We start from the raw sequence: 72,089 nt of genomic DNA on the forward strand, positions 1-72,089 counted from the left end.
CCCTCTATGAACGTTGTTGGATGTCAAAAATGCCTTTTTATTTTTACATGGTAAGTTGAATGAAAAAGTGCGGAAATAGCTTAATGGTAGAGCATAGCCTTGCCAAGGCTGAGGTTGAGGGTTCAAGTCCCTCCTTCCGCTCCTGGTAGCAAGTTCGACAACAGACATCGCTTTTCTGCTGTGTGGAGGTGGGGATGGAGGAGGGTTTCTAACTTTTAATAGGCCTTTAAAATCCTGTCATAGGTGCATAAATAAAATAACTAAATATCATCCATAGATTAAATGTAGAGTATATATATGCTTACTTGAAAATCTTAGCTTGCAAATAAAGAGTTGGATCACTACAAAAATAAAAGCATTTTAGCAACTAAGTTTGACAATAGTTTTTGAGACGTTGCTAAATAACAACGAATATAATTTTTTTCATTGCCTAATTAAAAGCGACATTTTGTACTTTAGTTTTTTTAATAATTAATGGCTACATGTTTTTGATTTGTTGTTGTTTAAAACAAATTGTCTTACTAGTTGTTAGATAACATCATATTTAGGGATGTCAGTGGGGCGGGACAAGTAGGAGACCCGCTCCATCCCCGCCCCAGAGGAGCGGGGATGGGTCTTGGTTTGGCGGGTGATGGGGCGGGGATAGGGATAAAACCATACTCGCCATGGATGATGGGGCGGGGATGGATTTTAAGTTGTACCCGCCCATCCCCACCTCATACCCATGTCTATATATTTTTAAAAACAAAATTATATACTTTTATACTATTTTATAAAATAATTACATGAAATAAAATATTGATTATAACACTTTGTACTACACTTATATTATAAACAAAAATGTGTATAGTATTAAAAATGTTTTATTATTATAATCCATACGGAGTATTAATCATGTAGGATTATGTATTTGAGAGACGGAGATTAGATGGGTCTTGGGTGGGGATTAGGCGGGTCTTTGGTGGGGATTAGGTGGGGATGGATATCCAAGTGGAGGGTGGGGTGGGGATGGTTTTAGAGTTGTACCCGCTAGGGCGGGGATGAGGATGAATATTGGACCCGCCGCGAGGATGGGCATGGGGATGAAAATGTTAGGTGGGGATGGGGTTGGGAAGGCCAACATCCACTCCGACCCGCTCCATTGACATCCCTAATCATATTTTTGTCTTGTTTCCATGTAGCAACAAATTATGACAACAAATATTTTATTAGTATTGATTTAGAAACAAACAAAGGAAATGAATTTTTGAATTGTTGCCATTAGAAACAAGTTGTTTAAACTATTTTTGTTAGATGATAACGTATATTTTTATTTGTTGTCATTGGAAACAAGTTCTGTTACATTTTGTTGTTAATTTATATGTAGGCCACATTTTGCTATTAAGTATAAAAGTATTTAAGGACATTCTTCTTATTATTTGTTGCTATAATGACATCAAATGGATCGAGACGGATTTCAATTTTGTCTTTAATTTAGAAACAGATTTATGATTTCGTCCCTAATTTAGAGATAATTTTTTCAATTTCGTCTCTAATATTTCGTTCACTGATCATAAATTATATGCATAAAATTAAACAAATAGTACTTGTTATAGTTGGTAAGAGTTTCACCATGTGACTTTAAGGTCACAAGCTCTACTCTTACCAATTGCAATTCTTGAGACTGGGGATTTAAAGAGCCTTACATACAAAATCGAGCCAAGTTGACCCGAGTGAGGTTTCGGATTGATATAGGTATTGCGTTGAACAAAATAGCTAATAGGGATTGGGTTTTTGTCTCATAGTGTTGATAGCAACCAATATTTATGATTTGTTGCTATTTTTATGAACCAACTTTGAAATTTTGTTGCTATTTTTGGGAACCAACATTAATATATAATTTGTTGTTACTTTTAGCAACAACCAATGGTAATTTGATGCCAAAGTTGGCAACGAATGCACCAAAAACAGCAACCATCATGGAAACGTTGTATTTAAATGGATGCAATATTGCAACAAAATTGTTTCACAACTGGTAACCAAAATCTCATGTCAACAAGTCTTTTAGCAACAACAAATTTTTCGTTTCCAACTCGTTGCTAACTAGAGTTGGCAACGAATTTTTGGTGAACAACAACAAATTTAAGTTGATGCTATATTGTAAGGTTATCACTACCCCGTAATGCCTCCAAATAGAAGAAGCAAAAATAGTTTTCTATTCGTAAACTCATTACAAACCGCATGATGTTTTTGCATCCGAAATCCATAGATTATGTTATGTTCTTTAAAAATTAATTGTTTCAATTCTTCAAATTCGTACAACTTGAGATTTTGATCGTTGCCTTAGAGGATCCAATAAACATCCATCTAAATTTAGACATATGGGAGTTTTCTTCAAAAAACCATTATTTAGTTGGTACAAGATTAAGCCAATTTTTCAACTGCATTTAAGCCAATATTTATGTTGCAATTGAGTGAGAATTTCACTTTCTTTTCAGCCAGTTTTTCAACTGCACCCAAGCCTATATTTGTCTTGCAATTGAGTGAGAATTTCATTCTATTGTTAAGCTAGTTTGTCAACTGCACCAAAGCCAATGGTTAAGTTGCAATTAATTGAAAATCAATTTGGATTTTTTTTCTTTTAAGAAAAAAAACATGCATCTCATTAATAAAAAAGAACATGCATCTCATTAGTTTTGTTTCTACATGATGCTCTCTGCAGCATTCTTAGAAGGTTGTAGTTTGCTTCTAGCAGTTTAGTTTCCTGTTCCCGAAGGTGAACCCTTCCTAGAAGGTGGCATCTTAGGGGATGGGGACTTGGAGTTTGGTTGACCTTTGGGATCTTGTGTAGTTTGGGTTAACCTGGTTTGTCAAGCTTGTGCATTGTACTTTTGTACATTTTTTGGATAAGCAATACAATTACTTGCTTACCCAAAAAAAAAAATTGTGTTTTTTCTCAAACAGATTATCGTTTTATTTAAACTCAATCAATGTGGGGCAATCTGTAGACACCAAATTTTGATCCTACTATTGTGAGTATTATTATTATAATTATTTATATCATCATCATCGTCGTCGTTGTTGTTTTTGTTATTCTTGCAACAATTATTATTAATTTTCTACCGTTTTATTAATTATGTGGTAATAACACAAGTATATGCTAAGATATTTTATAAACATAATGACAATATTTACATTATTAATCACGAAAAACACGAGGAATAATAATAATTTTTGTTCATAATTTCCGAATTGCATGTTACATTTGTGTTTTTAAACTACTAAATTACAAAAACAATCGAAGTACGACTGATACCAAATGCATTGTTGCCCTGCTCCACCAAATTAATTTTGGGATTCACTTGTTAATTACTCCATTCATTTTTAAATACTTACTTCACTTTTCTTTTGGCCGTTTTTAAATAATTGCCCTATTTCGCTATTAGGAAAGTTTTTATAATATTTAATTCATTTCTTTCAACTAGTGAGACCCAAATTTATTACTTTAGACTCTTTCTTCTCCAATTTATCTTCCACTAACCCCACTATCTCTATTTTTTATTACTTTCACCAATTTCTCCTAAAACACTGTGCATGGATAAATGGAGCATATATTTCAAAATGGAGGGAGTAGTAGGTAAATTAATGCGGCTATTGGGAGGACACTAACCCCACAATGTACATGAAGTACACTTGTATAATCCTCATGTCTTTTTTGAAGAAGAAGATAGGTTGATTTTCTTGGTTATTTTGGAACATAGTTGCTCAAACTTTGCTTGATTTTTTTAGATAAGAAGGATGGTAGAAGGAGATAAGAAATAAGTTGTGAGTGGAGATTTGGATAAGGATAATCTCTTTTTTTTATAGTAAAAAAGTGTGTATATTATACCATATTATTATACATATATATATGTATGACAATCGTATAGTAAAAAAATATGATATTTTGTCTTGCTAGGGAAATGTGACAGTTTTTGTATGGAGTTATAAACAACCATTGTTTAACCCTACAAAGTTGATAAGTGTATTAATATTTTCATTTAGAATGTTAAAGTACTTTTTTTTATCTAGTAATTTTTAAGACCTCGGCACAAATTTGGTCAGTTTACCTATAAAGTCAACTACCCCAAAGATTAATCCCAACAAAAGTATGAAAATGACAAACAAGTTTTTGCAATACGTAGGGGTTTTTACAAACATTGGTTACAATTTAAGTTATGAATAGTGCCAAAACAAAAAAGACAATTTCTAACGTAAGCTCCTAGCACATTAAAATTTAAGAAATTAATTAATGATATGAAATTAATAAATAAAAAAAAATAAAAATTTAATATATTAAATTAATACTAACTTAATGTCTATCCTGAGATTCGAACTCACAACCACATAAATATGCATTAGATGTCTTACCATCTCATCGATATATTAATCATGTTTTAATACTCTACTCATAAATATACAAGTATATGGATTGGATGGAGATCTGAACATTAAATAATTGCAATTCTTTAGAAAAAAAAAAAAAAAACTAATCCTATTATTTGGTAATTGTGATCATCGAGATAATACATACAAGCAAGAAAAATTAACTATTGGTATAAATTTTAGTTATTTAATTATTTTGATAATAATTATGTCTTTATTTTCATTATATTATAAATTATATACAAAGGATACCTCTATATAATTTTTGTTACAAGAACATATTTATATAATTAGTCAATAGTTGTTCCATATTCAAAGATTTAATGAGAAATTATTATAAATTACAAACAATAATGAATAAGTAAATAATAAAGAATGAACCTGTCTATTCAATTACAAGTGTTAAAAAAAATAACCTAGGGCATTGCTCGGACCACTCACTAGTTGGAGTTCAAATCTGAAACTAAGTTAAGGAGAAGATATTGTGCAAGCAATTGGAGATACTTCATATCATAATTGATGGTATTTTTAAAAGGCATACATAAATGATGCCTCTTTTTTTGACACAAAATAGGAGATATATATATTAGAAGATTATCCTTACATCAAAAATATTACAATGAAAAATGATGAAGGTAATCTCACTACAACGATCAAAGTACCAAATACTAGAGTTTAAAGTAAAAAGCAAGGGGTAATTAAACAGATTACACATAAAGACCCTTCTAACAACAGCAGCTATAGGACATCTGACAAGAGGAGAAAGGGCAGAAAGATAAAGAATCAGGAGCAACCTCCGCTTGCTCCAAGTCCCCTTCATAAAACACCTTCACACAGTTACAAGGAGTGAAGTAGCTTCTATAACCAATGGCCATGTCGTTTCCAACTTCAGTAAGAGTATGAGCAATGACATTAAGATCCCTACGAATATGATAGAGTTCAAAATCCTCAAATTTTTTAATACTTGTAGCTATGTCATTGATTGTGGCAGCAAGCTGATGATGAGCATTGTAATCCATGGTGTCAAACATCACGTTAATGGAAATAGCATCCGTGCGTGTAAAGCTCAACCTTCTTGACCTCAAAGGACTCTGCCATGGCCAGAGCATCCCTGACTGCATAAAGCTCGGCAGCAAGGCAGTGACAACGTTATAGTTGCTTGAAAAATCGAGAAACCATGTGCCGTCCTCATTTCAAATTACCGCTCCACAAGCAGCCTTGTTAATCATTCCTCCACCCTTGCCCTGCAGCCCTTGGAGGGCCAGTCCTAAGAGTGAGAAAGGAAACAGTAGACTCAATCCTCACAGCAGAGCTAGGACCAGCAGAAGCAGACCCCAAAGAGGGATCAATCACCATAGTAACAACATTAGTAGTAGAGATAGAAACTGAAGAGGAAGCTATCCCTTTACCCTTGTCCTGCATAATTTTATTAGTGCGTTGACAATCATTGAAAAATCTATCAAAAATAGCATGAGCATGACACATTTTTTTCAAAAACAACAATGTTTCTATGTCTCCACAAGTGCCAAAAGGCTATGTCAAAACCATTTTCCAATGAGCATCAAGACAGAGATTATAATATAACCAATCAATCCAATCCAAATTCATGAAATTATTGAAATTAAAACCCCTAGGATAGTCAATGTTGGCAAAGATATCATTCTAAAGAATGTGAGAAGAAAAACAGTCTCGAAAAAGATGCATATGGGATTCCCCATACAAATCACATCTAGAACACATAGGAGTGACTATGGGAAGGAAAAGAGAATTTTTTGAGCAACCGGAAGAATAGTATGCATGCAATTATATAGAAGACTCTTATACTTAGTAGGCGCCATGATTATCTAAATATCTTTCCAAGAAGTACAAAAAGAGGAAACTAGACATTAATCCTTTATGAAAAAATGGTAAGCAGATTTAATATTGAAAACACTATTATTAGATAAAGTCCAGATGAAATCCTCCATATTACCAGATTCAGAGATCGGAGTAGCCAAAATCAAATCCACAATAAACAAGGGAAGAATGTGTTTAATGTCCTCAAGATACCAATTCCCATATCTAATGATATCACAAACAAACCAATGAGCTTTAGAGTTAGGAACCTCATTATCCAAGTAAAGATAAATAGGTTTATCCCCCACCCAATGACGGTACCAAAGAGAAGTGGTTTTTCCATTCCCAATACCAATTCTTAACCCCGAGACAAGAAGATGTCTAGCCTTTAGGATATCTCTCCAAATAGGAGATTGAGAAGCACAAGGATTGTAATAAAAAGGCGGAATTTCTCAAGTATTTATCGTTAAAAATTCTAACCCACAATTTATCATGGTTAGTGAGCAAAGTCCACCCTAACTTGGCCATAAAAGCAATGTTCCACTCCTTAAGCCTTCTAATTCCTAGGCCTCCAATTTCCATTGGTTTTGTGACATGCCCCCACCTAATTCTCGGAGAATAGTGAATACTATCCACTTTATTCCATAAGATTTCCTACACTGCTTCTCCAAAGAATTAGTAACCGAACAAGGGATAATATTGGTTTACAAAGGATAAACGAGATAAGAATTAAGGACAGCTTAAATCAAAGTATTTCTACCAGCAAGATTGAGAAGTTTGAACGCCAACCCCTAATTCTACCCATAGTTTTATCAAGCAAGGAAAGATTGTGCGCACCCTTTAGTCTATTAAATCTCAATCCCAAGATACTTACCAAAAGAGGAAGAAGCTTTAAGATTAAAGTGATCACTAATACTGCTTCTAATCGAGTGATTCATTTCAGATGGGAAAATAATAGAGGATTTAGAGAGATTAATTCTAAGACCAGACAAATCCTCAAACTTTTTTAAAATGTCCATCATCACTTTAATATTACCTAGAGAAGCATAACCAAATAAGAAAACATCATCGGCATAAAAAATATCTGAAATATTTATAGACCTAGAAATCATAATTGGTTTCCAAACTCTATTGTTAACACTAGCCTCAATCATACAGGAGAGTCTTTCAAGGCATAACGTAACACAAATATGTAAGAAGACATGGGATCACCCTGCATAATTCCACGAGAAGGCCTAACTCCGCCTTAGTTATTTCTCCATTCCAAAGCACATAAATATTAGGGATAAATGACATGATAAATTTAATGAGGGAGGAATAAATGAGGCCTCAACGAGTCATGATCAATACTTCTTTGAATGAAATTCATCAAGTGGTAGCAAAAGCAAGAATTCATAAAAAACAAATTACCCCTTCATATTATTTATTAGATCCCCGTTAACCCTAGAAATAAAACTACTCAAGCATAATTAAATCTAAACTAATCAAAACAACAAAACAAGACATGATGAAAGAATTAAAGAAAATAACTGAAATTAAAAGAGAAAAAATTGCTACCAAAAGAAATCTGGATTAAGGAATGGAACTAAGAATAAATTTGAGAGAATTTAAGAGAGAGAAAATATTCTAAGTAGAGAGAGAAAATCTAAAAGAGAAGGTAATCAAAATTACATACAAAAATCGTACTTAAACATCCCTAAAACAAATCCTAATTGAAAACTAAAACTTCAGCTCCAAAAACACGCGCCCGATCGGGCCCGCCTTTTTTTCCTTCACTCATCCTAGGCAGCCGCGCCCGATCGAGCTTACGCTCACCCAATTGGGCGCACCTTCTTGCTGATGCATTCTTGTGCGCGCTCGCCCGATCGGGCGCAAGCTTGCCCGATCGGGCCCGGCTTCTTCTTCGAGGCTTGGACTTCGCTTGGGCTCGATTCTTCGGCCCAATTCGGATTTCCCTTTTGGGTCTTGAATACTTGCTCCAAATGCCTGGTATCACATACCGAGCCCTTAATCACCGGCTCTAACCGGTCCTGGGCTTTAAAGACGGTCGCGTCCTCCTAATGCTCGTAGTTGCTTCATGAAAAACCCGGAAAACGCTCCAAGTGTGCAATTTCCTACAAAAACTCAAGTAAAACTACGAAAACACTAGAAAACACTAATTAGTAATAAAAGTGGCTCTAAAGAGCCAAAAACACTACTAATTATGACCAAGGGACGGGGGTAAAACACTTTATAAATTGGACATATCAAACTCCCCCAAGCCAAACCTTTGCTTGCCCCTAAGTAAAGAGCTCATCAATGAACACATAAAACATGCTTCATCCCAAGTAAACAAAATTAAGCACAAATGATTCAAGGCAAATCTAATGAACATGCTTCAACGTCAATCAATCTCATTCATCTAATCATTTCTTCCTCCCCAACAATTGTCAAGTAGAGCAAATCACATGAGCGTATAGAATTCAAGACTAGTGCTCAAACACTCAACTCTCATTTATGTGGTGAGTAAAAGATGTACTCGATTGCTCTCCAACCTACCCCTTTATATGTGAACAATGCCCTCCCAACTCACACTCTCGTGTGTTTAAAACAATGTACGCTCAACCTACTAGTCGACTCGAAATATGTCAAATCATAACTTGCATTGATAAACAACACTTTCACATTCATACAACTCTTATGCACAAAGGTCGGAAGGTCTTTAAAGCTTGTAATGTAAGGCTAGGGTAAAGGGTAGGATAAATTTAGGAAAATGTGAGAGAAAAGCCACGCTTAAGGGAGCCAGATCCTAATGTAACCCACGGTCAAAAACAAGTGATGACCAAAACATCTCCAATCACAACTTAACTCCAAAAAAATTCACCAAGCAATCCCATACATAACAACAATCCCAACACTTACATATTCACTCACAAAGTATAATAATAGGAAATAGAGTGAATTGAAACAAACTTTAAACTACTTATTCTTTTTTTCTTTCTTTTTTTTTCAAACTTGAACTTTTTTTTTCTTTTTTTTTTCTTGAACATACTTCACATAGAACATTTGAAACAATTTTTTTTTCTTTGCTTTTTTTTCTTTTTAGCTCATGTTGGAAATTTTCAACTTTGAAACACAAACATCAATATTTTTCAATTATAATATCAAAGAACAATCACTCTTCTTTTATTCCCACATTGTGCAAATAACATGCACACCACTACTCCCTCACCTCACCAACTAATAGTTCCCCCAAGCCAAGCTTGGGACTAGTAACCAATGGGGCTCATATAGGCTTGGAATGTGGCTAAATAAACAATAAAAAGGGCACAAGCAACAACATGGGTAACAAGAAGGGAACAAATGTATCTAATATCGTCTGAAGGCTACCTAAGAGAAAAAAATACCTTCGTCCTCCTCAATGTGCATAATATTGAGCCATACAAACATTACTAATAGTTGCAAACCAATACTCAAATTTCTTGACATACCAGGAACTATCACACAATTCCTAACCAAATCAACTAGTCAAGCACTATATTCACAAATAGTTGGCAAAATTAACGCATGTTTAGGAATCCAAACAATTAAAATTCAAATCATGATCAACAAATTCACAAAGCTCATTATCATATACCAAGAATCAAAACAATATTTTCCAAGTATGGGACACAGGGAAGCATGATTTACAATTCATTGGAACGTATTTTTGATTTTTTTTTTTATTTTTCAATTTTTTTGTATTTTTTCATAAAGGAAAGCAATAGAAACTACACTAGAAAACAATAAAATCTATACAAGAAAAGCAATAAATGGATAAAAGAGAGAAAGAGTTACCATAAGTACAAGAAATCTCCCCCCAAGCCAAATCAAGCAATGCCTCATTGACTTGGGAGTGTAGTTAGGAGAAGCTACGCCTCGTCACCATCCTCATCCATCCTCTGGTAGCCTCCTCCATAGCTCGAGTCGGAACCTCCATGGCTCTTACCTGCACCACCATAGCCCGAACCACCTGCAAAGTAGTTAGGGTCTACACTCCCCCCATACCCCCAAAAGGAGCATCGCCCCCATAACCATGGACTGAAGAGTAGTCCACATAAGTACCAAAAGCTCCAGGGGTCGAATACCCTCCTTGGGGGTATTAGAACCAATCGAGAACTAATGCCTCGGGGGGAATAGCCCCTCGGCGTGCATAGTCGTCATACATAGGGTATAAACCCCTCCCGAGGTTCCTCTCTACATGACTTACCTTCCTATCTAAAGTGCCCAACCTAGAGTCTAGGTTTTTCACCATGCCCTCCACTCTCCCTTGCCCTCTCTCTATGCGGTCAAGTTGGCTCCTAAAAGCCGAAAAGTCATAAGGGGCATGGGGGTCGATATTATAATCGACGGAGGAGGTGGGCATGCCATAGGTGTAAGGTTGGGGTGGTGGTTGGTAATGTGGTGAATGGTGCTGGGGTGAATGGTAGGGTTGTGGTGAAAGGTGAGGCTCTTGAACCTTGCCTTGACCGTTTATCTCAAAAGTGTAAGAAGGCTTCTCCTTCTCAAATTTGGTCAAGGCGGGGTTGGGTAGTGTAAACGCTTGGTCTCTCCTACCCGATTCCCGGTGGACTATCCACCATGTCTCACCGTCCATAGGTTGCACCCAGTTTAGGCCCCCTAAGTATGCTAAGTCCATGAGAGTATAACCCTCCACTTTCCTATGCCCAGTCGGGTTCCATCCTAGGTGTTTCACAGCTATATGGGTCACCAACCCCCCAAAGTAGATAGGCGCCCTAGACTTACCCCCCTCGGCTGCATTGGTCGCCCTTTGAAAATGTTGGGCTATCCTATGTGGTATGTTTAGTTTCTCAGAGTTAGGAATCATATAGGAAGCCAACAATTCAAGTCCATCCCTCCTAACGTTTGCCGGTTCATGCCTCCCAAATATTGTGAGGCCGGCAAACCTTTGCCAAAACTTTGGGACGGGATGTTGAATCCACGTCCCTTTGGCATGTTGGAGGTTAAGCAAACCCTCCTCGGTGAGTGTTTTATAGACCACGACAATGTGGTCTTGGGAGGGTTCTATAGTTTTTTCCGATTTAAGCTCAAACAATTTACCAAATTCTTTTAAAGTTAATCGCACATCATTGTTTAGCAATCGCAATTGGACATGAGTGATTAAAGCATTAGTTTTAATAACATTGAAGCTAGAAATAAATTCTAATGTCAAATAATCATAGGTATCATAATGCATTTGGAAAAATCCACTCATTCCTATACCTTTAAACAATTTCTCTACAGGTTTATCAAGTCCTAGCCTAGGAAACGTAGGATGATGAACAAATCGAGTAGAGATTATCTGCCTCTGGATGAGGTTGAGCAACCTAGCTCGTTGTTCGCTAAAGGTTATGACAACTTCCTCCCATCCCGGTATTTGAAGCTCCGGGTCGACCATCGGTTGTTGTTGTTGCCTAGAACTTTCACCTCTTTGTTGTCTCGATCTCTTTGAAGCCATTTTAGGTGAGAAAATTAGGAATTGAAGCTTTCTCTCTCTAAGGGTTTTGAGAAATTTTGAAAGAAAGTGGTAGAAATTTAGTGAAGAATGTAGAGGAAGGTGTAAGGATTAAGAATAGGAAAATTTACAATTTGGTGTCCCAACGTTTTGGTAAATTCCACTTTGGTGACCCATGGTTTCAATATTCCCACTTTAGTGTCCAGTCATTAGATAATGGTTCAATATCAGTGCCTAATATTTAACGGTGTTAAATTCTCCGTTAACAAAAAAAAAGAAAAAAAACTTAAAGCTGTATAATTAATTAATTATATTAGGGTCTAGTTTTCCCCCAAAACCCATTTACCTCATCTCTCTCAAAATTTCCCTCTAACTTCTACGCCTTTAGGGTTCTACACTTCTACTCAACTCCATAATTCATCACAAACTAAGTATCTCCTCTAATCAAATAAAATCTGTCTCATTCATTGGTAAAGATAATGCCGAAATCGTAAAACTCAATCCAAGCAAAGTAGCAAACAAGCAATTGCGGTGCAAATGAAGGTAATATTTGTTAAATTATAAAATAAAGTAGATTTAAGGTTGGTATCTCTTAGTGGAATTTGTCATAATTTATAAATTACATACACAACTGTTGATATCATGAATTTGTTTGGGAACTTCAATTTGTGAGTTTAAAATTATAGTTATATGTGTACAGTAAACAAATTTAATGGTTTTGAAGTGATCGATATTAGTGGAAAATTCAAAGTAAAATGTAATCTACGGCATTAATATCAATGTTATCAGTTGATGTTTAATTTGTTTATGCATGATAACATGCTTGATTATTGAATATGATTGTATATTGTCTAGGATCATTATTTGTTTATTTAATACTCTGCTTTGTACATTGCAATAGCATAAACTTTTGTGTCGTTATTACGAGAAATGTATTATCATACAAGGAGTGGATCCCGATAAATATTCAGTTGTGGATTTGCTTATTGATGTTTGGATACAAGCAGCTAGCCAAATTGGGCATGATCCTAAGTCTCCAAAAGTTATTTTTAAACAAGGGATTGACAAGTTTTTGACAATAGATTGTGATAAAAATTTGATGATGGTGTTTAGCTTGTGTGAAAATAAAGAAGAAATTGATCTGATTATAGAGGAGAGTGAGTCATCTTCATTATATTTTGAAGGAGCAAGAAGGGCTTATGAGGAATGGAAAAAAAAAACAGGATAATGAGAAGATTGTTGAGGAGGTGTCGTGGCCTAAAAATGGTTATATGCATGAGGCGGAAGTTCCTGAGTAGAGCTACTATGGCCTACTGAACAAGAGCTTACATGGTTTGCTAAAGATACTGAGGTTGATAGTAGTGGGATTCAAAGTGAGCCTATGTCATTAGTAGTTGAAGATCATGTTCCCATCTTAGAAGCTCCAACTCTGATAGCCCCTAAAAAAAGGCATTGTATCGATATCAAAAAACTTGTACCAACCCACACATCTAATAAACACCATATTTTAAGTAAACAAAATAGAGGCAAAAGGTTGTTTAAGGATGATGGAAGTATAATTGTACGATCTCATAGCGATGTGGTTGATTTGGGCGGATATTCATCAGTTAGTACCGGGGATGAGTGGGATTCAGAGTGTGAGGATGAACCCCAATCTAGCGAGTATGAGGGAAATGAGGAAGATATACATTTAGATGATACGAGTGATGATGGTTGGGATGATGAGAAGTCTTATGTAAGTGATAGTGAAGGAGAAACAGATAATATTCCAAAGTTTATGAAGAATGGAAAGTGGTTTTCTTTCAAAGATGACAGTACCATAAAACTTGAAGTGGGCCAAATGTTTGAGAATAAGGCTAAGTTTCTAAGTGTACTTCAGTCTTATGCAATACAAGAGGGATTTTGTCTTGAAAAAAAAAAGAAGCACTAAGGTCAAATTTTGGGCCACTTGTAAGAAAATTGTTTCTGATTATGATCTTGAGGATAATAGAATAGGAAACAAGATTAAGGGTTCATGTCCATGGAGAGTATATGCAAGTTTATTGGTTGATGGTATTACATTCCAAATACAAACCTTTCGATCTGAGCACACTTCACTACAACAAATTCACCTTTGTACCACGAGTAAAATCGTGGCACAAGTTTAAAATTCTCGTGGCAATGTAGTGTAGCCACGGGAATTTTTAAATTTACTCTTGTGACACAAGAGGCCGTGGCTAGGAAATTTGCCACGGGAAAATGGATGTCGTGGCAAATTTCGAATTTTATGCCACGGGTATGTAACATGGCAAACAAATTCACTTGCCACGAATATTAATGTGGCTAACAAGTTTTTTGCCACAAATTCTACCGTGGCTAATAAACTTAGTTGCCACAAATATTACCGTGACCAGTAATCTTCTTCGCAACAAATATTACCGTGACCAGTAATCTTCTTTGCCACAAATATTACCGTGGCTAATAAACTTTGTCGCCGCAATATACTGTAGCTAATTATTTATTTGCCACAAATAATACCGTGGCAAATAAATCCATTGCCACATTACTATCGTGACAAATAATATCATTTTACACTAATGATTATCGTGGCTAATAATTTCAATGGGCATAAGCTTTAATTTGCTGCAGCATTTATGGTATACGCATAACTGAATATTAAAGATCGAGTTTTTCTCAAATATGTCATATTTGTCATTCTTGAAATCGATATATAACATTAAAAAGGTGATATTATGTCTTGGAATCCCATTCATTCAAACATACTTGAATTCGATATCCATACATACAAACATACTAGAAATCAATTGTCTCATTGTCTCATCACTAGCTCACTCTTACTAAAATAAATAAAAAATAAAACACTCAAATCGTTTTTCTGAAGAACAATATATACTCTATATATATGTACAATGTGACAATATGTCTGTGCTCCGCTCCTTGTTACCTATAATGAATAAATAGATAAATGATCAAGTTAATATTTTTTTCAAAAAGAGCACCAAAAAAAGGATATGTTTTCAAAATGAAAAAGTCAAATTGACACAAAATATAGAACAATTAACTTTAAGCTCATGAATTATAACAACTCGCACATGGCAAAATTCTTTAATGTCTAACTACTGCTGCTATAACAGGTGAATAATGTATAACAGGTGAATAATGTATAACTACTTTAAGCTCATAAACTTATATCTAAGATGAATCATGCATCAATGAATAATGTATAACAGGTGAAGATAGCATTACTTCATTCCTTTGAACCTTGACTTCCTAAATCATCAGAATCTGATGAACTTCCTGCTCCAAGAAAATCCAGAAGTTGACTAAACTTCTTCTCCCAAACTGCATTATTATCAGCAATTTTTCTGTCCACGTCATTCTTAACAACTTCCGCCTCTTTTTGGCTTGTTCAGCTTCTATTTTAGCCTGTTCTGCTTCTGTTCTAGCAGTTTCAACTTCTTTTCTTGCATCTTCAATTGCTTGATCTGCTTTCTTTATAACTTCATTCACCTCTTGAGTAAGATCAATTCGAGAGGGCTTTACTTTAAAATGTTGCGTTATACTTCTACCAGGTCCATGAGCTTTCAAATACCCATGTGTATCTTTGCCAAGCACATCCTGAATAATTTTCTCATCTGTTTTCTCATTAAGACCTTGCTCTCTTTGTTCCTTTAATTTGTTTATCTCATCCTATGAATAAACAATATTAAGTTAGAAGATAAGATGGTAAATGTTAAATAGAAAATAACAAACATAAAACTTATAAACTTACTACTGCATGAGTGTTATTTGCCAAATTGATTGCATTCACAGCCTTCTCAGATTTTCTTGTACGAGTTGCAACCAATACATCAACTCGAGAACACTTCCCGCCATTCTTCTTCTACAAACATTACAGAGTTTTTAGAATCAAATTACACTCCCAATTATTGTACGTTTGCATATTTTGAATAAGTACGAGAATTACTTCGTAAAATTTTTAGTGGTTTAGAAGCTAATGACATTTAGTTATGTCCAACATAATTTAAATTTCCATGTGTCAAGAATTCAGCTAATAAAAAAAAAATTCAGCTGGTGTGCAAGTTTTGTTGGATAATAAGGCCTACAGACCCTAAAGCCTACAAGCTACTGCTCCTTGATTTTACTATTGAAGAAAAAGTATGATTGTGTAGGTATAACGTCAAAGTGATACCTGACCCCTCTAGGATGTCATGATCATACGTACAAAGGAAGTAAAGGCTCCTACTGTACTCTGATCGACAAAATTAGTATGATCAAAGCGTTTTCCTACCAGTCAGCATAATATTGCGGAGCACAAAGTCTAGCTTCGCAGCAGTGAGCTGCCGCCGAGTTTGATGCAAAATTTTATAGCTTGTGTAGTGGATGTAAGAGCAGAAGAACTCCCACAATTCAATAAGTGGGTAAAGGACAATAAATCCAAAGTCAAATTCTTCAGTTTGATAAGATTTCAGATCAGCTAAGAACTGCAGCAGCTAGCTCAACATTGATGACTCTTGCAAATTAGCAAGGTTTGTCAGCAAAAGAAATCAGAATTTTCAGCAAGACAGTAAGATTTTTCAGAAGAAAAATCGATATTCTCACAAAATCTAAGCAGTAGTTTCAGTTTTTTCGATGGAAAATATGAATTTCAGCAAGGAAGAAAGCTTCTCAGAAGATAATTCAAGATTTTGGCAAAGCAGTAATATTTCTCAGCAAGAGAAACCAAATTTTTCACCAAGTCAGTCAGAGTTTAAGCAAGAAAATCGAAGTTTCCAGCGAAAATCAGAACTTTTTAGCAAGCAGGATAATCAAATGTTTCAAAAAACAACAAGATTTTCAAGAAGAAAAAGCTATATCCTTGCAAAATTTCAGCAGGAGTCAGCATTTCCAGCAGAAAAATGAGAATTTCAGCGAGGTTGTAGGCTTCTCAGAAGAAGAAATGAAATTTTTGCAAGGAAATAAAGTTCCTCGGCAAGAAGAATCTAATTTTTCAGCAAGTCAACCAGATTTTTTCAGTAGAAAAATTAAAAACTTCAGCAGGGAAATCGAAATTTTCAGCAAAAGTCAGAATATTTTCAGCGAGCGGAATATTCCGATGCTGTAGCAAGAAAGTAAGATTATTATCAAAGCAGTTCAGATTTTTCAGTAGAAAAATCAAAATCTCAGCAGATTTTTCAGTCGTGAATCATCAGTCTCCTTTAAGTCTTAGAACCGCTGTAGCACCTCTAAGACTTAGGGGGCTAGATGCAAGGGAGCAACTCTACACTGCTCCATCATTTGGGGGTTCTGTAATGTGGGATGACTCCCTCTGAGTCATATCACTAACAAATCCGGTTCTCACAACAAGCAATCCTGCCCCAAACACTGCTTCCGCTTTAAAAAAAAAAAAAAGAATTCAGCTGGTGTGCAAGTAGGGAGGGGATGCAGGTATGTGCAGGCAGGTGGCATCTGGCAGGAGGGGGTCGGGGCAGGTGTGCAGGCAGGGAGGGGGAGGGGGCTGGTATGCAGGAAGGGAGGGGGCTAGTGTACAGGCAGGGCTTGTCTCATTAGTTTATTTAGTGTAGCCTTTTGAGCTTTTTGGAAAATGATAGAATGTAGTAAAGGTACTGATTAAGGCTTGATGTGACATCATAGAGTATTGTAGTCCTACATATGGCAAGAATCAAAAGTTAAAATTTGAAAGAGTAGTTATTACATACAATTTCTTGTCTAGTGCGACCGAAGCTTTTAGTGCTTTTCTTCTTCCAATTATCATCCCTCTTTGGCAATTTCATTGTTTTACCAAATTTCATGTCTTCAAGGTCCTTTAGTTGTTCTAAAATCTCATTGGAAGATAATTTCCTAGGAGGACCTCTTTTTTCTACTTTCCCGTTAAAGGATTTATTATCTCTCCATTTATGATCGGTAGGTAGAAATTGACGATTGTCCATGTAACAACATTTCCCCTGATTTGGTAGCCGAGCAGAGCTAGTTTCTTTCATACAATGAGGACATGCTTTATAGCCTTTGGTAGACCACCCAGATAAGTTTGCATACGCAGGAAAATCATTTATGGTCCATAACAATGAAGCACGCATTTGAAAGTACTCATTCCTTGAAGCATCATAAGTCTGAGCTCCAGTTTCCCACAATTCTTTTAACTCCTCGATTAATGGTTGCAAATACACATCAATGTTATTTCCGGGTCCACTTTTCCCTGGAATTAACAAAGATAGTATTGTGTAAGGTTGTATCATACACATCCATGGAGGGAGATTGTACACAACAACCACTACTGGCCATATACTATAGTCACTTCTAAGCCCGCCAAATGGATTGAATCCATCACTTGCTAAACCCAACCTAACATTACGAGTCTCTGCAGAAAAAGTAGGATATTCTTTATCTAAATGCTTCTAAGCTTCACTATCTGCCGGGTGTCTAAGTACTCCGTCATCTTCTCGTTTATCAGAGTGCCACCTCATCTCATTTGCTGTTTTGGACGACATGAATAGCCTTTGCAACCTCGAAGTTAGTGGGAAATAGCGTAACACTTTAGGAGAAGCTTTATCACGCTTAGTATCGCATATGGAACACTTTTCAAGGTTAGCATTCTCTTTCCAAAATAGCATACAATCATTTTCACATGCTTCTATTTTTTCATAATCAAAACCAAGATTGGTAATCATCTTACGTGCTTCATAATAATTTGATGGCAAATCAGCACCTTTAGGCAAAGCATATTTGAACATATGAAGCATACTAGTAAAAGCTTTATTAGTCATGCCATCCATACATTTGATTTGGAATAACTTCAAAATGAATGACAATATAGAAAATTCATTACACTCGGGGTATAAAGTTTGTTGAGCATCTCTCATCAAATTTTCAAACATTTTTGCCTCTTTTGTATCCTTTTTATATCTAGGTTGATCAAACTCCTTAGGTTGTTGCTCAGCATCTAACATGTCATCTATGTCATCATTATTAGAAACTCCGGGACTAAACCTGTCATGGATCATTCTATATATATATATCATGAGCACTATCTCCCAAATAATTTCTACTTTTCTTTTGTGGGGGTTTGAATTCTCCATGATAGATCCAACGAACATAACCTTGCACGATTCCATTCACTATCAAGTCGGTGTAAATTTCGTCCCTTGTTTTATGTGGACCATTGTTGCATCGATTACAAGGGCAAGGTACCTTATTTTCCTCTTCTCCTAAATCACTATTTGTTTCTAAGTCACCAAAAGCAAATTGAAGAAAGGAATTAACTCCATTTATATAGAGATTGTCTGTCCTATTAGCACACCTCATCCACTCTAACCTCTTTTGAACATCCAGAGTATCCATGTGAAAATATAAGCTATAAATGCAAAGAGAGCTAATTATTAAAAAAATTGAAAAGTAATAATAATAATTATCAATAGTCATACATAATTCACAATGACTAGAATGGCACATTTCCAACAGAATTTGTCAGTTTATGTTGCAATAGATTTGTAGTTAGAGCTAGTATTATGTAGTAGTAGTAGTTTAAGATTAAGCTTTTGTTCTAATTTCAGTGGGTTTGGTTTGATAAATAGTCTTACTTATTATCTAAGTGGACCTGAAATTATTTAAATCATCATTTACTTTTGTTTTGTTGGACTATTGGTTTTGTTATTATGTGACTCTGTTTATCTTTCGTTTTCTATGGCTTCCCCCACTACATATAATTGTCTCGAGATACATTGTGCATTGCCTCTCAGTAACGCATAAGATATATGGTCCCCCACTAAATATGAATGACTTTAACTAGGGAAGACAAAATAATTGCAAATGTACTATTTCTTACATTCTACTATTTTATATACTTCATGCATTACTCCATAGTTTGTTTCTTAAACTTTCATATTGCAGTAAAGTTATAGTTAGACTTGGTATCTATTTTTTAAAGAGCTATAAGTTATCATTTTTCAATTCAATCATTTGATAGGAATAGAAAGAGAGTCTAGAAGTAAATGGTGATCTGTTAATTGTTTCTTCAGTCTTCAGTTGTTGGATTTTCGGGCAACGCTATATGAATTTTCCCTACTAGTGCTCCCTACACACTGCCCCTGGCCTTAACTATATACCCTCCCCCTCCCTTACACACACACTTGACAAAGAGCTTTCACAGAGTAAATTGAAGAGTTGAATTGCACATATTTGATAATCGATTAACATCGAATCATATTAACAGAAAAATTGTTATACTTGATTTTTAAGCCCAAAAAAACTGAATAGCAGCACATGCAAACAAATTATCAGAAGATTGAACAGATTATACAAAAAAAAAGGTATAATCAAAGAAATTACTTTTTACAAAAAAATCGAATTAATTAAATGAAAACAGGAAAGCAAGAGCAAAATCAGTTGAGCCACACCAAATTGAAGCTGAAATTGCAAAAATATAATCAAAATTCGAGAACAATTCTATTCAAGCATAGGAAGTAGAGTCCAACGTATTTCAATTGCTACCACATAAGTATTGGAAAAAATAGATTAAATCACCATTGATTCACATAGTAAAACACTACATATGAGATAAACGAACAGGTTATAGATCTAACCTTGAAATTTTGTCCAAGAATTGATCTTGCGAGCGTCAGTCGACTCTTCGAATTAGGGATAGTTCGAACGGTTTTGATTCTTCTGCAAAAGATTTTTGATTTCTTTTCTTTTCTTTTTTTCGGGAAAGATTCTAATTTTTGAGGGAATTTTGTGGTTTAGCTAATTTTTTTAATAAGTTGGCAGCTAATGAAAGGGAATTTAGCGCCTAATCAATTTTGGGATTTGTGTGATGTTTTTGTTTTGGCTAATTAGCTGCCTAATCAGCACATCAGTAGGGTTATTTTTTTTTTATTTTTATTTATTTTCTTTTTAAAAAAAAAATATCTAGCAATTCGTGGTTATACTCTTTTTTTTGTTTAAGGAAGGAAACATGATCTAATAATATAACATATAGAATAACAAACTAAGCTCAAGTGATACTTTATACAGGTATAACATATATATATATAGTTAGAATTAAAGGTACTACTGTTTCGGGGTTTTCTGATGTCCTGCGGGAGAGTTACAATTCCGAGACTGGAACCGGACGCCTGTATCTGCAAAATAACGGAGACTCCTGAGAGCTCCGCCTCCAACGGTCAAGTTAGTACCTGATTAAGGAGTAATTAATACGGAAATTAAAGTAATAAGACCTCTCTAGGTGAGAGTGTTTAATGTTGGTAATCTGCTTTGTTAGCGAGATTAGCCGGTTATTAGTGTTCCGTAATGTTTCTGTTCTTCTCTGTTCTTCAGGTGAGATTAATTGCTTGATCAATTGCTCTCTCAATTCCTTGATGTTTTTCTTCATTCCCTTTAATGAGGATTAATTAAGTATTTATAGTCTTGAGAAGCGTGCCACTCTCTAGGTTTAGGGTAAACCTAGGGCTGACCGGGCCTCTAGACAGGATTGGGCCTTGTTGGCCGGTTTTCCCATTTGGCATGGGTGGACACGTGGCGTGCCTCGATTGGTCCGTAGAGGACGTATCTGTGATTGACACGTGGCAGGCTCCTATTGGCCTACGTGAAGGACACGTGGCGGAACCTGGTTGGTCCACTTGTCAGACGGTGATTGGTGGATAAAAATCCCCTAATCATTTGCCCCTCACAGGTGGCACGTGACTGGTCACGTGTCGCCTGTGACAGGTGTCGCACGGTGACAGGCGACGGCCTGCTACAGGTGTCACCTTGCAAACGGCCGAGAGATTTTCCCGCCCAAATTTTGAATTTGGAAGCGACCCTTCGCCTTCTCACTTTGCCTATATAAGGAAGTGCTGACTTCGGTCATTTTCACATTTGAGAACTTTGCGAGAACATTCGGACCCCTGAACTTGCTCTGACATTTCGGACCTTTTCTGCCTACCGCCTGTTCTGACAAGCCGACTGCACCGGATTTCCAGAACTTCATCAACCGTCACTCGTTCAGGTAACTTAGTTCTCTTACTCTTAATTTTCTTTTTATTTTTTGAAATGGCACCACGGAAGCACACGACACGACCTAAGTTAGTGATCAGCCGGTCACCGGGGACGGCTGAATCTAGGACTAGGAGTGCCGCCTGCCCTTTTCTGGACCCATCTTTGCCCTTTATACAAAGTCCGACTGTATCTGTGTCTATGCAGAACGTGATGGCCAGAACAAAAAAGACTGCTATGATCTCAAACTCAGACGGCTCCTCCCAAAGGGTGCTCATTAGTGAAACATCTGACCAGGCGCCAGATGTAGAATTGAAACGAGGCGGCTGCCAAGCCGACAGTTCTGAGAGAGGGGCCAAGGTGGTCCCTTCCCATTTTACCGTTGATATGTCTAATTTTCCTCCTGCTCCTTCTAAGGGAGAGGAGGTGGGCCCCTCTGGGAGAGGGGAGGAGTCGTCCTCTTCGGACTCGTCAGAGGACGAGTCCGAGTCCAGCTCTTCTGGCCACAGTTCTCCAGGCTCAGAAGAAAGAAACAGCCGCCTACAAGAGGCGAGACTTTCTCATGTAGTTGAGAAGGGGGACAATTGGGCGGAGCCGTCCGCCTCTTACAGAGAGGAAAACGCCCCCTACTACTGCATGGTACCCCGGGGCCGGATCGCAACCATGCAAGACAAAGTGGAGAGCTTTATTGCTAACCACAGAATGGGCCCGGAATTTTTACTGTTCGTGCCGGATCCAGAAGACACTGTCGTCTGGCCGGCTGGTACCAGCTATGATGACGGCTGCTTTGGCTGCTATGTGGCGGCCATCAAAGCTGGACTGCGCTTCCCATTACATCCGGCTGTTCAGCGGATTTTAGATGGGTATGATTTGGGGTTATGGCAGTTAGCCCCCAACTCTTGGGTAAACGTACTCGGCTATGTGGCCGGCTGCGAAATGTACGGGGTGGAGCCAAGCTTTGAGGCTTTCGCCCACATGAACTATCTCAGCCGGACCCCTAAGTCGAGAGGTACCGGCTGGTATCAATTAACAAGCCATAGGGGTTACCTCATGACGAGAGGTAAGGCGAACAAATGGAAGGATTGGCGGAACACCTTCCTTATCATTGAGGGTTCGGACACGGAGCTGAACCAACGTTTTAACAAGTGGAATAGGGATCCGCCTCTTCTCGCAGGCGGCCGCAGCATGCCGCCTGTTCCCCCAAAGGCTAAAAGAGAGATCCTAGACAAAGGACTCTTCAAAGTAGAGACTAGGGTGAACTCTACTTCAGGGGTACGAGAGCAAGTACCCCTAAACTGCGTCCCGAGCTTCAAGTGGCTCTATGACGAGTACTTTTTGGCCGCCTGTGGCCTCAGCAGTCGGTGCTCTAGAGGTAGCCGGCCTGTCAAATACTCTGTTTTTTCACGCTTTGTTTACTTGGGATTTTACTAACTTTGCTGTTTATTTTTTGCAGCTGACGCCATGAGTAAAATAACAGCATCCAAGACTGCGGCGGCCATGTTGCGGGCCTCTCTCATGCAACAGTCTTGTACCGACTCCCCCAACAAGGGGGCACCCTTGGTAGGCTTCGAAAACTCTTCTTCTTTTAGGAGTTGTCTTATGCATATACTAACTCTTTTTATTTTCAGTCGGGCACTCCAAGAGCTTCTTCCTCGCAACAGCCGGACCCCAAGGCCCGGAGGACGACTGTTGCAAGCTCTCCTGGGTCTTCCAGGAAAACAGTGGCGGCTGAGAAGCAGCCGGCCACTTCTTCTAAAACCCCGGCGGGGCCGCCTAGAAGTATGGACAATTACTTGTAAAAACTCACTTGCTTCCTTCCTGACTAGGTCTAACTTGCTTTTTTACGCTTGATGCAGCCGGCCCTCAGGGGCTTGACTTGGTTGAGGTAGCCAAGTCCATGATCAAAGTAGTTCCTCCATCTGAAAGGGAGGCGGTCAGGGGTGCCGGCACCCTTGACCTTGATGGGATTGCAGGGGTCCTTGCTGAGGTATACTTTTTTGAGTATTTGAATTCCAGGACGCCTGTTATCTTTTTTGTTTGGAAACTGACGCTTGTTTTCTTTTTGTACTTAGGCCCTGCTCCGAGTTAACAGCCTTCGCAAGCCGATTGATCGGAAAAACAAAGAGGTAAAGACCGCAAAAGCTATGGCCGCCTCCAACTGTGATAAGGCAATGTTTCAAATTGCCCAAAATGAAGTACTGACCATTGATATTCTTTATTATCAGGCGCAGGCTACCGCCGCTGTTCGGGCTCAGTTAGAGGCGGCCCAGAAGAAGAATGACGAGCTGGAGGCGACCGTCACAAATCTTAAGGCCGAGCTGAAACCTCCTCGCCAAAAAATGCACTCTTACGAAGCCATGGAGAAATCTTTGGCCAACGTAAAAGAACGCCTGGTGAGCCAAGAGAAGAGTCTTACCCAAGAGCTCTCGGAAAAGGCCGAGCAAGAGAAGAAAGAGCTCGTCCGGGAGATGGTGGAAGACTCCGCTCAAATCCAGCGCATGACCTGGGGCCGCCTGTTCCCCAATGCCGACTTTGCCTCATGGGAAAGAACGTACCGCCAGTGTTCGGAAACATATAATCAAGAGATCCTGGCGGCTGCTGAAGAAGAGGCGTTGGGAGATACGTTGGAGGAGGAGGAAGAGCCGGTTGTGGCGCTTGTGCCACTTGGGGGTAAGGCATCAAAAGAGGGTGCAGCTGAAGCCGAGTCCAGCAAGAAGAGTGCTGACCAGGCGGCAGCTACTAATACTGAACTGCCCCCTTCTTAAGCTTAAAGTATTTTTTTTTTTCCACGGCCTGCGTGCCGTTTGCTTTGTATTTACCCGGCCAGGGGGCCGGGGCTTTGAATATTTTGCTGGTCTTTAATGACCGGCTTATTTTTAATCAAATTTTTGTTTTGATTCAAATTTGTCTAAGTATTCCATATCTAATATCCCATTGTTCACTAGACCGACTGTTGTACATGGCCGAACGTTGCAGACAGGTACAAATAGTAAGTACGCCGCCTATGCCCCTGGACGACTGGTTGTCTGTTTCCAGGATAGACGATCAGTCGGCCGTTTATTCAATCGGTATTCGAACTATTTATTCAATCGGTCTGACCAAGTAAATAGTATTACCTAGTCGCCAAGGAATTAAGTAGGATAACAAGCGGTGGGTACCGGTTGTTTCCCTTTATTGCCAATGTTGGCTTTTAACTCGTAATTTGTTAACCTAGCAAGAGTAGTGGTTGAGAGTCCCTGTTTGTTAAAAACAGGCGGACGACTCATACCTTTTAGGCTCCATACTAAGTTTGAGTGACTATTAAGTTAACATAGGAGTTACTTAGTCTTCGTCACACTCTAGATTGAATAGTAGAGGTACCAGGCGGCGGAGGCCGGCTGATCCTCTTGATTTGCCAATGTTTGTTGTCTATTAACTCAATAGGTTACCTAGTAGGAATAGGGGTTTGAGTGCCCCTGTTTGTTTAAAACAGGCGGACGACTCAAACCTTTTAGGCTCCATACTAAGTTTGAGTGACTATTAAGTTAACATAGGAGTTACTTAGTCTTCGTCACACTCTAGATTGAATAGTAGAGGTACCAGGCGGCGGAGGCCGGCTGATCCTCTTGATTTGCCAATGTTTGTTGGCTATTAACTCAATAGGTTACCTAGTAGGAATAGGGGTTTGAGTGCCCTTGTTTGTTTAAAACAGGCGGACGACTCAAACCTTTTAGGTTCCATACCAAATTTGAAGGAGTGACTATGAGTTAACGTTGGAGTTACTCAGTCGCCGTCACTTTTGTTTGAGAAGTAGAGGTACCAGACGGCGTAGGCCGGCTAGACCCCTTGATTCGCCAATGTTTGTTGGCTATTAACTCAATAGGTACCCCCTGCATTTATCCGAAGTAATACAGGCGGTCATCTGACTCAGATGTCAACTGCTACCACTGGTTTGGTTAGTGATAGAGTTATCCTTGTCTCAAAAACGGCTACGTGGTTGCCCTTGGGGACAGTCGTATAGGTGCCGTGTAATTAGTTTATAGAACAATGTTCCACCCAAAAGGGAGCTGCTCTCTGCGACGAATTTCATCCGGAGGGATGCCGTCGGACGCCTGCTATGATGTTGGGACAGGTCGTATTAGTTTTGTAGATTTGATCAGGTGGCTTGGCGCCTGGTCTGATCATTCGGCCGGTGGCCTTGGTAAGTTCTTGGTGAACGTAGGTGCTAAGTAAAAGAAGGGTAGCCGCCTGTTAGGCACAGGGTCGGCCAGGCCCTAATCTTTTTAGCTAAGTATTATGAGTAAAATACTCAATGGAGAGTAGCCAACTGTAAAGGTACAGACGGCATGCCCCTCTGAAGATAGAGTGAAAAACTCAATGGAGAGTAGCCGACTGTAAAGGTACAGACGGCATGCCCCTCTGAAGATAGAGTGAAAAAGCTCAATGGAGAGTAGCCGACTGTAAAGGTACAGACGGCATGCCCCTCGTAATACAAAATTGAATAGTAAGTGCAAACTTTATTAAGTAGCTCTTTACTTTACATCATTCAGAAGAAATATTTTTTAAGGTTATCTACATTCCAAGTTCGAGGCAACGGTTGTCCGTCTGGTGTTTCCAGACGGTAGGTACCGTCCCTGACTTCCTCATAGATTCGGTAGGGTCCTTCCCAGTTGGGAGTTAGTTTGCCAGACTCATTAGCCCTACCAACTGCTTCCATTTTTCTAAGTACAAAGTCCCCTACTTTGAGTGGACGCCTGTGTACTTTTTTGTTGTATGATCTAGTCATTCTCAGGCGATAGATCTCATGGCGCAAAAAAGCATTGCCCCTCTTTTCAGGAAGTGAGTCTAATGCCAGGCGCATGGCTTCCCAGTTTGCCTCTTCGTCATATAGCATTACTCGAAGAGTCGGCTCGTAGTGTTCTATTGGAAGAACAGCTTCCGCACCATAAGTTAGGAGGAATGGAGTTTCTCCAGTCGCCCCTTTTTCAGTCGTCCTAATGGCCCAGAGAACATGTGGTAGTTCATCCGCCCATAGGCCGCCTGCTCGTTCAATCTTTTTCTTGAGACCGTCTGAGATGATTTTATTAAAGGCTTCTACCTGGCCGTTTGCTTGTGGACGGCCGACAGATGCAAAGTAGTGCGCAATTCCTTGGTCTCCCAACCAGCTTTTGAGAACAGGCGTCTCAAATTGGGGACCATTATCAAAAACCATAGACATGGGAACCCCGAACCGAGTGATGACGTTTTTCCAAATGAATGAAATTACATCTTTCGTCTTGATTCCCTTTACAGCCTCCGCCTCTACCCATTTAGTGAAGTAGTCAACGGCAACAAGTATATACCTTCTGCCGCCTGTAGCAGGCGTATATGGACCCAGAATGTCCATGCCCCACTTAGCAAACGGTAGTGGGCTGTGAATGGTAGTGAGGTCAGTAGCCGGACGGTGAATTAATTTGCCAAACCTTTGGCACTTGTCACATTTTTTCACCATCTCCATTGCATCTGCTTCCAAAGTAGGCCAAAAGTAGCCCTGCCGCCTTGCCCTTTGAGCAAGCATCCTACCACCTATATGAGAAGCACAGTAACCAGAGTGAAGATCATCTAGTATCTCTCGTCCCTTTTCAGGAGTAACACACTTTAAGAAGGGTTGAAGGTACCCCCTCTTGTGAAGTTCTCCCTGTATCATTTCAAAACAGGAGGCTCGTTTTTTCAGTGCTGCCGCCTGTTGAGGATCATCCGGCAGTGTACCGTTTGTCATATATGCCCTGATTGAATCCATCCAGGTTGAGCTTCTGTCTAGGATTCCAATAGGGTTTTCCTCGATGCTTCTCTTCTCCATTACTTCCCAAAAAACAGTTCGAGGAGTATCGGAGGAGGCGGATGATGCTAATTTTGACAGTGCATCTGCCTGGTTGTTTTCTGATCTCGGCACTTGGATCAGATGGAAATCCTCAAGGGAGCCGACTGCTTGTCGGACCGCCTGTAAATACTTGATCATGGCCGGATGGGTTGCTTCGTATTCGCCATTGTACTGACTCACTATCAATTGTGAATCAGAACAGGCGTCTATTTTTCTTGCCCCTGCCGCCTTGCACATGCGGATCCCGGCTAGTAAAGCTTCATATTCTGCCTCATTGTTTGAAGCCTGAAATTTGAAGCGTAGAGCATACTCGAACCTGTCGCCCTCTGGAGATTGACATACGACGCCTGCTCCACAACCATTTGAAGTAGAGCTTCCGTCCACATATACCTTCCATACTTGGTCTGGAACTTGAGAGTCAGGAGGACGAGTCATCTCTACAATAAAGTCAGCAAAGGCTTGCCCCTTCACTGCTTTTCTAGGCTCGAAAGTAACTTCGAGGCTCTGTATTTCTATGGCCCATTTGATCATTCGTCCTGACGACTCCATGATGGTAAGGGGCCGCTTGATTGGTTGGTCGGTATACACGACGACTGCATGTGCCAAAAAGTAGGGCTTCAATTTTTTAACAGCCATGAAGAGTGCAAGACCAAATTTCTCCACTAGGGGATACCTCAACTCGGCATTTTTCAGTACGTGACTGACAAAGTAGACCGGGAGCTGACAGCCGTCCCTTTCAGCAAGGAGCACAACGCTTAACGCATGATCAGAGACGGCCAGGTACATGTAGAGATCCTCTTTGGGCAAAGGGCTGACCAGCCTCGGCAAGGAATGCAAGTGAACTTTTAATTTCTGGAAGGCGGCCTCAGCATCCGGCCCCCATTCAAACCTTGCCTTTTTCTTAATTGCCTGGAAAAAGTATAGGCATTTGTCGCCTGATCGGCTTAGGAATCTCCCCAAGGCCGCCAGACAACCTGTTAACTTCTGAACCTCTCGGATGGTACCAGGCGACTCCATGTCAATGACCGTCTTCACCTTCTCAGGGTTCGCCTCTATTCCTCTCTGATTGATAAGGAATCCGAGAAATTTCCCAGACTCAACTCCAAATACACATTTCTTGGGATTGAGCATGACATGGTGCCGCCTGAGTGTGGCGAAAGTTTCTCGGAGGTCCGTCAGATGATCTTTCTGAAGTTTAGTCTTGAAAATCATATCATCAATATATGCCTCGACGTTTCTCCCAATATGATCAAAGAACACAGTGTTTATCATTCGTTGGAAGGTAGCCGGGGCATTCTTAAGACCAAACGGCATGACCGTGTAACAGTATAACCCCTGATCAGTGACGAAGGCCGTCTTCTCCTGATCTTTCTTCCATAAGGGAATTTGATGGAAACCAGAATAGGCGTCCATAAAACTCATCAAGGCATGACCCGCTGTTGAGTCGACCAGGTTATCAATTTTAGGCAGAGGGTAACTGTCTTTGGGGCACGCCTTGTTTAAGTCTGTGTAGTCTACACACATTCGCCAGGTGCCATTCGGCTTTTTAACAAGCACCACATTGCAACCCAGTCTGGGAAGTAACATTGCCGAATGAACCCTGCATCAAGTAATTTTTTAACTTCGGCGGCTGCCGCCTGACTTCTTTCTTCGCCATGGTTCCGCTTCTTTTGCCGTACCGGCTTCTTTTTCGGATCCACAGCGAGTTTATGTACTGCCAGATCAGGACTAATGCCTGGCATTTCATGGACTTCAAATGCAAAGATGTCCTTGTATTCTTTCAATAGGTTGTGAAAGTCGTCACCAAGGTTTCTCAGAGCAGTCGTCCCAACTTTGACTGTTCGGTCAGGACGTGAGTCGTCTAAGATCAGGTCCGCATGCTCACCAGCCGGCTGAGGGCGGAACTCATCCGGCCGCTCCTCTGCCAATGATTGCTATTTTCTTGCTTTTCTTGCGGACTCTGTCTGGGACGCCTTTCTCTTTTTGTCGCCTGTTTCTTGAACAGGCGCACTCTCCTTGACATTGTCAAGGTCTGTTTTTTCTCCACTTGACCCAGTGGCCATAACAGTGGGCTTGACATTCGAGAGATAGCACTCTCGGGCCATCCTCTGATCTCCCCTTAGGGAGCCGACTGTTCCATTATCCCTCTCAAACTTAAGCAGCATAAGAGACGGGATTATAACAGCCTTGGAATTATTCAGGGTTGGTCGACCCAGAATCATGTTGTAGGCCGAGAGTTCCTCTACTACTAGGAACCGGACTACCATGTGTCGTCCTTCCCCTTTTTCGCCCAGGCGAATGGGTAAATCTACTCGTCCCAGTGGGTGGACTCCTCCTCCTCCAAACCCTATTAAAGGGTGGGAGGCCGGATGTATGCAGTCCGTCTGATATTTCAGTTTTGACAGACATTTGCTGCTGATGAGATCTGAGGAGCTCCTGGTATCTATGAGGATTCGGCCAACTCTCTGGTTGGCCACTTTACATTCAATAACGAGAGGGTCGTCATGCGGCCCCCTTACCCCTCCTAGATCCTCTTCAGTGATGACAATCTCAGGAAATGTATATTTGGACGGCCGTTCTTGGTGAACGGAATTTACATCTAACCGCCTTATATTATCTTTGTTGCCCCTAATAGTGGGGCCGCCTCCTGAGAAGCCGCCTGCAATGGTGTAGACGACTGCATCATCTGTATCGGAACTGTCGGCCTGTTGATTCTTTTTGGCCGACTGCTTTTTTGAGGAAGTGTTCCCCGTAGATTTCTTGACATAAGTGTCAAGATCACCTTGCTCAGCCAAGCGGTCTAGGTACCGCATGAGACTGATGCAGTCATTGGTGTGATGACCAACGTCATCATGATAAGCACAGATTTTGTCTTGGTTCCGGTTGTTTGCAGAACCCTTCATGGGGACCGGCTTCTCAATTGAGAACCGTCCCTTTATTTCTTTTAGGATAAAATGGTTATCCTTGTTAAACACATACTTTGGGGAGTATGGTTTGAATTCTTTTTTCTTTTTCTGGGCCGGCTGTTTAGAGGAATCAGCCGCCCAGACCTCTTTTCTTTTCTCATCTTTGTTAGACGACTGTTTCTGTCGTCCTTCTCTTTTGTCGAACCTTTTCCCATCCGACTGTTTTATTGTACACAGATCAGTCGCCTGTATATAGGCTTCTGCTTCAATCAAGGCCTCTTGAAGAGTCGCCACCCTTTTTCGAACTAAATCAAATTTGAAGGTAGACCCGTCTTTGAGACCTCTAAAAAAGTCAGTATAAGCTACCTCATCCGGTAACCCTTGAATCTGTATTCTCATCAGGTTGAACCGCCTGATGTAAGAACGAAGCCCCTCCTTCTCGCCCTTCTGAATTGTTCCCAAATCAAGGGTCGTTTTCTTCGCAGGGATGTTCATGGCGAAGTTGGAGGCAAATAAGTAAGCAAGCGTCCTGAAGCTGTTTACACAACCAGTCGGCAGGTTGCCGAACCATTGCTGTGCGATTCCCTTGAGAGTCGCTGGGAAACACTTGCACCAAGTGGGATCATCCAACCCTTGAAGGTACATCAGGTTGGTGAATGCCATCAGATGGTCTTCTGGGTTAGTAGTGCCGTCATAGGCGCCTACTAGTACATTTTTTACTTTGGCCGGCTGAGCGGCTTCAGTAATTTCCTTGGAGAAGGCCGACGGCTGTTCACCAAGTCTAAGCAACCGTAGCTGCCAGTCCATAGGTTGGACGTTTTTTGCTGCAGGTCCACCAAATGGAGGTGGCTGCATAAAATACTGTTGTTGCGGCACAAATGGTAAGTTTGGTACCGCCTGGGCACTATGAAAGCCGGACTGACGGGAGGTGCCGCCTGACTGACTCTCATGGTACGACTGAGTATGCCTCATCGAGGCATTTCGCAAACTGTCTTGAAAATTTGAAGTAGAAGCCGACTCTGACAATCGGTCACTCTTCTTCTGCTCTAGCAGTAGCCGAGCATCTGTGAACGTTTGCTTTGACCCGTCCGCCTGAATATGATGAACCGGTTTCCTATTTCCTGTAGGATAACGGAATTTTGTGAAATCAAGGGCAGGTGGCTCCCGCTTCCTAGATTTAGGATGAGGAGTCGCCTCTCGCCCTTGAACTGGCTTCCTCTTCTGTGAAGTGGAAGGCTTCTTGGCCGACTGCTCCTTGACTGAAGCAGGCGGCTTCTTGTTGATCAACTCTTGGATCTCTCCCTTGAAGTCCCTCATGAAAGTCATGAGTTCGTTCCTTGTGATGGGAGCAGACCCATCAGTCGGCTGTTGCCGAGCAGGCGGTGCGCCTGCTGGCTCGCTTCCTGTTTGAAGATGCTCCCGTTCCCTCCTTTCGGTATGACGGGTACGTCGGGCCCTTAGGGTCCCGTCTGGAGCTGTATGAGTTTCAACTTCAAATTCACTTTCGGTGTCATGGTCCGACTGAACTTGAGGGTCGTTTAGGGGACGCCTCTCTTCAGGAGTCGGTACAGACTTGGATGCCATCTCTGAAGTACTCTCCCCACAGACGGCGCCAAATGTTTCGGGGTTTTCTGATGTCCTGCGGGAGAGTTACAATTCCGAGACTGGAACCGGACGCCTGTACCTGCAAAATAACGGAGACTCCTGAGAGCTCCGCCTCCAACGGTCAAGTTAGTACCTGATTAAGGAGTAATTAATACGGAAATTAAAGTAATAAGACCTCTCTAGGTGAGAGTGTTTAATGTTGGTAATCTGCTTTGTTAGCGAGATTAGCCGGTTATTAGTGTTCCGTAATGTTTCTGTTCTTCTCTGTTCTTCAGGTGAGATTAATTGCTTGATCAATTGCTCTCTCAATTCCTTGATGTTTTTCTTCATTCCCTTTAATGAGGATTAATTAAGTATTTATAGTCTTGAGAAGCGTGCCACTCTCTAGGTTTAGGGTAAACCTAGGGCTGACCGGGCCTCTAGACAGGATTGGGCCTTGTTGGCCGGTTTTCCCATTTGGCATGGGTGGACACGTGGCGTGCCTCGATTGGTCCGTAGAGGACGTATCTGTGATTGACACGTGGCAGGCTCCTATTGGCCTACGTGAAGGACACGTGGCGGAACCTGGTTGGTCCACTTGTCAGACGGTGATTGGTGGATAAAAATCCCCTAATCAACTACTATATATAGAAATTTTATAGAATATATTATATAATATGTACTCATGATTAAAATTAATTAGTCGTGAATATAATAATTATTTCCTAATATATTGACATTAGTCAAAGCTTTTTTTAACTTGAATGAATGTTAATGGACTTTGGGTTAAGTTATGTATGCCCCAAAATTATATATTTTGATATGGCACAAGTGTCAATTTGTTGTAGTGTCACCTAAGACAAGGAGATATAGTAAGGTTTTGTTTAGTGTCTTATCTGATATGATCTAAATTTTTAGATTTGGTCTAGTCTGATTTGATTTAATAATTATCAAAACAAAATACAAAATTAGCCATATTTAGCAATAAGTAAGTGATTATAATTAAAAGTTCTGATCTGGATTTATTAAGGAATAAGTAATAATTATCTGAAATAAGTTAAAGAGAACAAGTCTATAAAACCCCAGTCGTTTGTAAGAAAAGTAGAGTAAGTAATTTCAATTATAACAATTGATTATTAATAAAAGATTAATAATGTTGATTTCTAACAAGTACACACACTATTATATTGTTTCCTATATACGTAGTATATATAATTATTATTGATTAATGGGTCAAAAACTAAAAATGATTTAGGTGAATAACACATCATCATGTAATAACTAGATTTGGCAAATTGGATATTCGGGACGAGTTTGGATCGGGTCAATAACTAAACTGCTTGTGAACTTCCGTGTATTCAAGCAATTAAACATTAGTGTAGAAAACAATGTAACATAAATCATTGCTATAAAGTTAAGTAATGATAAACATTATCATTTTTTCTTACAACTAAGATTTGAATATTTAATGAGGTTATTACATCAATTTATCATTTTACCTATTTAACTAAGGCCAAATAAAAAAATAGTCACAGAGTAACTTACTAGTTAATACTCCAAATACTATCTTAATAATCTAATAAAAGTTGACTAACAACATTATTAGAGCTGAGTAATATTAGCTGGTTGTTAAAACACGTTTTAACAACTTGATTCCAAATATTTTTATCTAGCCATACTCATATACTCGTATGGGTTTTCAATTCGAAATGAACTATCTCGAATTAAAACTTGATACATTTAGAGTAAACCTAGTCATATTATGTACTTCCTCCATTTTCTTTTACTTGCAACACTTCCCTAAGAAGAAAATGTCACAATACTTAAAACACACTATAAAAGGAAAGTTACTTTAGGGAAAAATTATACTATATCCCTTATTTAAAGCACATGACCCACTAAATTACACTCCTAACAATCACTCATCCTATTTTAAAGTTTATTATATCATGTAAACCCCACATTTCTTAATTACCGCGCTAAAGGGTGTATTGCATCTACAAGAAAACGGAGGAAGTAATAGTTTAGTCTTTGGTCTAGCTAGCTCACTTCATATGCAGTTTTTCAATACTATTAAATTACATAATTTATATTTTACAAGACCACACAACTAAACTAATAATGTAACTAAATAAAACTTTCCATCATATGTGTAATGCAAATTTGCAACTATGCTCATTTATCTACTACTCTTTTTTTTTTTTTTTTTTTTTTTTTTTTTTTTTTTTGACAAGTATATATCTACTACTCAATTGTTATGTAATTATTTTACACTCAAAAAAATAAAGTAAAAAGTAGCAAGAAAGTCGTATACTAAATTACAATTTTATAAATAAAGTTGTTAACCAATAATTTTTTTTTTATCAATATTGCAATTCTACAAAATATACAAGTGAAATTTAGGAGGGAAAATTACCTCCATAAGCAATTAACCATACAACGTAGTTAAAATTTTAGGGAAATTCTCCCCTCTAAAAGCAGTCTTTGGCGGAAAAACTTCCTCCAAATACATGTAATTTATTATAAAAAAAAAAAAAATAAAAAAAAAAAGGAAGGAAAGCCTACTCCCTCCTGTGTTCTTCAGTTCTTCTCTTCATGTTCCATTCTCTTCTCAATCATCTACTCTCTTCTCTACTGAAGTAGGAAATCTCAAATTATAGGTCATTTCTTTCTATCGGTTTAATTTATTTTTAACATAGTTGATATCAATTTGGGGTTTCCATAGATTGTGATTTTTTTTTTAATCTATCACCATTTCCCATAGATCAAGAGATGGAGGAATTATAATGAATTCGAAGATGAATCCTCGAAATAATAACAAAACTTGAGCTCCAACTCTCTTCCTTTTCTTCTTTTCAGATGACGCCGCCACTGACGCCACCGCATAGCGTCTTTCTGGCATATTGCGGTCGAATGGTATCAGCGATTTCAAGTTCAAAGTAGTCCGTTCTCATGAAGCTAGACGAGATCTCATATCTGCGCCATCCATTCATCATCTTTGTAAAAGCATTGTTTGGTAACACTCCTTTGTTTATTCATTTTATCATAATAATTCATTCAATTGATTTGAGAGTATAAATTTGCAATTGCTTTATGTTACGTTTGGATACTCATAATTTAAATCCAATTCCAAAACATGGAAAATTTTGAAGTATCTGTAAAGTCTATTTATTTACTCCGTACAATATAAGCAATTAACAAATGCATAGTACATCATCATTATAATTATGGAGTATTGTTTTATCAAGTTTTAGGACCTAAGAAAATGGGGAATAAAATTGAACAATTGCACCTGAATTTTGTTTCTATCTATTCGACCTTAATCAGGCTGTTAACACACAATTGAGAAAATTGATTATTTTTTAAATTACAAATAATTTATCTTTAGATGTTGGAGTAGATGAGAGGTAAGAAAGGTTTATCAATGGCGGATCACGGGATAATGGAAGTTTTGGGTTGGTGTTACAGTTGGTGAGGAGAGATAATATTCATGTAATCTAGTGATTTATCACACGTAATTAGTGTCTAGAATAATGGCAATGTACACCTAAAAACTTTCAACCATCACCAATTAGAGTACTATTTCTATATTCAATTTAATAGCTATGACTTTAAACATATGAAATTAGAAAAAATGGTCTGACATATATTCTGCACTATTATTAGTAGTTCTGGTTGCATCAATAAAAGATATATATGCAAGGGTATTACTTTGCTTCAAGTGTTCAAGGGTATTGCTGGGATTGATGTTTATATATATGCATACACTCCCTTCTTTTAATTTTATTGTCCTGTGTTGCTCTTGGTCTATTTTCAAGTAATTGCTCTAGTTATCTATCATCACTCTATTTTCAAGTAATTTCCGTGGCATAATTCGTGGCACAAGAGTCAATTTGTTGTAGTGTCTTAAATCTAAGAAGCTCTCTTATCATAGATCCAAGAAAAAAAAATACCCACGTGCAGAATCGGTTCTTATAAATGCAGGCCTTAGTTTCTTGAGAAAAGCGAGTCATGATATGAAATCAGCCCTGTGGTGAGGAGTTCATCCTTATTAAAAATTATTTGGTTAGCCAAGCTTGCATAGGATGCAAACAGGGGAAATAGCCACCCTTTAATAGTTTAATGCATCAGGCATAGGGTACAGGGACGTTAGTAGTTGTCATTTTAAAAACATGTATGATCATTTTCAGCTTGATGAACACAGGAAAAAACAAAATAGCAGTGATGTTGCGGTCTGTGGAGTGGAGCAGCTTTGCCTTTTCCCATATGACCTTGTCCATTGAGAGTTGAATCGATATACAAATTTTTAAATTGGTCTGGTTACATTTGTTATAGCTAGTTTACTTAAAATGAGGGATTTGCTGGTGCTGTGGATGGCATTGGAGATGTGTAGTTTCAGTTATTTAAGCGTTCCACATTTTACTTCAAGCTGCATATAATCAACTTAGTTTAACTTGTGGAAATGTGCTACATTATATCTAAGCACAAAGCCTTGGTGACTAAGTAAAGCACTAGAATCCTAATAATACAAGACTAAGAAACAAGATGTATACATAATTGTTGTTTCCTAAACACACCAAGACTTTCCTTAATAATCGGATTTCTAGCATCATGTAACAAGAATTTTGGTTGCATCAGAATTTAGAATTGGAAATTCCAGTATATAAATAAACAAGAATTTCCATTATATTTATAAAAAAAAAAAGGAATTTTGACTTGGACTATTTGCTGCAGATGTTGAGGTAGTCTGGTGTCAGGAAGAGCCAATGAACATGGGCGCTTACAGCTATATTTCACCTCATCTATGTCCACATCTTTCGACCATTGTGTTTGCTGACGACATTGAGTATGTTGGGCGCGTTCCATCTGCTGCAACTGCTACCGGTTTTAGCAAAGGACAGACCGAGCTTCTGTAGAAGGCATTGCAGTCATAGCCAATCCCATTCCCATTAACCAGTAAGATGGTGCACGCTTAACACAGATGGAGCAGCAAATGGCTCTCTTGAGCTAGCTGGGGGAGGGGATATTATCAGAGATGAGAGAAGTTGATTTCGAGGTGTTCAGCCAACTTTGGGTGTTGCTCAGCTTTTCGAGCTGAAATTCTGGCTCTTAAGAAGGGTCTGATCTTAGCCAGGGATCTCAGTATTGACACACTTGTGGTGTAGTTAGATAATAAGGCTTATATTGAAGTGCTATCAAATTAAACAAGCAAGATAATGTGAGTGAATGTGCCTACTTAATTGATTTCTGTAATGATTTGATACAAAAGGAAGATTGGGAAGTCCAGGTGCTTCAAGGCTATCCTGAAGGCAATCGCATAGCGAACTTGCTTGCAAACATTGGTGTAGCTCTATCAAATGATTTTAATTTAGCGTTAGATGTTCCTTTAGAACTAGCTAAGGTTCCCAAAAGGAGGATATCGAAGGATGGCTATTCCAAACTGGTTCCCCCTTAGTGCCATGCTAGTGTCGTACCTTTCTAGTTTTATTTAGTTGGTTTGTTGACTTGGTTTTGTTTTTTTGGTGCCTGTATATCTTGTCAAAAATGAAACATGGACCTTTTATTCAGCTTTCTTGGTAGCAATTGTTCTTTGGAGAAAGCTCGTGGTACACAAAAACTATTTTTGATTTTAAGATCCTTTTTACTTAGTATTTTAAGACATGCATCTATATGAAGTATTGCTGCAAAATTTTATAATAGGAAGTGTTATTAACAATTTGGCTCATGTATAATCTTTTAGGGAAACGTGTTGTACCTTTTACCAGCTTAGTGCAATTTCCAGAAGTTCATTTGAGAATAATTTATTTTATGTATATGTTATACAATTTGTATTATAAACTAATCTTGAAAAATGCAAACAAAAGACCCAGAATTAATAATTACAAATTGAAAAAAAAAATGTTTTGTAGGCTATTTTTGCGCTAAGGTTTTTTTTCGAAAATTATTAACAATAATTACAAGGTGCGATATTTTGAAAATGAAATAATTTGAATTTTATTTGAGTAAATGTAATACGATTATTAATTTATAGTGGTGCATAATCAAGTTTCCATCAATTTTACTTGTAAGAATTTGTAAAAAACTTTTTATTTTTACATAGGTTATATCTCATGATTAAAACTAAAAGATTGATAACATTAATTTAAGTTTATTTTCTTTACAAAAAATATGATCTGTTTGTATTAACATACTGCCACGGAAATAAATTTTAATGTTGCACAAGTGTGAGAATGATTGTCACGGTATAAAAAAAAAGTACCCATGAAACTAGTGTATGTTTGCCACGAGAAAAATTATTTGTTGTGGCAACAATGTCCTTTTGCCACGGGAACATAATTTCTTGTTGCAAAAGTGTTTATTTGCCACGGGAAAAAAATTTAGTCGTGGCACTAGTTTCAATTAGCCACGAACTTCATTTTTCCCGTGGCATAATTTTTGTTGTCATATCAAGTTTATTATTGAATTTATTTTTCCCGTGGCTAGCTCAAATTATGCCACGAATTTTGTATTCCCGTGGCATAATTCGTGGCACAAGTGTTAATTTGTTGTAGTGCTTGTGTCAGGCTTGATAAGAACCCTACAATAAAATCTCCTTGGATTGCTGAATCTCTAAAAGATGATTTTAGGGCCAACCCTGAAATCACGGTCAAGGGAATGAAAGAATTGATTATACAACGACATGGGATTAGGTGTAAGAAAAGTCAATTATATAGAGCAAGGAGCATATTAAAGGATATGATGGATGGGTCTCATCAGGAGTGTTATGCTAGGTTACCCACTTACATACAAATGATCCTTGATAGAGAGTGTCGTGTAATTTGTGGGATTACATGGAGAACACCTGAAGTGCCTTCTGCAAATCCTATGTTCAAGAAAATTTTCATTAGTTTTGACGCTCTTTATAATGGGTTTCTTAGTGGTTGTAGACCCTTCATAGGTGTAGATGGTACACACTTGCGGGGTAGATATGAAGGCACTCTGCTGGTTGCTGCATCTTTAGATGGTGACAATGGGATTCTTCCCATTGCATATGCGGTGGTGGATAAAGAAACTAAAGAGAATTGGTCCTTCTTTTTTATCATTTAAAGAGAATGGCGGATGAGGAAACTAGAAAGACATGGGTTATCATGAGTGACAGACAAAAGGTAACGACTCATAATATTTTTATCAATACTTTTTATTAAATTTTTTTCTTAACGTTTTTGCATCACTTACATATGATGTTAGGGGTTAGACATTGCGTTGGATGAACAATTTCCTGAAGTATCAAGGAGGGTTTGTGCAAGATATTTGTACGCCAATTTTAAGCAGCAACGACATGGAGATTTAATGAAGAACTACTTTTGGGTAGCCACAAAAGCACACTCTCCATATGTATTCCTTAAGGCAATGGCACAAATAAAAAAGAATCATACAGATGCTTATAATTATTTGAATGACGTACCTTTGGAATTATGGGCTAGACATATGTTTGATCAAGAACTCAAGGTATCAAATTCATTAAACTCAAGTATTTTTTTTATTTGTTTTAATTTCTATATTTTGATCATTTTCATCCAAATTCCATGAACATGACCCATTCTTATAAATATCGGTTCCAGAAGTGACTAACAATTTTGTCGAGTCTCTTAATGGAAAAATTAGAGAATTGAGAAGCCAACCTATTAAGACAATGCTTGAGGGACTTAGAAGACAATGTATGAAGAAATTGGAAAAAAAGAGAAGGTTTGCACTGAAATAGGATGGCAAATTGTGCCCTAAAGTAAAGAAGATGGTAGATTGGGCTTGGGGTGATGGATATTTTTGTAAACCAACTGCTTCCGGCTATGGAGTATTTGAAGTCAAAGATATGCATGTTTACTTTTGTGTGGATTTGAATAAGTGGACTTGTATGTGTCAGGCATGGAAAAATGTGGGAATCCCTTGCAAACATGCTGCATCTGCTATCATGTATCTAAGGAAGGAGATTACTGATTTTGTGCATCCTTGTTACTCTAAGGAAGCCTATTTAAGGACTTAAAAAGGTTTCATACACCCAATTTCAGACATAAATATGTGGCCAGAAGATGATCAACCACGACTTACTCATCCCGAGTTGACTAGGAGAGCTGGGAGACCTAAAACTCAGAGGCACAAAGAAAAAGGTGAGACTCCTAATATGAAAAGGTCCATAGTTGTTCGATGTATCATTTGCAAGTGTCTTGGACACAATAAAAGAGGTTGTCAAGGAGGAGAAACTAAAAAAAAAAAGTCGAGCAAGCTAAACAACAATGGGAATCAGACGAGAACCTGAACAGATCAATATCTTACAACAATTGTATCGTCGCAATACACCAAGTTCCTCACTGAACAGTAGTATTTTAGTTTTTTTTTTTTTTAATTATTAATATTACTTTTTGGGCATGTAGTCATGAAATTTTTTGGGTTACAAACAATGATGTTGAAAGTGCAGTACATTGACTTTTTAATTGTTTTTAATTAATTTATGCATGACTAAGGATATATTTTTGTTTTATTAGCTGTAATCTTAGTTTCATGAGGAGAAAAAAGTTACACTACTATTGGTTCATGTACATATATATGGACATCTTATATATATAATGGTCTGATTACGTTTTTATGCTAATATGTGGCTTTATTGCTTTAGTTTAATAAAAAAAATTAATGGAGAATTTAACACCGTTAACTATTAGGCACTAATATTGAACAATTATCTAATGACAGGACACTAAAGTGGGAATATTGAAACCATGGTTCACCAAAGTGGAATTTACTTAAACGTTGGAACACCAAAGTGTAAATTTTCCTTAAGAATATGTGAAAATTTTTGAGTTTTGATGGATGAATTTGAGGAGATCTTGAAAGGAAAGTGAGTTTGGAGGTTTGAAAATGGAGGTTTTAGAGAGAGAAAGTGTGAATGAAGAAGAAGAAGTAAGAAAGAAAAAGAAAAGAAAGGAAAAGAAAGAAATATAATGTCGGCCATAAAAATAGGCGCGCCCGATCGGGCGAGAGTGTGTTCTGCTGAAGTATGAAGTGCGCGCCCGATCGGGCGAGCTTCACCCGACATTTCTTTTTGTGTCACTCGATTTCTCCAAAATTCCGCCCGATCGGGCGACCTCGCCCGATTAGGCGAAATTTCCCTTGATTTTCTTCCTTCCTTGCTCGCCCGATCGGGCGTGCCTCGCCCGATCGGGCGAATTAAAGCTCCGATAAAATCCATATTTCGCGCCCGATCAGGACTCCTTGCCCGATCGGGCACTTTTTTCTCGATTTCTGACCTCTAGGTGCGCGCCCGATCAGGCCCATACCCAATCAAATGGTTCTTTTTTCTTCAAACTTTTTCTCTTGAAAACTCCTTACTTTATGATCTAAAACCTGTACAAAAACACTTATGAAAGGTAAAATTTCACTCTCCTCACCTCTCTAAAAAAATATAAAAATAAAATAAAATAAAAACTAGTCTAGAAAGAAAGAAATACGGGTTGCCTCCCGCAAAGCGCTGGTTTATCTAGGTCCCGCACGACCCTTTTACCACATTGAAGCTCAAAGTGAATCGGAACCGCTTAGGTGAAGTAGTTCAACTGCACCAATCGTAGCCCCCTCATGATATAGCTTGAGTCTTTGGCCATTAACCTTGAACTCGTTACCATGTTCATCGAAAACCTCCACAGAACTGAATCTATTAGCCCTTTTGACAGTAAAAGGACCCAACCACCTTGACTTCAACTTTCCTGGGAAAATTTTAAGTTTGGAGTTGAACAACAATACTTTATCACCTTCTTTGAATTCTCTTGGAAGGATCATCTTGTCGTGCCATCTCTTTATCTTCTCCTTGTAGACACGAGCACTATCATAGGCCGTCAACCTAAACTCATCGAGTTGGTTAAGTTGAAGTAACCTCTTTTCTCCCGCTAATTTGGCATCCAAATTGAGCTCCTTAATAGCCCAATATGCCTTGTATTCTAATTCTACCGGAAGATGACATGCTTTACTGTACACGAGTCTATATGGAGTAGTACCTATTGGGGTCTTAAACGCGGTTCTGTATGCCCAAAGGGTGTCATCCAACTTATCACTCCAGTCTTTCCTTGATTTTGCCACCATCTTTTCTAGAATGGCCTTGATCTCACGGTTGGAAACTTAAACTTGGCCACTAGTTTGGGGATGGTAGGCTAAACCTGTCCTATGGTAGACACCATACTTTTTGAGGAGGGTGTCTAACTTCCGCTCATGAAAGTGAGATCCTCCGTCATTGATTATAGCTCTAGGCACTCCAAATCTTGGAAAGATAGTCATCTTAAAAGTCTGTGGACCACCTTGGCATCATTAGTAGGAGTAGTGATGGCCTCAACCCACTTGGATACATAATCGACGGCGACAAGTATATAGCGGTTCCCTTTTGAAGAAGGGAACGGTCCCATGTAATCAACACCCAAAACATCAAAAATTTCAACTTCCAAAATTCCAATTTGAGGCATCTCATGCCGCCGTGAGATGTTGCCAGTCCTCTGGCAAGAGTCACAAGCCTGCACAAAAATGTTAGCATCCTTAAACATAGTAGGCCAATAGAAACCTGACTCATTAATCTTGGCCGCCGTTTTGGTGGGGCCATGATGTCCTCCATATGGTGAGGTGTGGCAACTAGTAAGCACTGAACTTCCCATTCGGGAACACACCTGCAAAATAATCCATCTGCACACTCACGAAACAAAAAAGAATCATCCCAAAAATAATGTTTAACATCAGAAAGGAATTTCTTTTTCTGTTGGTAGGACAAGTCAGGAGGTAGAGTACCACCCACTAAATAATTAGCAAAGTCAGCATATCATGGGTGTTGCTCTACAACTGCATATAGGTTGTCATCAGGGAAAGAATCATCTATAGGAAGAGAATCATTACCCTCATCATACCTGATACGTGACAAGTGGTCTGCCACTACGTTCTCTGCTCCCTTTTTATTTTTATCTCGATATTGAAATCTTGGAGCAAAAGAACCCAACGGAGTAGCCTAGGATTTGATTACGCCTTAGCTATCAAGTACTTCAAAGCTACACGGTCAGTAAAAACAATGACTTTAGAGCCAACAAGATATGATCTAATTTTTTCTAAAGCATATATGACAGCAAGAAACTCCTTCTCCGTTGTAGCATAGTTGACTTGGGCTTCATCCAAAGTTTTTCTTGCATAATAAATAGTATGCAAAACCTTGTCCTTTCTCTGTCCGAGCACGGCTCCTAGTGCAAAGTCACTTGCATCGCACATGATCTCGAAGGGTAGATTCCAATCGGGAGCACATATGATGGGTGCCGATATCAAAGCCTGCTTAATCCTGTTAAAAGCCTCAAGACACTCGTCAGTAAAAATAAAAGGGGCATCCTTGAGTAAAAGCCGAGTCAGTGGTTTAGCAATTTTAGAAAAGTCTTTGATAAAGCGACGATAAAACCCCGCATGACCCAAGAAACTTCTAACTCCCTTAACATTAACTGGGGGAGGTAATTGCTCAATCACTGAAATCTTAGCTTTATCTACTTGTATGCCCTTGTCAGATACAATGTTACCTAGAACTACTCCCTCTATCACCATAAAGTGACATTTCTCCCAGTTTAGTATCAAGTTGCATTCTTCACAGCGTTTCAAAATTTATCGAGATTTATTAGACATGAATCAAATGAAGAACCATACACGCTAAAATCATCCATAAAGACTTCCATAATAGACTCTATGAAATCAAAAAAGATGCTCATCATACAACATTGAAAGGTAGCGGGGGCATTACATAAACCAAAGGGCATCCTACGATAAGCAAAAGTACCATAAGGGCATGTAAAGGTTGTCTTTTCCCGATCTTCAGGGTGAATTGGAATTCGGAAAAAATCCCGAATACCCATGCAAATAGCAAAAGAACTTATGGTTGGCTAACCTCTCAAGCATTTGATCTATAAAGGGGAGGGGGAAGTGGTCCTTTTTAGTGGCTATATTTAGTCTACAGTAATCAATGCACATACGCCACCCTTACAGTTTGACAGGGGTTAAATCGGTCGCTACAATCTAACTCTCAATCAAACAATACTTATACGAACACCCTATAACCAAGTACAATGGCAAATAAAGGTTCGGTCCACGAGGAACGAGAGTAATTGCAAATCAATCTTAAACCTAAGCTAGTTCGAAATCAATGGAAAATGGTGTTCTAAAATACTACTAATAAGATGGAATAAATCAATAAACTAAGACACTAGGGAGAACGGGAATTCACCAAACCATCGGTAACTACGCAACAAGGAATCACAGAGAAAAACGGGATATGCAAAGACTATATGTCTGATAAATATCATGTGATAGGAAGACAACGGGCAATACTAAGCTTGGATTTCTCATGCACTTAACATTACTCGATACATAATCAAACCACATTCAATAATGAAATACTCAATTCACAATCTCTTGTTCAAATCAAGGATATCATGCAATCAAATTCAAGATTCTAGGTTAGCTACTCCTATTATAATGAATTAACATGCAATCGCATATAATCAATTTAATCACAATCCGTTTATCAAAATCAATCCTCAATTACATAGATTACCTAGGCCGGGTTTCATCTCGAAACCCTAGCTAGGAGACTACTCACACATATTCATAATCAAAGCAATAATGAATTCCAAAAGCATAATAGATATAAACATGAATTCTGATTAAGGAATAATAAAGCTTGATTAATAAACAAGAATGAATAATACCAATTGTATTGATGCGAATCAATGGAAAAGTTCAGAACTTTGATATCCGTCGTCAATGAATAATACAAAGAACCTTCGCAAATCTTGCTTCAAATCCATCCAAGAAAACTAAAATCTCTAGGAAATTCTCTAAGAAAACTAATGAATCTCTAATACTAAGAACGTTCTCCAATAACTCTCTACCAAGGCTCTCAAAACTATCTCTAAAACTGTCTCCGGAATCCTCTTAAAGTTGGGCCTTATATACGTCTTCTAATTCGGAGAAGTCAAGCGCGTAGTTAACCCTGGATCAGCACGGCCGTGCTGTATTTGGCACGGCCGTGCTAGCTTGTCAGTAAGTAAACCGGGTTTCTTCTTCAAATTGGCACGGCCGTGCTATATATGGCACGGCCGTGCAGCTTCCTGGCACGGCCGTGCTGAATTTGGCACGGCCGTGCTAATGCCTGGCACGGCCGTGCTGAATCTGGCACGGCCGTGCTGAATCTGGCACTGGCACGGGCATGGAAATTGGCTTGGCACGGCCGTGCTAATGCCTGGCACGGCCGTGCTTAATCTGGCACGGCCGTGCAGCATAGGCAGGAAGGTTGCAGGTTTGGTCTTCTTAAAACAGTCACAACTTCTTATCCAGAGCTCCGTTTAAGGCGTGCAATATATCGTTGGAAAGCTCTTCAAGTTTACTTTCCAATGCAATTGGAATCACTCCATTATCATTTGTATACTAAAAGTTGTGAGCAAAATAGTGAACAGGTGTCATATTTGTGAACTGTTCTGCCTTGTCTGCTACTTAACTTGCCTTTCAAGGCCTTGAGAACCGCAGCAAAGCCTTAGCTTGGTGGACTAGGATCGATAATAGCCTGATTACGCACCAATGGTTCGGGACTCGACATAACTTGGTCAACTATACCTGTTATCACACCAAAAACAGACCGAAACCCGTGAAGCACGTAATATGAAGGAAACGAGTGTAACAAGGCAATAAACGACCAAAACGGGCCTAAATACATCCAAAATCACCCATTTATATGCCTTAAAGCGCGCCCTAATGTGCGCTTGTCAAAATCCCCCAAGCTACACTTTTGCTAGTCCTCGAGCAAAACTAAGGGATACACACACACATGATCAAATAAACTATTGCCATTACATATAAATCCAATTTAGCACGGAATGAAGTCAATGGATCCTACTTAGAACAACCATGCACGGAATGAAAACTCACTCAAACAAGCAACGAGACACACAATCCAAGGTATCGTTGATCAAAATGCAAACAAAACCTAAACCCAGCATAGAGAACAAAGAAGTCATGCTTCCAAACCGGCCACGTCCTCCCCTTTTGCTTCAAATCACCACCCTAATTGGCCCCTCGTGATTCCTCGAAGGAACCGGAAAAAGTGATATTTTGAGGAAATAACAAAGGTATCCCGACATCTCGATTACGCATAATCTTTCCATAGGGTTGAAAGGTATCTCCCTCCACCGTTTGAGAACCGAACACCTCTAAAGTCTAAGGGTTGTAATGTATTGGCAATGGGTAAGGTAGGTGAAAACAATTTTAAAAATGGGGTTAATTCCTAAATGAAGCGCAAGAATCACAATTCTCAAAAACAATAGTTCAAAAGATGCAACTCACATTCCACAATAAACATTGATCACACTTTTACACATCCCAAACTCTCTATGTTATACACACTCAAATCACCTTTTTCAAACTTCAAAGCTTTTATTCATATGTCCTCGCCTTTTTCACAATTCGGACGGCTTTTCTCCTTTTTTTTTGTTTTTGATTTTCTTTTCTTTTTTTTTTTCTTTTTTTTTCAAAAACAAATTTTCATATTACATCTTTACAATTAAGCTCACTTTCAAACTTTCTCAAACCAACTATCGATCATTATTCTTGATTTATACACAATAAGCTCAAACAAACCTTGCGAGGTAAACGCTTCACAACTAAGGGTTGGTAAAACATCGGCCATCGGGTTTGTAACATGGGTAACCAAGAATGGAATTAAAGGCTCAACATGGTTAGCAAGTAAGATGATGTAAAAAGAAAATTAATTTGTAACAAAACAAAAAGAACAAGAATAAGAAAAATGAAAAAGGTGCCCTCTTCCTCCCTTAAAAGTGTCAAGTCGGTCTTGGGAGCTACAAGTCAACACAAAGATCGAAACATGCGTAATCAAGGATCCAAATATGCCACTCAAGAAGAATGATGAAGGCTAGAACAATAAAACCTCACGGGATTCAAAAACAAAGCAACTACCAATTAAGGGGATCAAATCCACAAATGGGAAGCGACTCCATCTTACCACAGCCCAAAGGCATAGAGTTTCACATGACAAAAGTGTTCTAACCAACTACCTTCGCCTAGACTCGTCTACATTGATCAACAATAGACTCAAACTGTGTATTCATCACTGGCTTAAGTAGAAATAGATATTCCACACACATTCATTCACGTTTCGAATCCAAATATGAGCATTATTCCAAAAGTTTATGCAATTAGACAAGTTTATCACGATCCAAAAATATAGGAAAAGACTATGAGGCAAATCATATAAACTAGACTACACATTCTCATAACAGAAGCTTTTCCTATATTGCACACAAAAACAAAAAAAAACTAAAGGAAAAAGGGAAAGATTTCACCAAATGCTTCTTGAAAACACACTAAGACAACATGAGATGCGGCGAAGCTCCTAATGCTACCTCCATGAGTCTTCATATCTGCACAAGTTAGATAGAAACAAACCAAAAAGAAACCAAAAGAAACTCGTTTTTTTTTTATTTTTTTATAGGAATATGAAGAAAAACAAGGGAAAATCAACAAGGAAACCATTCACCCCCCCCCCCCCCCAAGCTAGTATAGACATTGTCCTCAATGTCAGGCATCGAGAGACTACCTAGAAGGCAAAAAGGGAAAGAGAAAAGTACCTCATTGACTGGGTCTCGGGTTGCCTCCCGGAAGCGCTTCTTTAACGTCATTAGCTTGACGCAACACATGGATTACAGGTTACCCATAATCAATACTTGTCATTGCAGTGGAGATAAGCTCACCATTCTTATTCTTGACAATAGTCACCGCCCCTTTCTTAGGTACTACAAACACAGGGGAAACCCTTCCTTGATGTGTTGGAAGGGGTTTAAGCTTTACCTTTGGTGCTTCATTAGCCTCCTTTGCAGTGGCCACATCTAATGCATCTAGAAATTGCTCCTCCATGTCCCTGTTTTCCTTGTTCTCATTCAACTCAAAATCATGATTAGTATAGAATAATTCGTTACGTATATCAGAGACAATGGAATCAACAGTGTCAACCATCATGCAATTATCAGAATTAGAACAAGGATATTTCATAGTTTTATTTAAATCAAAATCTAAAACCTCCTTTCCTACTTTCAATGAAATCTTGGCACCCTTTACATCAATAAGGGCCCCCGAAGTAGCTAGGAAAGGACGTCCTAGAATTATAGGTATATGAACATCCTCATCCATATCTAGGACCACAAAGTCAACAGGTATGACAAACTTCCCCACCCTTAGGGGAACATCTTCCACTTTACCCTTTGGAAATTTGATCGATCGATCGGCTAATTGAAGGGATATGTTAGTGGGAAGAAGTTCTCCTATATTTAATCGTTGATAAACAGAATATGGCATGAGACTAACACTAGCTCCAAGATCACACAAAGCATTATCAATATTCATTTTGTTTATAGCACAAGGGATTGAAAAGCTACCCGGATCTCCTAACTTAGGAGGCATTTTGTTCATTATTATAGCACTACAGTGTTCAGTGAGGTTAACAGTTTCTACCCCTTCACAGTTTCTTCTACCACTCAATATATCTTTTAAAAACCTAGCATAGTTAGGCATTTGCTTGATAGCATCAGTGAATGGTATAGAAAGGTGGACTTCTCTCAAGGTCTCTAAAAACTTCCCGAATTGGGCATCTAGCTTATGTCTCACATATTTTTGGGGGTAGGGGAGTCTATGTAATAGGTCGGGTTCATTGGTTTGTGCTCCCACCTGTTCCTTTGGGACCTCATTAATTTTATCTTTTTCTCTGGTCCTCTCATGCTCACTTCCTACAACATTATCAGTGATAGGTGGAGTCACAGGTTGACTCTTAGGGGGTACTACTTCATCGCTCCCCCTCAATGTCTTTCCACTCCTAGTGGTGATAGCATTTACAGAGTTTTTAGGGTCAATACCTTGAGGCGGTAGTTTTGAAACTCCAACCCCATCTTTTATAGCACTAGCCAACTGAGAAATCTGGGTTTCAAGCATCTTATTATGTGTCATCACTTCACTAAACTTTTTATCAGTGGTGGACATAAAAGTGTTGAACATTTTGGCCTGGGACTCCATCATTTCCTCCAAGCTAGATTTCTGTGGTGGTCCATGAGCATAATAATTATCATTTGTAGCTCGGGAACCATGCACATTAGATTGTTGGGGATTTTTATTAGAGTACCCCTTATTATTATTCCAGTTTCCCCTGTTATTAATGCCGTTTCCCCCTTGATTGAATTGCCCTTGGGAATTATGATTCATTTGATTACCCTGTTGGTATTGGTTTTGATTTCCAAAACCACCATGTTGATTATAGGGTCCTTGGGAATTTTGGTCCCTTTGGCCCCTATTTCCCCACTGGTTTTGATAATCAAAATCATTACCTCCCTGATTATAATTGTTCCCTCTTTGATTAGGTGGCAGATATCTATTATTGTCATTCCTAGGTCCGTTATCATAAGACATAGCATTGACCTGTTCATTATTATATCTATTACCATCATTATTATTAGGATCATATGAGGGATCAAAATTACAAGCATTAGTATAATGATCATAAGACCCACAGTTTTCACAGAAAATACATCCTACAGGCATATTAGAAACGGAAGGATTAGGATTCATACCTTTCCCCTTAGATTGGGAGGGAAGATCTTGCAATGGCACGGAATTGAGCTTGGCTTTAATCACTGACATCTCCTTCCTGAGGTTCGTAATTTGTGATGTCAGGTTGCTAATGGCATTGAGGTGGTCCACTGAATAGACCGCTCCTTCACTCTTGTTCACAGCATCTCGCTCGCCGTCTTGCCAATCCATGTGGTGTCGTACCACATCTTCTATGATATCAATGACTTCTTCTTCGGTTTTGTTCATAATGGGGCCACCTGCTCCCGCATCCAAACTGGTCTTCCCTTGAGGACTCAATCCTCCATAGAAAATTTGTAAAACTTGATATGTTGGGATTCCGTGGTGTGGGCACTCTCTTTGATACTCCTTGTACCTTTCCCATGCTTCGTAGATTGACTCCCCACTCCTTTGCCGAAATCCCTGGATCAAAGCTCTAGCATCGGCCGTCTTCTTTTGGGAATAAAATCTTCCCAAGAATGCTGTCGTGACATCATCCCAAGTGTGTAGAGAGTTCGGCTTCACCTCCTTCTCTAACCATTCGAGAGCTCTCCCAATAAGTGAAAAGGGGAAAAGCTTCAATCTCACGAACTCTTGATTCACCCCATTAACCTTGATGGTATTGCAGTACTTCTCAAATTCGTTCAAATGAGCCAAAGGGCTCTCATGCTTGGCACCACTAAACTGCCTTCTCTCGATGAGGGTGATCATAGCCGGCCGGATCTCAAAATTATTGGCCTCAGTAGTGGGTGGAGCAATCCCACTTGAAGCTCTATACGCCCCAGGAGTTCCCAACTCCTTAAGGGGTCGTGGTGCTGGCCGATTGGGTTGGCGCGGTATGTCTGCCATTGGAACCTGTTGTGTGTTGTGTTTCTTTCCTTGAGAGTTTGATGACGTCAATCGAGATTTACGATTGCTCTTCAAAGTTCTTTCGATTTCTGGATCGAAGGGTATTAATTCTCTCTGTTTAGACCTGCGCATACACACTAACCAAACCAATTAAATAACAGGGCTACAAATGTAGCCAAAAGGGAAAAATCTTTTTGTGCTTTTTTTTTTATGATGAACTAGACTCAAGAAATCAAAAAGCAATTAACAAACACCGTTCCCCGGCAACGGCGCCATTTTGACAGGGGTTAAATCGGTCGCTACAATCTAACTCTCAATCAAACAATACTTATACGAACACCCTATAACCAAGTACAATGGCAAATAAAGGTTCGGTCCACGAGGAACGAGAGTAATTGCAAATCAATCTTAAACCTAAGCTAGTTCGAAATCAATGGAAAATGGTGTTCTAAAATACTACTAATAAGATGGAATAAATCAATAAACTAAGACACTAGGGAGAACGGGAATTCACCAAACCATCGGTAACTACGCAACAAGGAATCACAGAGACAAACGGGATATGCAAAGACTATATGTCTGATCAATATCATGTGATAGGAAGACAACGGGCAATACTAAGCTTGGATTTCTCATGCACTTAACATTACTCGATACATAATCAAACCACATTCAATAATGAAATACTCAATTCACAATCTCTTGTTCAAATCAAGGATATCATGCAATCAAATTCAAGATTCTAGGTTAGCTACTCCTATTATAATGAATTAACATGCAATCGCATATAATCAATTTAATCACAATCCGTTTATCAAAATCAATCCTCAATTACATAGATTACCTAGGCCGGGTTTCATCCCGAAACCCTAGCTAGGAGACTACTCACACATATTCATAATCAAAGCAATAATGAATTCCAAAATCATAATAGATATAAACATGAATTCTGATTAAGGAATAATAAAGCTTGATTAATAAACAAGAATGAATAATACCAATTGTATTGATGCGAATCAATGGAAAAGTTCAGAACTTTGATATCCGTCGTCAATGAATAATAAAAAGAACCTTCGCAAATCTTGCTTCAAATCAATCCAAGAAAACTAAAATCTCTAGGAAATTCTCTAAGAAAACTAATGAATCTCTAATACTAAGAACGTTCTCTAATAACTCTCTACCAAGGCTCTCAAAACTATCTCTAAAACTGTCTCCGGAATCCTCTTAAAGTTGGGCCTTATATACGTCTTCTAATTCGGAGAAGTCAAGCGCGCAGTTAACCCTGGATCAGCACGGCCGTGCTGTATTTGGCATGGCCGTGCTAGCTTGTCAGTAAGTAAACCGGGTTTCTTCTTCAAATTGGCACGACCGTGCTATATATGGCACGGCCGTGCAGCTTCCTGGCACGGCCGTGCTGAATTTGGCACGGCGGTGCTAATGCCTGGCACGGCCGTGCTGAATCTGGCACGGCCGTGCTAATGCCTGGCACGGCCGTGCTAATGCCTGGCACGGCCGTGCTGAATCTGGCACGGCCGTGCAGCATAGGCAGGAAGGTTGCAGGCACTTTGGTCTTCTTAAAACAGTCACAACTTCTTATCCAGAGCTCCGTTTAAGGCGTGCAATATATCGTTGGAAAGCTCTTCAAGTCTACTTTCCAATGCAATTAGAATCACTCCATTATCATTTGTATACTGAAAGTTGTGAGCAAAATAGTGAACAGGTGTCATATTTGTGAACTGTTCTGCCTTGTCTGCTACTTAACTTGCCTTTCAAGGCCTTGAGAACCGCAGCAAAGCCTTAGCTTGGTGGACTAGGATCGATAATAGCCTGATTACGCACCAATGGTTCGGGACTCGACATAACTTGGTCAACTATACCTGTTATCACACCAAAAACAGACTGAAACCCGTGAAGCACGTAATATGAAGGAAACGAGTGTAACAAGGCAATAAACGACCAAAACGGGCCTAAATACATCCAAAATCACCCATTTATATGCCTTAAAGCGCGCCCTAATGTGCGCTTGTCACAGTTCTAATGGGGATTAATTCATTCTTCTCATTAGTGATCACAATCATCCCACATTTTTTAAGCACTACCTGCACAAGAGTTACCCACTTAGAGTCAGAAATAGGATAGATAATACCTGCATCAAGTAATTTCATAACCTCTTTCTTGACTACTTCCTTCATGTTAGGATTCAATATTCTCTGGGGTTGAATCCAGGACTTATAGTTATCCTCTAAATGTATCCTGTGCATACAAAAATCAGGGCTAATACCCTTGAGATCATAAATACTGTACCCGATTGCTTTCTTATGGGTTTGAAGGACCCGTAGAATTTGGGAAGTTTGTAGGTCATTAAGTGCAGTACTGATGATCACGGGGTATAGTTCCTGCTCATCTAGAAAAATATATTTTAAGTGAGAAGGGAGAGGTTTTATTTCAGGTTTCTTGACCTCTACAGGTTTCGATTCCTGAACTAAATTTACTACCTTCATTGTCTCTTTGGGGTCTAACTCTTTTAGGGAAAGAGCTCTTTCAATATCTTGTACTTCATTACCCCAGACGCTTGCATTATCTGCAGATAAATTCCCACAAAGAATTTCCTCTAGGGGATCCCTTGCAAGAACCTGTGGCAAGCTATCATCACAAATATCGTCCATTATATCAATTATATCAATAAAACAACAATTTTCCTCTAGCATAGGCCCTTTCAAAACTTTCCCTAAATTAAAAGTAACATTATCATCACCAACAGAAAGGGTTAGTTTACCATTTTTTACATCAATAATGGCTCTTGCAGTATGGAGGAAAAGCCTACCTAATATAATGGGTATTTGTGTATCCTCTGCTATTTCTAAAACAACAAAATCAACAGGAATAAAAAATTTACCAACTCTGACAGGGACATCCTCTAAAATACCTAGGGGGTATTTTACAGAACGATCTGCCATTTGAAAAGTTATATTAGTAACTTTTAATTCTCTCATATTAAGTTTAGCACAGACAGACGATGGCATAACACTGACACTAGCACCCAAATCACACAAAGCTTTATCAATAAAAACATTCCCTAAATGACAAGGGATAGAAAAACTACCGGGATCCTTTAATTTAAGAGGGGATTTATTTTGCAATAAGGCACTACATTCCTCTGTAAAAGCTACAATTTCTACCTCATTAAAGGCCCTTTTCCTAGTCTTAATATCTTTCATAAATTTAGCATATGCAGGAACCTGAGTGATTAAATCAGTGAAAGGAACTGTAATTTGCAAGTTTTTCACAACCTCTAAGAACTTACCGAGTTGTTTATCAAACTTACTCTTCAATTGTCTATTAGGGGACGGTAGTTTGATAACTGGGCTCTGCACATCTCCTCCCTTATCCTGAGATTTACCCTGCAAATAAACATTAGAAGGGTTAGTATCTTTTTGTATCCCTACAGGGTTAGCAGGATAAGGGTTTGGTATAGAGGAATCTGGGTCAGGAACTGATCCATCTTCCTTTGGCACAGGAGGTCCATCATAATGTGAACCACTCCTTAGAGTGATCGCATTGGCATGATCTGTGGATGGATTGGTTGCGATGGTAGAGCTCACTGCTGACGGGTTTTTAGGGTATATGAAAGTTGTGCAATTTGATTATCCATGATTTTATTGAGGACTAAAATAGAATCAATTTGCGCATCCCTACTCTCCATATGCTTTTGCATGTTAGTAAGCATTACTCTAATTTCTGTCATAGCAGGGTCAGAAGATAATGAGGGTTGTGCTTGGCTTTTCTGGCCAGAATTTGGATGGTAATATTTCTGCTGTGGTGGGGGTTGCTATTGTGGTTGTTGTGGAGGTGGAGTGTTTTGTACATTGGTACTCCAGTAGGAAAGATATGGATGGTTCCGTTAACCAAGATTATAAGAGTTGGAATATGGGTTGTTCTGCCTATAGGTTTGGAAGACATTAACTTGTTCCATGGAACTCCTACAATCTTGCTCCCAATGCCCTACAATTCCACAATTTTTACAAAAAGATTCATTGTTAGCAATAGCAGAAACATTAGCTACAGAGTTAGGAGTAGCAGTAAGATTATCTAATTTTTGACAAATAGATGTTAATTGAGCTTGCAAAAAGGATACGAAATCGACACTGTGCTTTCCTTTATTTGCAAACCCTCTTGGATTCCTGTATTGAGAATTGTGTATTGCCATATCTTCGATAACCTGTCCGTCATCGTCCACATTTAAATTCATGAATCTCCCACTAGCTGCAGAATCTAGAATTGATCTAGATGAATTTCCAAGTCCATTGTAGAAAGCTTGGATCAATTGCCATTGTGCTAGATTGTGGTGGGGGCATTCTCTCTGTAGATCCTCGAACCTCTCCCAAGCCTCATATAAAGTTTCATCGGCCTCTTGAGCGAAGTTCTGAATAGCACTCCTTAGTACAGCTGTTCTCTCTACAGGGCAATATTTATTATAGAAATTCAAGGCAAGAGTTTCCAAGTCAGTAATACCAAGTGCAATTCTATTCAAACTATTAAACCATAATTTAGCCTTGCCGCATAATGAAAAGGGAAAAAGAATCTCCCTGAGACAAGAGGGGATAATCTAGACTACAAAAAATAATCAGAAAATAAAAATAAAACCGTTTCCCCGGCAACGACGCCAAATTTTGACAGGCTCAAGTCGTATTCACCTAATAAAAAAAACCTAAATCCACTAACTATGTAAATAGGGAAGAAGGGTCGAACCACAGGGAAACAAGTCAATTTATTCCTAATTAATTAGAAGCAATCTAAATTATCAAGTAACCAAATTTGTTGTAAAAGAGTAATTAAACTACTAAAGGTAAAAGTAGGAAAGGAATAAAAAGGGGATGTAAATCAATGAAGGGAAAACCTAGGACATAGGTTCACTAATAAACAATATTCCAGGGTAAATCATAATAAGCAATCATCAGGCATCAATTAATCAGATTATAAAGGGCTTTCTCTACGTATTACAATCACAGAGTTAATTTACCGGTATTAAATCTCATCTCTCGAATCTTGACTTATCCATTTATAAAGTAGTCCGCCTATTGAAACTAAGCCTACACATCAATTCTCATCTCTCGAATCTCGAATTAATATTGCTAAACTCATACAATTAAATCTGGCCAAACCTAATTGCATAGTATTAAATTAATCAATAGGAAATTAATCAAGCGTTGATAATCAACAATCACAAATTACCCCTTCATATTATTTATTAGATGCTTGTAAACCCTAGAAATAAAACTACTCAACCATAATTAAATCTAAACTAATCAAAACAATAAAACAAGACATGATGAAAGAATTAAAGAAAATAACTGAAATTAAAAGAGAAAAAATTATTACCAAAAGAAATCTGGATTAAGGAATGGAATTAAGAACAAAGTTGAGAGAATTTAAGAGAGAGAAAATATTCTAAGTAGAGAGAGAAAATCTAAAGAGAAGGTAATCAAAATTACGTACAAAAATCGTACTTAAACATCTTTAAAACAAATCCTAATTGAAAACTAAAACTTCAGCTCCAAAAACACGTGCCCGATCGGGCCCGCCTTTTTTCCTTCACTCTTCCTGGGCAGCCGCGCCCGATCGAGCTTACGCTCACCCGATCAGGCGCGCCTTCTTGCTGATGCATTCTTGTGCGCGCTTGCCCGATCGGGCGCAAGCTTGCCTGATCGGGCGCAAGCTTCTTCTTCGAGGCTTCGACTTTGATTGGGCTCGATTCTTTAGCCCAATTCGGATTTCCTCTTTGGGTCTTGAATACTCGCTCCAAATGCCCCAGTATCACATACCGAGCCCTTAATCACCGGCTCTAACCGGTCATGGGCTTCAAAGACGGTCGTGTCCTCCTAATGCTCGTAGTTGCTTCATGAAAAACCCGGAAAACGCTCCAAATGTGAAATTTCCTACAAAACTCAAGCAAAACTACAAAAACACTAGAAAACACTAATTAGTAATAAAAGTGGCTCTAAAGAGCCTAAAACACTACTAATTATGACCAAGGGACGGGGGTAAAACACTATATAAATTGGACATATCAGTTGCCACAAGTGTTACACCACTGTTTGGGGTGGAGGAAGATTTCAAATCACGACCCTCGGTCCAAAAAGTTTACCCATTGATGTCATATCCCTCAAATGAACGAACATCATCCCTAGGACCGTACGCAAGCCACCGTACTGTATCGGTCACATTAGTATCATCCAATCGACTCATTACTCGATCATGAAACCAATTAACAAACCTCTTATTATGAAAATGCATAAGTGCCCTTTCCCCTTTCAATGGAAATTCGTCACACAAACTAGCCATGTGGTCGTCTAATTATGGGTGCACATATGAAACATGGTGCAACACATAAAGGTGTGCTTGTATGAACTGATCTTGGTCAGGTGACATTTGTTTCGACCCAATTGTGCCATGACCATCAAGACTACCTTCATGTCGAGAAGTAGGAAGACCAATAGGTTGAGCAAGGGTTATGTAGTCCGCCACAAAGTTACCTATCTCCTCACCCACGGTCCCTTGCATAATACTTCCTTCAGGGTGAGCCCGGTTCCGTACTTTATCTTGTAATGTACCCATGTGTCTTTCAAAAGGGTAGCACCACCTCATGAACACTGGACCGCACAACTTAATCTCACGCACCAAATGAAGAACCAGATGAACCATTATGTCAAAAATGAGGGTGGGAAATACATCTCAAATTTACACAAAGTCACAACCACATATGCTTGCAAAGCATCTAGTGTACAAGGATCAAGCACTTTGCTACAAATTATATTGAAAAACGAACAAAGGCTTGTAATCTCTTCCCTCACGTGCTTTGGTAGAATACCACAGATTGCAATCGGTAGGAATACTTGCATCATAATGTGACAATCATGGGATTTCATACTTGTCAGCTTCAATTCTCCATTTAAGGTTACAAATCTTTTCATGTTAGATGAGTACCCTGATGGAACCTTAATGTCGTACAGACATGCACAAAACATACGTTTCTCTACCCTTGACAATGTATAGCAAGCCGGGGGTAAATAATTCTTTACATCCTTCCCTTAACCCTCAACTTTCTTCTTTGACGCATCTGTGGCATTTCCCTTTCCCTTGCTCTTCTCCTTCACTTTTTTCGAAAAATTTTCATCTTCTTTTCTCGGTTCCTTCCCCTTTCTAACCTTTTCCTGAGGCCACAATTCTGGACGAATCCCCATCTCTTTCAAATCTAACTGTGCACCCTTTCCGTCCTTTGTTTTGCCTTGGATATTCATAAGCGTTCCCAAAAGAGCATCACACACATTCTTCTCTATATGCATCACATCAAGACAGTGCCTAACGTCATGTTCTCTCCAGTACGGAAGCTTCCAAAAGATTGATTCTTTCTTTAATAGAGCAGCTGAGACCATAGTTTTTTCTGATTTTCCAAACACCGTTCGTATCCCTTTCACACGAGCACAAATATTAGCACAAGTCAATGGTCTAGGCGCAGTATCCTCTTCCACTGTTCCATCAAAAGCTTTTTTCTGCCTACGGTACGGGTGATCACGCCTAAGGAACCTTCGAGTCCGTACGTAGACATCTTTGTGAGAATGAGTAATGTATACACTTGATGTGTCATCAATGCATATGGGGCATGCTTTTTTCCCTTTGACCTTGTACCCACACAAGTTGCCATATGCAAGGAAGTCATTCATGGTCCACATAAGGGCTACACGCAATGTGAACATCTCGTTCTGATGAGCATCGAAAACGGAAACCCCTTCGTCCCACATCTTTCTCAAGTTGTCAATAAGCGGCGCAAGGTAAACATCTATGTCGTTTCCAGATTACCAAGGCCCCGTTATTACCAATGAAAGCATTACATACTTACGTTTCATGCACAGCCAAGGAGGCAAATTATAAATCACTAAAAGGATCGGTCATGTGCTGTGTTGGGTACTAAGAGTGCTAAATGGATTCATCCCGTCCGTGCACAACCCAATCCTTAAATTTCTGACTTCATCACCAAATTTCTCAAACTTCAAATCAATGTTCTTACACTGTGGAGAGTCAGCTGGATGCTTCAGCATTCTGTTTTTCTTTCTTCCCTCTACATACCACCTCAAGTTTTTAACGTCTTTTGGTATTGAGAACATACGCTTAAACCTTGGAATAATGGGAAGATACCACAACACCTTAGGAGGAGGTCCATTCGTACCAGGATTGCAACTCATGCACTTGTAGCGCGACCGCTTGCATCGTGGACACTCCTGCAATTGTTCATACTCATTTCGATACAGAATACAGTCATTAGGACATGCATGTATCTTATTATACTCCAAACCAAAGGGACACATGAGCTTCTTTGTGTAATAGTAAGACTTAGGAATTTCATTCTCATAAGGAAACATATCAGTTAATGCGGTCAACAAAGAAGTAAAACTAATGTCCATCCACCCATGCTTCGACTTAATGTTGAAAAGTGTTAGCACGACCGATAGTTTGGAGTATTTTTTGCACCCAGGATACAAAGTCTTTTTGGAAGCCTCCGATAATAACTCAAACACTTCACCTTCAACACCATGCAACATCTCATCCATTTGTTCATCCTCGACCTCATCCGCCTGATCATCATCGGCTCCATCCTCACCATTATCAACAATATAGTCATCATTCTCGTATTCCTCGTCCACATGAATCTCATTGCTTCTAACACACACATCATTCCGATCAAGATCCCCACTGTACTCTCCACTTTCTCCGTGCCAAATCCACACATGGTATTTATGCCTAAACCCACGACATAATACATGATCTCTAATGATTGCAACACTATCGACCACATTCACATTATTACAATCAATACAAGGACAATAAAGGCCTTTGCCACCCAGTTTGCGTTGATAAACTAAAGCCCTCTCGCAAAACTCTTGAACCCCATTCCAAAATTCCAATGTATCGCGTCTACCATACATCCAACCATGATCCTTCTCCATTTAGTAAATTGTCTCTAAACATATATAGCAACATATAATGAATAATATGTAATTGCTACATATTTTATATAAATTAAATTCAAGTACAAAACGTGAATATACCATTCATATAGTAAAAAAATGCATGTTTCCAAAGGGTCCTTATCACTCCAACCTAACCCATCCTTGAATGTCCGCTCTCACTAGTGAATGTATGTCAACTTTCCAATTTTAAGGAAAATCCAGCAGCATTTCCCCCTAGTTCTTTAAGTACACGATGTAGATAATTAATTACCCACATATGTACCCAGAGAACATAGTGAGGAAATGGTAAGCCAAGATGTTCCTTAAAATCGAAAATAAAACATACATTCACCACCTAAGTGAGAGTGCACATTCAAAAACAGTCCCAAACAAGGACTATTCAAGACTTTCTCCTAATGAGAAAGCCTTGAACGGGTATCTAGGCATATGCTGATGCAAGTATTCTATATATTGTTGTATTTATTTACAATTAAACAATACACAAGTTGCAATTTCATGAATAAACTTTTATTAAATGGATAAATAGAAAGAAATATAACTTAGTAAAGTTTATAAGTCATACCAATATAGAAACTACCCACTTGAGCTCAATATGTAGTCCTCAAGCTAAACTCGTGCTTCAATTCACAAATGAATATATTTTAAAAAAAAAACAAAAAAATAAAAATTAGGTTAAATATTATGTATGTACTATTTCTTTCTCATAACATGTCAATTCACTAATTTATTTCTAAGCTAAAACACATCATTCATCGAACTACCAATTTCTAAACTATGTATTCACCACTTTGTTCAAAATTCATTTTATTTATTCAAAATTGCTAAACTAACAAGGTTACTAATCTCTAATTTATTCAAAATTACCCATTCAAAACAACATAAAATTAACCATTAAAACATTCCAAAATTAAACTAATTAGTAACAAGGATACTAAACTCTAATTTAATCAAAAATACCCATCACAATAACTTTAAATTAACCATTTAAACATTACAAAATTCAACTAATTTAATACTAAGGTTTCTAATCTCTAATTTATTCAAAATTATTCATCAAAACAACTTAAAACTAACCATTATAACATACCAAATTTCAACTAATTAAGTAACAAGGTTAATATTCTCTACTTTATTCAAAATTACACATCAAAACAAATTAAATTAACCATTAAAACATACTAATATCCAACTAAATGAGTAACAAGGTTACTAATTTCTAATATTTTCACAATTTCCCAATAAAAAAACCAAAAATTGATAAAAATTGAAGTAAAATTATATTCAAACCTAAATTTTAATTTGCCTAACAATTCTTCAACATGTAAAACAAATTAATATAAGTACATAATTGGAAAATTATTGTGAATAAAGAAAAAAATTATACCTAAAACACTCAAATTGTAGTTTAATGTAGCTTGAAGGGAAGGAGAGATGGAGCAGCAACCGTGGTCGGTGGTGCAGTGGTGCGGCGGCGAACTTCAGGGCGGTGGCGCGGTGTTTACAAACCTGGAATGAAGAGGGAAAATAAGGGATGAGGTGGAGGGGTTGAGGGGAGAAAGAGAAGGGCAGGGGAGACGGCAGTGCAGGTGGACGGCGACGGTGGCGGCAAGAGTGCAGGTGAGGTGAGGGGTTTCGCAGGTGAGTGGTTTCGGGAATCGAACAGTAAAGAGAGAAGAGCAAGAAGCCGAAATGAATGAAAGAGAAAGAGAAGGAAGAAGAAAGAGGCGGGTTTTTTTTTTTAAAAAAAAAGGCACCGGTTCAGTGGCACCGGTTCAAACCGGTGGCCTTTACATTTTGGGCACCAGTTTCACTGAACCGGTGCCATTGTGCCAGGTCATAAACTCCCTCTAATTTTTAGCCGGTTTTTGCCACCAGTTTAGACTGAACCGTTGGCTTTTGGGGGTTGCCTTTATGTTTTTTTTCTACTAGTGCTACAAAATGTCATTGCCATGCTCTTAAATGTGGTAGAATGACTAGGAAATCAGATGATGGTTATCGAACAAAATTCTTATTGTCAGTTACGAAAGAACGAAAAGGAAGATCACTATGTTCCCTCTTTTTATCGTCAAAGATTTAATGAAAAATTCAATGCTCCTAAGCCACGGGCAAAACGGACCATTGAAGAATACACACCAATAGGAATGACTTATAATGAAGCTTTTAACTATTATCACGGTCGAAACCTTATTCATCCCATCGGTCCAAGTCAAGACCCTCTACTTGAGAAACGGTCTCCCAATTGGGATCCAAAATCCTATTGTGAATATCATAGAGGCCATGGTCACACCACTGAAAATGTTTTGCCCTCAAAGATCGTATTCAAGATCTTGTTGATTAAAATCACGTTCATGTTCCTCCGAGCAACAAGAAGGTCAAAATCTATAACAACGGTGGCAAGAGCAGGAAGAACGACAATCCTTCTCTCGTTTCTTCCTATTAGGATGGAAGTTGCATCGATAAAAAAAGCTTTAAAGACCAAAGAACTAGAAAGAAAATTCACCCCAATTGGGATGAGCTATAATATCGCCTTTGATCGACTTCTTGCTAAGGGACTGATCACACCAATTGGACCTATTCAAGATCCTCCTCCTGAAAGGAGAACACCCAAATGGAATCCAGACTCCTATTGCAAGTACCATCAAAGCAATGGTCATACTAAAAATCAATGTTATAAGTTTCAAAATCTCATTCAAGACCTCATTGATGCATACAAGCTTCCATTCTCACCAGATGGCAAGAATATTGAGTGATGAAGCACAAGACACGAGGCAGGCTTCAACAACAAGATTTCGTGACCTCTTCTTCTTTTCTTATTTTTTTCCTTTCCCCAATAAGTCTAGCATAGGCACCCTTTTATTTTCCTTATATTTATTTTGTAGGATTTTTCTTTTTTCCTTTTAATAAATGAGCATTTCTTTTCTTGCATATGATCATCGCATTGCATTGCATTAAAAAAAAAAATCATCCGGAACTAAGCACAAGCTATACTATTGATTTGAGGTGCCCCTTATAGCCTATCATATCATCTTCACCTTTCAAATATACAATCCTTTCTTGATAAACCACTTTGAGCCTCGTTTAACGATATACCTTTCTTTTTTCAACCCACATCTATCCAAACTTGGAATGGGATGGATAGTGTGCAACTTATGAAAATTCTAAATACAAAAGCTTGAGTGATTTTACCTAGATCTCAAAAATTCAAAAAAGAAAAAAATATCAATAAAAGTGTGCAAAAGGACAAGTATTCCAATGTCATTAATATGATCATGTCTTTGATATGAACACGTCTCATATTGCGTCTCTTATCTAGTGCTCGGTATTGTTCTCGAGAAACATGAAAGCCAATTGAGTGATAGACCGCATGATCGGGATTGCCCACACTTATGAAAAAAAATGCAAAAGAAAAAAAGAAAAAGAAAAGAGATAAAAAAAAATAATAATAAACAAAAAAAAAATTCAAAAGTAAAAAATCACAAGCATACAAAACACAAAGGTTCAAAAGCAAGGTTGCACACCTTAGGGGATTGTCTAGGGTCTTGAGCCTTTATCCCCTTCTTCTTCAACCTTTAGCCTTACCACGTTACAACCCATCAAAAGACCTCTTTGAGGTATACACACACTTGTGCGAGGTTCGGCTAGAGCTACGTACGTTCGGCCTGATTCCTAACGGATACATAGGCAACCTCACATTGGGGTGCGGCCGTAATAAAAATGCATTCATTCACATTCACATTCATACATGATCATATCAAGGGATCTCTAATGTTCATCCCTATCCACTTAGAGCTAGACTTGGGGGCTTGATCCCTACATCATTAGCTTACCTAACCTAATGATCATATTATTATTATTATTATTATTATTATTATTATTATTATTATTATTATTATTATTATTATTATTATTATTATGGGGGATTTATAAATAATTATTATGAGTTGTTTTAATTATATAAAATTAGATTTGTAATGATGTTTATGAGAAATTAATTTAAAAGGTTCATGTACATATAGTTGGGGGGTTTTCATTATTTGTGAACCTTATATGGATTAAGGTTATATTTATTTGTAGGGTGTGTTCGATCAAGGTTCTTAAGGTTCTTTTTGTGTGGTTTTTCTAGCAAGGATTAAGGTATGTTTAGGTGGCTAGATACCTTTGAAAGTGATTGGTTTGAATAACATGTTTTACATGATTTGACTAGTGATTAAATTAAATTGATTTGAATTATGATTTTGAAATAAATTATGTTTGAAGGTATTTATTTTAATAAAAATATTTTGAATGATTTATTTTTAAATCATGTTTTGAATAGGTTGGATTACTTATCGTGTTTAAATAAAGGAATTGATTTTAAAAGGTTTGTTGAATTAAATAGAAGTTTTTCCAGGAAGAGTTGTTGATTTTGAAAAGTTAATAATATGAGATTTTATTCTCAAGTATTTATTTACAAGGTTTGATTTTGAAAGCATGTTGAATTAATTATAAAGGATTTTGAATTATATTGGAACTACTGGATATTAAAAGAATTTATTGAACCATTACTGAATTATTATTATTAATGCTTTATAAGCATGTTAGTAACCCCACTATGCGGATTTGGTTTATTGATAAGGCCTTGGACTTTGTATGACCGGGTATTTTTTCAAGAATAGCCTTGTAATATAAGGAGACTAGCTTGGGGAGTGTGCACACTTGGGTGAGGAATTGGATTAAAAGGAATTGGTTCTTAATACAGGAATTGGTTTTATTAACTATTATTTTGAATATTGAATCATTGGAATCGGTTTTGGAATAATGAAACTTGAATTTATTGGATTAATTATTGGAATTGGTTTTAAAAGCGTGTTTACAAATAAATTGAGTTACATTATCTTGCACTTATCGTACTTAGCATATTTTGCTAATCCGTATTTCCTATTTGTTTTGGTTCGCCCTGTTTACCATAATGGTAAGCAATGTTGACTATTTCCAGGTGGAGTCATGAATGAGCATGTGGGAGTCCCATGATTTACTTCACCTAGTTTAGGAATGTTGGTCTTGTCATTATTTTGAGTACTCATAACAATGTTACTATTTTTTATAAGTATTAATAAAAGAAAGTTGAGTTTCCGCTACAAGTGTTGTTGTTGTGTTAAGTATTTTGAGTAGCCTTGTGTAATCACGCGGGGGTAATACGCCCAAGTCTATCTCTACGGTATAATTATACATATTATACTAGTATTTCCGTAGAAGGAGATTTGGGGGTGTTACAAAAACGCATTAAATCGAGTTTATACAATGAGTTGAATAGCACCAAGCCTTAGGTCAACCCTAAGAAAAACATGAGCAAAGTCCTATAGTCCAAAACATAGCTGTAGGTACACTAAGAGGCAATTTGAAAAAAAAAAAAAAAAAAAAAAAAAAAACTCTGACTTGGATTCAAGCACAACGCAACACGATGCACCCCAACGCAGCACAATACACCTTGGTGCAGCATGATGCACCTTGACGCAGGACGACATACCTGTCGCTGCACGATAGCATTGTCGTTGCGCGATGGTTCTGATTCGCCCGCGTCAGCCTTCGATGGTCTCATAACTTTGATTGGTTGGTCCGCGACTATTCCATTTGAGCCTCGTGATGAAAATTTGATTCTGATTTAATTGGTAATCGGCCTGGTTACAACTTGATTGAAGAACGGCCTGATGAAGATCATATCAAATGAACAGCTTATAATTACACCTTTGATTAGTAGTCAGCCTGATTACAACTTGATTGATGATCGGCCTAATGACGATCGAATAACACATATTTGAAAATTGATTAAGAGCATTGGAGTAGTGATTTGAAGACTTCCTAGGATGGAAGACTTCCACAAATCAATTTGAAGACTTTAAGAATCTTAGACATGGTTCTTAAAATGAATTTCCAAAGATGGAAAAGAAGATTTGAAGGCTCAAGATGAAGAAGCCTTCGACATGAGGCTCTAAGATTAAAGGGTCTCTCACTTCAATTTGAGAAGATGGCACGAGATGGGAGATCTTCGACGGCTTTCGCTAAGATTGTGGAAGTTATCACTTAATTTGAGAAGATGGTACGAGATGGGCGATCTTCAACGGCTTTCGCAAGATTGTGGGGGTTGTCATCAAGAATTGAGAAGATGGCACGAGATGGGCGGTCTTCGACAACTTTCGCTAAGATTGTGGAAGTTATCACTTGATATGAGAAGATGGCACGAGATGGGCGATCTTCGACGGCTTTCGCTAAGATTCCGGGGGTTGTCATGGGCGGTCTTCGACAACGTTCGCTAAGATTGTGGAGGTTGTCAACCATATTTGAGAAGAACGGTTTGTGATGAGGCGGTCTTCGACGACATTCGCTATGATTGTGAAGGGTGTCACCTTGATTCAAGAAAATAGATCGTGATGTAGCAGCAATGATAGACGATGTTCCCTAGGATATGGAAGATTGTCACAACAAAATTGAGGATCGTTACAAGCAGAATGGTCTTTGACGACGTTCCCTGGTGTGTGGAGAGTTTTCACAAACAATTGAAGATGGCTACAAGAAACGGTCTTCAACGATGGCGTTCATGAGGCACTGTGGAGGTCATCACAACAAAAATGCAGCAACAAAATCGGTTACCCCTGAGGCGCGTACTCGACGATGCAAGATACACGCTTATTAACTCTTTTATCTATTTTAACTAATGTTAGTTTGTAGGCAGTGGCGTTACAAGAATGATTTAGGATCGTAGAACGTTCTGAATCATTCTCCGTCCCTATCGCTACTTTGACTTTTGTTTTCAAAACATGCGCTTCTCCAAACTCAATCAAAGTGGGGGCTTCTATAGACACCAAATTGTGTCTCCCAAAAAACCAAACCCAGTGATGAATATCTTTCACGTCATTGATTATCGAACAAGGTGAAATGTGAAAGAGACTTGTGAATTCTTCTATTTTAACAAAAATATTTCTTTTAGTTTTTGAAAATATTTCTTTTCCTACTCTGTTTATGGAAAACGTCAAGTCTAGTTTAGTTTGGTCCATGATAAGGGTCCAATAATGTTGTAGTTGGATGGGGCTTGAAAATACATTTCCAACGATATATTTATAAGCTCAATTCCGATGAATAATGAGGAAGTTATGGCCAAAATACTAAATTGGGCTCAAATCGGATTTTACCTACGGCCTAATGATCATGTGGAGGGTCCAAAGGATTAATCTCATTCATAAATGAATTAGAATAAATTAGAAGCTTCTATAAGTTTCTAAAAGATCTTAATTATCCTTTTTGAAAATATAAGATCAAAGAATTTGAAATTGAATAAAAACTTTCCTTTTTTAAGTCCTAATTCTATTTGAAATAAAAGACGTTCAAAGATGATTAGATATTGTTTTTATTTTGCTTCATAATTTTATCCAAATCTTAGATGGTTGGATATATCTTGAAATTATCTTTCCAATGATATATTATAATATTAATTCTGAGCTATAACGAAAAAGATATGAAAGAAATACGAAACTCTATTCAAAACTAAAACCCTTCTACTATTTCGGATATATCTTTTATTTTACAAAAGGTTTTAATCTGATTCTAATTGAGTTGAAAAGTAGACTTCAAGAGCTTTCCAACTACATATTATATGACTTATTTAGACTTCTAAATCAAAAAATATGATAAAAAACAAAATTTGCCAAAAACTGTCTCAGCGCAAAATGACAGCTATGTCGCGCCGCGTGATTCCTGTCGTTTCGCGACAGACCCTGTTGCACGCATCAGCTCTGCAATAGAACCTATTTTATTTTTATTCAAATTCTAACTCTATTCTATCGTTTCCAGACTATTTTCTCTATAAATAGGGTCGATATTCTTCATTTTGAAATCATCAACAAGCTTGATCATCACTAATCATCTCTCTTCTCTCTCTAAGCAAAAGCATTCTCTCTCTCTATTCTTTTTCTAAGTCTAGCCCTTTTCAAAATACATCATACTTCATTCACAAGTTCTAGACATACCTAACCAAGCTCGAAGTTGCCTTTGCCCTAGACGTGAAAGGTTGATAATTTCTTAGGGTTTGGTCCCAAATCCCTATTTCAATTATTTAATTGTTTGATTTAATATTTTCCTTGAAGTTACTAACGTGTATTTTGTTACTAGAAAGATATACGAGGCATCGAAGTAAGAAATTTAATTACTCTTTTAATATAGAAAGCATGATTAGATTATTTTAATTCCTACTATCATGTTAGGATGTGTTTATGATTCCTAGTATCATGTTTAAGGTATTAACTAATATTTCTAATATCATGTATGTATCTATGTTGCTTTCTATTTCTATCTATCATGTTAGTATCATGTTAGGGATAAAGATTTGATCTTTAGTATTTAGTGACATACGAGGATTTGTTATTAATCTTGTTAGTATCATGCCTAAGATCTTGCTAATATTATGCTTTGATGAGATTGAGATTATTATGATGATTGTTGTTATGTTGCTTGATATTATTGTTATTGCTTGATCATGCCCTCTCTTGCAGGATTAAAGGGAATTTGTATTTGTAATCATGTTTAATAAGATAATTAATAATCTTGTTTAGGCTAATATGATTATAATTCAAGTGATCGCCAATAATAGATTTGTTTGTGCATTAATATTCAACCAACATAAATTAAACAGGTTTAGGGTTTATATATTGATTGTATGTTAGTCAGAAAGCGCACATGAATATGAGAAGAATAAAGTAGATGCCTATTTTTAGGACATGTTAAATCTATTTTAGGTTGGACTTGTAACTAGCTTCTTCCCTGAATATCCAGTCATGGTTCCAAACCACTGTGGAGTTAGCGATCTCATGGATCGTGATGGGGTGTAACCTTCACCCTGTGAACGATTTACAAGTTCCTACAACTTATTAGCGACTTTTTTGCTCTAGGTTCTTTCCCTTTGGACGCCACCATACTTAAGTGTATGATCACAGTGGAACTCAAGTGTGGGATGCTTGAAATATTCCCTACACTGCTGAATTTGAGCTGGCGCGACCCCTACATACAAGGGATGCCCCGTCCGAGGCAGATACGGCAACACCTTGGGAGGACTGCGAGAGATGCTTCCCTCTTGTCTTGTTCCCCGAGCAGGAAGAGGACCACCCCCCCTGCCCTTGCCACCTGTCCGTTCTCCACCTCGTCCAGCCGAGACACCACTACGGCCTGGTCCACGCCAACCACGAGGCGATCTCCTCATCAGTCAGGAAAATCATGAATCTGGAAATATCCGGATTCTTCGTGAAAATCTTTCATTGCTCTCTGATCGTGGTTTGCTCCACTACGCTATTTCGATCTTCAGTTGGAGCAGTCACTTCCCCTCCACGCAAACGTTCAGCCTGTATGGCCTATTGGTAAGCTTGTCCACCAGTTGCAAGGGAAGGGCTAGGAGTTGAGTCCTTATAGCCACATAAGCAGAGTCCATGCCAATCAAAAAGTGGTGAACATAATCATCTTCTCTCAATTTTTCAACCTGATGCACAATGTTACATGTGCACTTACCACACTTACATTCAGGAACCGAAACATACGTGATTAGTTCATCCCAACTCTTCGATAATCTGCCAAAGTAAACAGAAATCAGTTTAGTTTTGCCTTGCTTACAATCAACCAAGGTCGTCTTCAATTGACAAACCCGAGTCTCGCTCACAACACAAAAGCGGTTTCGAAGATTATCCCATAGCAACTTCGCGTCATCATAGCCAAGAGTAGACCGTACAATTGGAACCAAGGTATTAGATAACCAAGAAACCAACATAGAATGGACAGCCACCCAATCCTCAAGTTTCTTAGAGCCACTCGGTTTTGCAACCGTGCCATCAATAAAGCTAAACTTCTGCTTAGCCTTCAAAGTTGTCCTCACAGCCCTAGTCCTAACCCTAGCCCTAGCCCTAGCCCATTCATCATAGTTGACACCTTGTAGTTGAATCGGAGTAATAACATTATCTGGCCCATCACTTGAGCCTAGGTGAAAGGTCAAGTCTACCTTTTGTTTGCCTCCATCCCCTCCTGACATTGCTCACGAGAAAAGGGAAAAAAAATTGAATTGTGTTGAACTCTCACACACACGCACAAGATTGAACAATGTTTATGAAAAACAATGTTCAAAAAAAAATTGTGGATCTCACTCAGGCTTTGTATACCATGCTAAAATATAATATAATTGAATAATTCTCTATGTAATTCTCATTCAATATGAACGGCCACATACAATATTTATAGCCTAGGTATACTTGGAGGGCAAGGCCAAGATATACCACAATATTCTCTACAATATCTTTCACAATTATACAATATTATCATATATAACAAAATATATTCACCAATATGTCATAATATCTCAATATATCATCTACGTTCATGCCACTTCTCGTGGAGTAGATCCTGCATGCAATTGTCTTAAAAGAGGGAAACAGGTTAATCTTTACAAGTTAGAACACAAAATATAACTTTTTAGATCATAGGTGACATGGTGTTATAAGAATTAGTCAAATGACAGTCACAAGTTAGCTTAGAAGAAAAACGGGGTGGAGAAGTTCCACAAGCTGTGATTCTGTGACCATTTCTTCTACAATCACCTAGGGTGGCTGCTTGAATTGGCATTTTCCTTCTCCATCTCAATTATATGAGCAAGTCTTTCATATACCTGACAAGTTTGTGAAATGGAGAACTTTTATATTATTAAATAGTAGATTTATGCATTTATCAGAACAAAAACCTACAGACAACAGTCACAACACACCTCGGAAAGCTGCTCTTTGCTTTGATCGTCAGTTGATGATGCATCATACCTGGAAACAAGATTGAATAAAAGTCAGTCTACATTCAATTGTCAGAGAAGAGACAACTGGTATATCTCGTACAGGATAGTAAATTGAAGAACCAGACTTAAAGTTTAATCGGAAACTAGACTTGGGTGATTTTCAGCATAACAAATTCAAGTTTTTCCACACCTCCATATTGATAATATCTGTAGTAAACAGCTATTAAAGATATGTTGTATTGAAGAATACAAAGAAAACTACATGTTTAACATTAAAGAACACCAAACATCAGAGTGAATACTGAATAACACAAGCTTGTCAACAAGCTTAGATTCCAGCCCATTTCTCGTGTTGTGAATATTTGAATAGACGAATCAATGCTCCAAAGTTTTTGCCAATGAGCTACTTATAAGTTGGGAGATTACATGATAACAATATCACCAAGTTTTCAATCCGTAAATGTGGAATCATTTTTAAGACATCAATTCTACTAGAAGCTGAACAAATATTCCATCGTTGCCTTGAAATCTAACCAATATTTCACAATTTTTTTCTTCTGATTTCATTTCTCCGATTTTATCAAAGGCATAAATGCTCCCAAAACAGGTTCTATATCATCATTAGTAACACACCACGGTACACCACCAGGCACAACAGATATTAGGTAGTTTGTGTCACAAAAAAAGGGGTGATCATGTCAATATTCTCCTGCTATACAATCCATTTCTCTTCATCTGATGTACCTATGCTCATTGCGAGGCTGGTGTTATTAGTATTACTCCAACATTAGACTTGCACAAAACTCAACTTAGAGCTAACAACAAGACATACTATTGGAGTAAGAGGGAGAAAGCTTGTCAGTTAAAGAAAACACGTCAAATTTCATACAGTTATAAATCAGTCAGTACTTGTCTACTAGAGTTCTACTTTAGTGTTTCACAATTTCAATAAAAACTATTACAACTTTGAGTTCTAATAAAACCCATCGCTATTCATTACACGATTTCCATTCAACGCTGCTTTTAACGTATTATTTCCTTAGGTTTGTAATACAATTATAACCTCTTATCCAGAATAGTATACCAAACATTCAGAAAGTATTTTTAGGCATCTCAGTCACGAAACATAGCCATAAATATTAAGTACATTCCAACTACAACCCTCAAACATTTTTTTACATTTTTCACTGACTTCATTATCATGTCTTGCTGAACAATGAACAACGAAAATAGCTACTTGTGCAGGTGGGTGAAAGGCAGAATAAGGCATAAGACCTTATCATAGGAAAGGGCTAACAATTAGTTGAGCCGAATTGATTTACTATTTAAAGAACATTACAAGTGCAAATAATCTTTAAAGGAAAATTAGCAAGCATATCTGCTGCACAAATTGTCGTTGCAGCAATATCAATCTACCTAACATGGACACTAGATAATAAATTGGACTAACAAAAGGTAGGGTTAGCCAAACTCATCTAGAGTTGAACAATAGAAAGACTAATCCCTCAGGCATAATGACTTTTTTTTTTAAATCCATATTCGAAAGAAAATTCAAGAAAGCATTTTTATTTTTATTTGCATTTGTCAACTGTCAGTACCACAGCATCAGTTTAATAAAGAATTTGACTAACCAATGGCGGGGCAGGCCAGCCTCATCTCGAGCTGAATAATTGAAGGGTCCTTTAACTTCTATATCATAATCCTTTAGCAGATCTGCACCACAAATCGCATTATCAGCCAAAAACAAAACCAAAATAAA

General features: G+C 38.3%; 2 protein-coding genes, 1 long non-coding RNA gene and 1 other non-coding gene across 4 annotated transcripts in view; 2 read left to right on the forward strand and 2 right to left on the reverse strand.

Moving 5' to 3' along the window:
* The first annotated feature begins 69 nt into the window (after positions 1-69).
* Positions 70-141, forward strand: TRNAG-GCC. Its single transcript has one exon. It is a non-coding gene; the product is annotated as a tRNA-Gly (tRNA).
* Positions 142-14,380: 14,239 nt separating this feature from the next.
* Positions 14,381-20,706, reverse strand: LOC110710912. Its single transcript, XM_021889254.1, has 5 exons — positions 20,293-20,706; positions 17,413-17,909; positions 15,486-15,596; positions 14,960-15,403; positions 14,381-14,657 (listed from the first exon to the last, which is right to left on the reverse strand). Exons 2-4 carry the CDS (start codon positions 17,788-17,790, stop codon positions 14,984-14,986), a joined length of 909 nt encoding a protein of 302 aa, XP_021744946.1. The 5' UTR covers positions 17,791-17,909; positions 20,293-20,706; the 3' UTR covers positions 14,381-14,657; positions 14,960-14,983.
* A 13,530-nt stretch (positions 20,707-34,236) lies between these two features.
* On the forward strand, positions 34,237-37,644 carry LOC110710916. Its single transcript, XR_002509224.1, has 3 exons — positions 34,237-34,671; positions 34,871-35,027; positions 36,746-37,644. It is a non-coding gene; the product is annotated as an uncharacterized LOC110710916 (long non-coding RNA).
* Positions 37,645-69,885: 32,241 nt separating this feature from the next.
* LOC110710913 (uncharacterized protein HI_0077) overlaps positions 69,886-72,089 on the reverse strand; it is a 16,692-nt gene continuing 14,488 nt past the window's right edge. Inside the window, exons 5-7 of the mRNA XM_021889255.1 lie at positions 71,962-72,043; positions 70,310-70,358; positions 69,886-70,213 (exon numbers count right to left, since the gene is read on the reverse strand). Coding sequence (XP_021744947.1) covers positions 70,142-70,213; positions 70,310-70,358; positions 71,962-72,043 — 203 coding nt within the window. The 3' untranslated portion in view covers positions 69,886-70,141. The remainder of the gene's footprint in view (positions 70,214-70,309; positions 70,359-71,961; positions 72,044-72,089) is intronic.

Source organism: Chenopodium quinoa, unplaced genomic scaffold, assembly GCF_001683475.1.
Source record: "Chenopodium quinoa cultivar QQ74 unplaced genomic scaffold, ASM168347v1, whole genome shotgun sequence".
In the NCBI taxonomy this organism is placed as follows: Eukaryota; Viridiplantae; Streptophyta; class Magnoliopsida; order Caryophyllales; family Amaranthaceae; genus Chenopodium; species Chenopodium quinoa.

Bases quoted from the DNA above. Each gene is read 5' to 3' on its own strand.
- LOC110710912 (XM_021889254.1), bottom strand. From the start codon at position 17,790: ATGCGTGCTTCATTGTTATGGACCATAAATGATTTTCCTGCGTATGCA. The intron at 15,597-17,412 runs GTATGTAATAAC...TAATGTTTGTAG, and splicing joins GTCGCACTAGACAAGAAATT to AAGAAGAATGGCGGGAAGTG. The intron at 15,404-15,485 runs GTAAGTTTATAA...GTTTATTCATAG, and splicing joins CAAATAACACTCATGCAGTA to GATGAGATAAACAAATTAAA.